The 62,694-nt window shown below is 42.8% G+C and overlaps 1 protein-coding gene across 1 annotated transcript; it reads left to right on the forward strand.

Annotated features, from left to right (window-relative positions):
• Positions 1-6,682: 6,682 nt before the first annotated feature.
• Positions 6,683-51,891, forward strand: LOC311135543 (calcium-binding protein 7-like; the record flags this gene model as incomplete). The annotated part of the gene is made up of 5 exons (XM_084169553.1): positions 6,683-6,797; positions 48,371-48,514; positions 48,650-48,762; positions 51,420-51,567; positions 51,764-51,891. The coding sequence occupies 5 exons, from the start codon at positions 6,683-6,685 to the stop codon at positions 51,889-51,891; spliced, it is 648 nt and encodes a 215-aa protein (XP_084025679.1).
• Positions 51,892-62,694: the final 10,803 nt, after the last annotated feature.

Here is a 62,694-nt window from a genome sequence, read left to right on the forward strand (position 1 = left end):
TGGGAGAAGTTTGGAACCACCAAGACTCTTGTAATCGGGGGAGAAGGGCCTTTGTCAGGGAGGTGACCAAGAACCCGATGGTCACTCTGACAGAGCTCTAGAGTTCCTCTGTGAAGATGGGAGAACCTTTCAGAAGGACAACCATCTCTGCAGCACTCCACCAATCAGGCCTTTATGGTAGAGTGGCCAAATGGAAGCCACTCCTCAGTAAAAGGCACATGACAGCCCGCTTGGAGTTTGTCAAAAGGCACCTAAAGACTGTTAGACCATGAGAAACAAGATTCTCTGGTCTGATGAAACCAAGATTGAACTCTTTGGCCTGAATGCCAAGTGTCACGTCTGGAGGAAACCTGGCACCATCCCTATGTTGAAGCATGGTGGTGGCAGCATCATGCTGTGGGGATGTTTTTCAGCGGCAGGGACTGGGAGACTAGTCAGGATCTAGGGAAAGATGAACGGAGCAAAGTACCTGCTCCAGAGCGCTCAGGACCTCAGACTGGGGTGAAGGTTCACCGTCCAACAGGACAACGACCCTAAGCACACAGCCAAGACAATGCAGGAGTGGCTTTGGGACAAGTCTCTGAATGTCCTTGAGTGGCCCAGCCAGAGCCCGGACTTGAACCCGATCGAATATCTCTGGAGAGACCTGAAAATAGCTGTGCAGCAACGCTCCCCATCCAACCTGACAGAGCTTGAGAGGATCTGCAGAGAAGAATGGAAGAAATACAGGTGTGCCAAGCTTGTAGCGACATACCCAAGAAGAGTCAATGCTGTAATTGCTGCTAAAGGTGCTTTAACAAAGTACTGAGTAAAGGTTCTGAATACTTATGTAAATGTGATATTTCCGTTTTCTTTTTTATTAGAAACAATTTGTAAAAGCCTATTTTTGCTTTGTCATTATGTGGTATTGTGTGTAGATTGATGAGGGGGGGAAAAAAAACTATTTAATCAATTTTAGAATAAGGCTGTAACGTAACAAAATGTGGAAAAATTCAAGGGGTCTGAATACTTTCCGAAGGCACTGTACATATATGATAAATATTACTCTCTACAAGGGTACTGGCAGACCAATTCAAAATAAGATTTGTCACATGCTTTGCCATGGATAAGCCTTGGGAGTGTGCTATTTGGATAATGGACCAGGTTCCATTCGGATCACATTCATGCTGACAGATAAGTGTACACTCTGGGATTGAGGGTCCTCCAGTCGATTACAGAAGCAATCAATATTGCCAATAGAATCGGCCATGGACCTGTTGCAATGCACGTCCCGTTGATGAGATTTTGGGGGACTTCTTTCTGCTCTGTTAGTTTTACAGATTGCATTTTTCATGGAGGGAAAATCTGTTCTAGTTTGTTTGTTTAACAGATTATTTTTTATTTTTTTACTTTCTGGTTTTAACAAAATCTCATCAAATAGGTATTTTAAAGGAATTTTTTCAACCTCCATCAATGGGCTATTTACCAGAACAACAGAAGCGAAAAGAAATTGAATGGAGTCCACATTGATTTATTTCTCTAATAGATATAGACCATTCTTATTCACATCAGAGCATTTGTTGGTAACAACTGACATAAATCTTTGTCATCGACTATGGGTGTGTGTGTGTGCTGAATAGTAAAATGACAAACTTACAACCAATAGATTTTACCTAATAATTTGTATTATTTTGTTGTGTGTTGTATATGATCTTATGTAATAAATGGGACATCTTAATCCATTTTCAAACTTCTTTAACCTACAACAAGAAATATTTTCCCCTGTGATAACTAGCATTTCCAGTATGAGCTACAGTGCATTTGAAACACTCAGTGCAGAAGTTGGGTAGGTTCATAGCTTTAGGCAAAAGACATGAAAAAACAAAATGATTTCAAGCCGTCAAATCCGATCCCTCATCTAGTGGTCGACTAAGAACATTTGTAATTAATTTGCCCTGCCAAAGCATAAAGATGAGGCTGAAATCCATTAATGGAGGTTTTCTCCCAGCGCAGAATGTTTTATTTCAAATATGTTCACTCTGAAACAGACATAAGCAAATCAAAGAAATAAGTAGCACTAGAGGTTATTTTAAATGGAGTTCTTTCTTTTGTTTTAACATGACTCAACATAATTTCACTGTGACCTCTATCACACTATTGTAGTTCTGACACTATTAGACCTGATACTGACAAGTGTTAGGGGATCTAAGTTCATTGGTTTGCTCTTACAAAGAGGGGCAGAGTGTTACGTGTCACCTGTGTGTAGTACAAGCAAGGAAATAAAGGAAAATAACAGAAAGTGGTTATATTAACAGATTCTTTCACCTCTTGGTCTCTAACTATGGTCTGAGACCATTAAAGATTTTACCTGAACAAAAGAGAAACCCATGCTGGCTGTTGGATAAAAGCAGTCTGGATGTCAAACGCTGTATAGATGTCTGACCTTCTAGTACCGCCCGTGGACAAGGGTTTGTACGCTGTTGAGGGGCACCTTTTCTGGTTTGCCCTAAACCCGCTCCCTCCCTCGCACACGCACATACACGCACAAACATACAGACACAAAAAAACTAATGCAGTGCAGTGCCCACACAGTAAATAAACTACAGGTTTTCAGCATATTTTATCCTAGCAGGGCAGCTGTGACATTGAGAATCAATACATTTTTAAAGGTGCTGCACTCACTCACCAAACATGCAAGAATGCCTTTGTAAACAAGTCAAGTACTGTGCAGTGTGGGGGCATTTTGGATGTGATTATCAAACCATGGCTTTCTCAGACCGTTGTGTTAGAAAAATCGTTAAAGCTGAGCCTGTCTTTCTTGGTTTGAGAGGATGACTCAGGGTCTGAACTATCACATCCATTGTACTGTTGTTCATTTTGGAATGAGAGGTGCCTGTTATTCAGCTTTCATAAAGCCTGCTGCTTTCAGAGCCCAGGCAGTGCTCAGACAGAGGCTCAGGGAGGGGCCCAGGTGCAGCAGAGGGAGACAATCCCCCAGCATCCAGAGAGGAATAGACCTGTCAGCCAAACCAGCACTAAAGCAGCCCAGAGAAACCATACAGAGCCCTCACCACAGGATTCTCATTCAACTATGTGAAGAATCCTGACACATAGACAACAAACAAGCAGTACATACAAATAAATACACACACACACGCGCTGAATATTTTCCACACAGTTCACAAATTGTGAATAATTCTAGTTTCATCTACAGACTTGAGTGATATGCTTAAATGAGTGATGTTTAATTGAAATCACATATTGAAATACTCCATAATGAAATGATAGAGGTGTTTTGTCACGATCGTTATAAACAGCGGACCAAGGCGCAGCGTGGTAAGCGTACATACTTTATTCAATTAACGTACTTGACACACGATCAAACCAAAACAACAAACCAAACGATACGTGAAGTCCTAGGTTAAACACCAAAACAAACCTTCCGGAACAAGATCCCACAATAAACATGTGCCAACAGGCTGCCTAAGTATGGTCCCCAATCAGAGACAACAAGCTACAGCTGCCTCTGATTGGGAACCACCCTGGCCAACATAGAAATACACGAACTAGAACCAAAACATAGAAAATAACACATAGAACATCCACACCCTGGCTCAACATATAAGAGTCCCCAGAGCCAGGGCGTGACAGTACCCCACCCCAAAGGCGCGGACTGCGACCGCGCCAACCAAACACAAGAGGGTAGGGACCGGGTGGGCATTCCGCCTCGGAGGCGGATCCGGCTCCGGGCGTGACCACCACTCTCTATCTACCCCCCCGTAGCGCCCCTGGTCTGGTCTGGCCCCGCTGGCCGGAGCTGGACTGGACAACGGTGGAGCGGATTGCTCTGGCTCCGGTTTGGAGCAGCTGACCGGTGCCGGACCAGGCACCGGTGGAACAGGCACGGACCGTGCCGGACTGACGACGCGCACCACTGCCTTGGTGCGGGGAGCAGGAACGGGCCGGACCGGGCTGACGACGCGCACCACTGGCTTGGTGCGGGGAGCAGGAACGGGCCAGACCGGGCTGACGACGCGCACCACTGGCTTGGTGCGGGGAGCAGGAACAGGCCGGACCGGGCTGGCGACGCGCACCACTGGCTTGGTGCGGGGAGCAGGAACAGGCCGGACCGGGCTGGCGACGCGCACCACTGGCTTGGTGCGGGGAGCAGGAACAGGCCGGACCGGGCTGGCGACGCGCACCACTGGCTTGGTGCGGGGAGCAGGAACAGGCCGGGCTGGACTGGGAACATGCACCATGGGCTTGGTGCGGGGAGCAGGAACAGGCCGGACCGGGCTGGCGACGCGCACCACTGGCTTGGTGCGGGGAGCAGGAACAGGCCGGACCGAGCTGACGACGCGCACCACTGGCTTGGTGCGGGGAGCAGGAACAGGCCGGACCGGGCTGGCGACGCGCACCACAGGCTTAGTGCGGGACCGTACTGGGAACACACACCACTGGCCTTGTGCGGGAATCAGGAACGGGCTGGACCGGACTGGTGACACACACCACTTGCTTGGTGCGAGGAGCGGGACTGGGTTTCCTCATAAACCCCCACTCCCTCTGCTGCCTACTCAGTTCCTCTCGCCGTGCCTCCACACTCTCCTTCTCCCTCATGACCAGTGACCCCCGTAACCTAGCGGCCTCCTCTGCTAACCGGCTGAACCGCTCTATCGCGGCCTCCTGCTGCCTCGTCGTCCACGGCGTGAGCCCCCCCCTAAAAAATTTTTGGGCTTGTCTCTCCCCCGTGCTCATGGCCTCCATCCCTCTTGCCAGACTCTCACTCATCTCCTCCCAGGTCCATCCTCTCTCCTCGTCACGCTGCTTGATCCAGTCGAGGTGGGATCTTCTGTCACGATCGTTATAAACAGCGGACCAAGGCGCAGCGTGGTAAGCGTACATACTTTATTCAATTAACGTACTTGACACACGATCAAAACAAAACAACAAACCAAACGATACGTGAAGTCCTAGGTTAAACACCAAAACAAACCTTCCGGAACAAGATCCCACAATAAACATGTGCCAACAGGCTGCCTAAGTATTGCCCCCAATCAGAGACAACAAGCTACAGCTGCCTCTGATTGGGAACCACCCTGGCCAACATAGAAATACACGAACTAGAACCAAAACATAGAAAATAACACATAGAACATCCACACCCTGGCTCAATATATAAGAGTCCCCAGAGCCAGGGCGTGACACGTTTGGCGCCACGACGTCAGATTGACATGAGGCAGAGGCAGTACAGTGCATGAACGTTAGAACGCGCTGTCCTTGGTGCTGGAATTTTATTACTGCGCGCAGCTTTGACCTTCCTACCACAGTAGCTATTGTCCAATAAAGTCAAACTGAAAATCACCTGTTGTTCCTCGGCATCAGCTCTTGCACATTTCAAGTATACATAAAATAAATATGTATTACCATATACAGCTTTAGAGATAAAACTATATTCTTATATAGATAGACTATAATATTATTTCTCTATCCCTATGGGTAGGGTAATACACTGTCCATCTATTCATTTAACATTAGGTGTCCTAGTACAAGATACAATGACCGTCACGTTCAAGCATCACTACATAGTTAAAAGAGTCAGTCATCAATGTCAACCTTGAGAGACACTTTTTGTGTTCAATAAAATAATTTATAAAGTCTACTAAGAAGGGGGAGGTGGAGGGGGTTGTCATCACTGGAAAGCGTGGGGAGCTTGGACTGAGGGAACCAAAATGAGACAACACGGTGCAGAGCAGACGACTCAAGGATCAACCTATAAACGGAGTGTTTCTCCATCAGATTAAAGAGACAGTGGGTCGACCAGGAAATCCATTGACTATTGAATACCATGACAACTGGGGGTTTTTAGTTGTTAGGCTATACAATTTTTTTGTCTATTTTTGCCGCCCCAAAAAAAGTGTTATTTTCACTGTGAACCTTACCGATGAAAATCTGTTCAATAAGCTACCGGTTGCAGCTGTTTTGGGCTAATGGTTACTCACAGTTTTATCGACTGGTCTCGAGAAGTGAAGATAAAGGAAACTGGAGAGGAACGTGTGAGGAGACGGAAGGCATTAGCCTACCTTGATCTATGATTTTGATACAAAACCACGACCTGTAGACTTAAAACAAAAATATGTGCATGTTAATCCTATCAAACGCGAAATAGAATTATTTAGTCTCACAAATATGTAATGGCATGCATGTTAAAGCCAGTGCATACTTAAACTGCTCACGACTCTGATTTTTTGTATCATTATTCCCAGATATACGGAATAAAATATGTGATTTCAAATTTGAGGTTTTGGTGTAACACAAATATTTGCTATACTTAGGTGGAGCATTATTTGAGACAATAACATAGATATAATTACACCCGATAATAAAGTTTCAGCACTATATCTAGTACTTATATCCTTCGGTAATTGTATTGCAAAGTTGGCGTGACATATATACACAAGCACTCTTGTTGTACAGCCAGCCATTACATGCATGAAGCTAAAGGCAGAGACACCTGCCACGGACTTCACGTGTTTCGATTCCGCCACTGTTTTCTCAACAGGCTACACCAAAAAACAGAAAAGATAAAGTGACATAACCTGAACAGACTTTTGTTCTCCAAAGTGGACTATAGTAAAGTTTCGTTCAGCAAACTACAGTGAGCTATAGCCTATGAAGATCGCGACACAGATTTTCGCTCGCAGAAATGCCAGTGCGAATGCCAGTGCGAACCACCAGGTTGATGTACAGGGGAATTTGCACTATTCCAGATATCCTATCATACCGGACCCCCATTAACCTGCCCGAGGATGAGGTGGAAGGTGAGTCATGATTGTTATATCTACAGATGTTTGATCACTCTTTTGATGCTGAGAATTTTAAAAAGGCTTATAATGTTTGTAATTTCCACTTTGAAATTTCAGACTTGATTTGCCCTTACAAAAAATGTATCAACCCCTACAAAAATTTCCATAATTATAATCCACATAATAATTGAAATTAGCTGTTGCTGCAGGATTATTTTCCTGCTGTAGAAACCTGGTTCAAACTAAGATCCTACATGTATTGTTTCATGTCTTGCCTAAATCCATTCTGCATGTGGCTGATCGATCCAGCCAGGTTAAGAGAATGACCTTAGCCTTGACCATAAAATGAGTCAGCCCCTTCGAGAGCGCCTCACAGCTACAGGGCTAAATGTTTGCACATCACAATGGTCTCACTCAAGAGCAGCAATTACAATTTAAATGCACGCAGATTTTTGGGCAGGCCGTTGTATTTTGAATCATATGTTCTTGACCCATTCATTTGTTCATAAAACAACTTACATGTGCACAACTGTTAAATTGGGGGATCAAAGTAGCGTAACGTTTCACCACGTTGTGTTGCAAGACATCATTGGGCACTAAAGTATTGTTATTGTTGTTAATAATGATCGCGTTTTGATGGTAGTTCCACCATCAGCAAAATCATTTAAACCTAATCATAAAAATCCTTCAGCCTGCAGCATGTGACATACAAAGAGAATAGGTGCTAGTATGCATGCCAATCTGAATGTGTGCTATGATTATTATTATTATTATTCTAAAGCTTGCAGGCCTGGAAAAGCATTCTGAATATTGCGAGACAATATTTGTTTGATGCTAGACAATATTTGTTTGAATGTTGATAGACAATATCCAGGTCTTTGTACTTTCATTATTTTTTACATTTTAGTGATTTTAGCAGACGCTCTTATCCAGAGCGACTTACAGTTAGTGAGTGCATTCATTTTTTATTTTTCATACTGGCCCCCAGTGGGAATCGAACCCACAACCCTGGCGTTGCAAACACGAACTGAGCTACATCCCTGCCGGCCATTCCCTCCCCTACCCTGGGCCAATTGTGCGGCGTCGCATGGGTCTCCCGGTCGCGGCCGGCTACGACAGAGCCTGGATTCGCCACTCGGGAGACACTTTGTTGTTGTATTAGTTATCTGATATCTTTATTCCTGTATTTAATTATACTTATACATGCATTCCTGTATAACAGAAGACTTGCAGGACCTACAGTTGAAGTCGGAAGTTTACATACACTTAGGTTGGAGTCATTAAAACTCGTTTTTCAACCACTACACACATTTCTTGTTAACAAACTATAGTTTTGGCAAGTCGGTTAGGACATCTACTTTGTGCATGACACAAGTAATTTTTCCAACAATTGTTTACAGACAGATTATTTCACTTATAATTCACTGTATCACAATTCCAGTGGGTCAGAAGGTTACATTCACTAAGTTGACTGTGCTTTTAAACAGCTAGGAAAATTCCAGAAAATGATGTCATGGCTTTAGAAGCTTCTGATAGGCTAATTGACATCATTTGAGTCAATTGGAGGTGTACCTGTGGATGTATTTCAAGGCCTACCTTCAAACTCAGTGCCTCTTTGCTTGACATCATGGAAAAATCAAAAGAAATCAGCCAAGACATCAGAAAATATTGTAGACCACCACAAGTCTGGTTCTCCTTGGGAGCAATTTCCAAATGCCTGAAGGTACCACGTTCATCTGTACAAACAATAGTACGTAAGTATAAACACCATGGGACCACGCAGCCATCATACCGCTCAGGAAGGAGACGCGTTCTGTCTCCTAGAGATGAACGTTATGGTGCGAAAAGTGCAAATCAATCCCAGAACAACAGCAAAGGACCTTGTGAAAATCCTGGAGGAAACAGGTACAAAAGTATCTATATCCACAGTAAAACGAGTCCTATATCGACATAATCTGAAAGGCCGCTGAGCAAGGAAGAAGCCACTGCTCCAAAACCGTCATAAAAAAGCCTACGGTTTTCAACTGCACATGGGGACAAAGATCATACTTTTTTGAGAAATGTCCTCTGGTCTGATGAAACAAAAATAGAACTGTTTGGAGGAAAAAGAGGAAGGCTTGCAAGCCGAAGAATACCATCCCAACCGTGAAGCACGGGGGTGGCAGCATCATGCTGTGGGGGTGCTTTGCTACAGGAGGGACTGGTGCACTTCACAAAATAGATGGCATCATGAGGAAGGAAAATTATGTGGATATATTGAAGCAACATCTCAACACATCAGTCAGGAAGTTAAAGCTTGGTCGCAAATGGGTCTTCCAAATGGACAATGACCCCAAGCATACTTCCAAAGTTGTGGCAAAATTGCTTAAGGACAACAAAGTCAAGGTATAGGAGTGGCCATCAGAAAGCCCTGACCTCAATCCTATAGAAAATGTGTGGGCAGAACTGAAAAAGCGTGTGTGAGCAAGGAGGCCTACAAACCTGACTCAGTTACACCAGCTCTGTCAGGAGGAATGGGCCAAAATTCACCCAACTTATTGTGGGAAGCTTGTGGAAGGCTACCCGAAACGTTTGACCCAAGTTAAACAATTTAAAGGCAATGCTACTGTAACCTGTGTGAAATGGCTAGCTAGTTAGCGGTGCGCGCTAGTGGCATTTCAATCGGTGACGTCACTCGCTCGGAGACCTTGAAGTAGTTGTTTCCCTTGCTCTGCAAGGGCCGCGGCTTTTGTGGAGCGATGGGTAACGGTGCTTCAAGGGTGACTGTTGTCAATGTGTGCAGAGGGTTCCTGGTTCAAGCCCAGGTAGGGGCGAGGAGAGGGACGGAAGCAACACTGTTACACTACCAAATACTAATTGAGTGTATGTAAACTTCTGACCCACTGGGAATGTGATGAAATAAATAAAAGCTGAAATAAATCATTCTCTCTACTATTATTCTGACATTTCACATTCTTAAAATAAAGTGGAGATCCTAACTGACCTAAGACAGTCATTTTTACTAGGATTAAATGTCAGGAATTGTGAAAAACTGAGTTTAAATGTATTTGGCTAAGGTGCATGTAAACTTCCGACTTCAACTGTACATCTCCCAAATCTTAGTTATGTCTAGCAGTTAATGGTATAGCTCTCTCTCTCTCTCTCTCTCTCTCTCTCTCTCTCTCTCTCTCTCTCTCTCTCTCTCTCTCTCTCTCTCTCTCTCTCTCTCTCTCTCTCTCTCTCTCTCAAAATTCCTTCTTTATTAATCTATCTTGTCAAACACGGGTGATTCAGACTGCCTGTGAGTAAACATGTGTATACAGATATATCTTTCACAGCAATCACTCAATTCACTCCATTATTCTGATTCATATGTATTGAAACCCCTGCATATTGCTTACTCCAAGCTATTTCCTATACAGGCCACCCAGCATCCACAGATTCTGTTTACTCTAATAACTTTTCTGAGTTAATTCAGTTAATGTTATGACATATCATCAACAGAGTAGCTGTGGATCTTACTTTTCTGGACCCTTCTTCCTGACAGCTAAAGGTCCCGAAGCTTCTGCACATGTGTGGGATTCTCTTTACGCACAGTCTCTACTCTACTCGTAGAGAACAGGCTACTCTGGGGAATGGTGCTCATTTAATAAAGTTATATCAAAGCTGAATCAATTTCTGCAAGATCAAATAATGATAGTATTTTACATAACATAACATAACAGAATATAATAGCATAGTATAACATTACTGTAAGACAAAAAAACACCACCTAATTTCTTATGAGATTTTAGGATGATTGTGCAAATGGTCGCATTTTTCTCTCATGTAGCCAAAACTCAACAGCCACGCCACTAGGCAAAATATGTGCTTTTAAACAAAACACAGGTAGGCTATGCTATAGTTTAATAACACCATCTGCTTTAGAATTTGGTCACTTTACACAATTCAAAACAACACTGTATAACTCAAGAAGATCTAAATGCATATCCCCATGAAACTGATTGAGATAAAATAGTTGGTATGCAGATGCTGTATGGACATCTCACCGGTAAAACCTGAAGAATTATCATTCATGATTGACAGTGATACATGTGAAGGGAGGGTGACCACAAAAATGTGTGCATAAAGTAGAGGTAAAGAAACACATGCGCAGAACGTGATTTGGATATTCAGCTCTGGGGAAAAGGGATACTTGGGGGCGGGATGGAGCGGTTACCTATGGATCATTAATGCTTTGGTGCTGCAGGGAGGGGACATACAGTGTCTTCGGAAAGTATTCAGACCTCTTGACTTTTTCCACATGTTGTTACGTTACATTCTTATTCTAAAATTGATTAAATTGTTTTTCTTCCTCAATACCACATAATGACAAAGCAAAAACAGGTTTTTAGAAATTTCTGCAAATAAATAAAAAAACACAAAAACTGAAATATCACATTTACGTAAGTATTCAGACCCTTTACTCAGTTCTTTGTTGAAGCACCTTTGGCAGCGATTTTATTCCCACAATACCACATAATGACAAAGCAAAAACAGGTTTTTAGAAATTTCTGCAAATAAATAAAAAAACACAAAAACTTAAATATCACATTTACGTAAGTATTCAGACCCTTTACTCAGTTTTTTGTTGAAGCACCTTTGGCAGCGATTACAGCCTTGAGTCTTCTTGGGTATGACGCTACAAGCTTGGCACACCTGTATTTGGGGAGTTTCTCCCATTCTTCTCTGCAGATCCTCTCAAGCTCTGTCAGGTTGGTTTGGGAGCGTCGCCGCACAGCTATTTTCAGGTCTCTCCAGAGATGTTCGATCGGGTTCAAGTCCGGGCTCTGGCTGGGCCACTCAAGGACATTCAGAGACTTGTCCCGAAGCCACTCCGGCGTTGTCTTGGCTGTGTGCTTAGGGTCGTTGTCCTGTTGGAAGGTGAACCTTCACCCCAGACTGAGGTCCTGAGCGCTCTGGAGCAGGTTTTCATCAAGGATCTCTCTGTACTTTGCTCTGTTCATCTTTCCCTCGATGCTGACTAGTCTCCCAGTCCCTGCCTCTAAAAAATATCCCCACAGCATGATGCTGCCACCACCATGCTTCACCGTAGGGATGGTGCCAGGTTTCCTCCAGACGTGACGCTTGGCATTAAGGCCAAAGAGTTCAATCTTGTTTCTCATGGTCTGAGAGTCTTTAGGTGCCTTTTGGCAAACTCCAAGCGGGCTGTCATGTGCCTTTTACTGAGGAGTGGCTTCCGTCTGGCCACTCTACCATAAAGGCCTGATAGGTGGTGCTGCAGAGATGGTTGTCTTTCTGGAAGGTTCTCCCATCTCCACAGAGGAACTTTGGTGCTCTGTCTGAGTGACCATCAGGTTCTTGGTCACCTCCCTGACTAAGGCCCTTCTCCCCCGATTGCTCAGTTTGGCTTAGCCAGTCTTAGCCAGTCTCCAGACCTTAATCCCATAGAAAATCTGTGGAGGGAGCTGAAGGTTCGAGTTGCCAAACGTCAGCCTCGAAACCTTAATGACTTGGAGAAGATCTGCAAAGAGGAGTGGAAAAAAATCCCTCCTGAGATGTGTGCAAACCTGGTGGCCAACTACAAGAAACGTCTGACCTCTGTGATTGCCAACAAGGGTTTTGCCACCAAGTACTAAGTCATGTTTTGCAGAGGGGTCAAATACTTATTTCCCTCATTAAAATGCAAATCAATTTATAACATTTTTGACATGCGTTTTTCAGGATTTTATTGTTGTTATTCTGTCTCTCACTGTTCAAATAAACCTACCATTAAAATTATAGACTGATCATGTCTTTGTCAGTGGGCAAACGTACAAAATCAGCAGGGGATCAAAACAATTTTTCCCGCACTGTATGTAAATAATGTATTTCTGTTTTTGTTTTTTTATACATTTGCAAACATTTATAAAACCTGTTTTCGCTTTGTCATTATGGGGTATTGTGTGTAGATTGATGAGGAATAATATTAATTGAATCTATTTTAGAATAAGGCTGTAATGTAAATTGTTTTGGGAAAAAGTAAACGGCTCTTAATGCTTTCCGAATGCACTGTATAGAGTAAAAATCAGGAGATAGAGGATATCACCAAGTGTAACTGTGTAGCAGGATAAATCAAAAAATGTCACCAGAATTTCCTAGGAAATGCAATCAGATTTTCCTGAGAGGATGTAGAGTAGCTAAGACGAGCCGAGGTGTACAAAATATAACCTGTGTATGTCCGTTTTTCCCAACTTTGCAATGCAGAAAACAAAGCACTTAGAATCCAAATGGAAGAAAACAATATTTGGTAATTATTTACTTCTTCACACTTCAAGAAAACAACAGTAATTAGAATACAATGCATGTCCAGCCTGAAGTAAGAGAGGGTCCTCTCTAACCCTGAAGTATAGGAAATTGTGCATTTTGGTCTATTAGTGTGCACTGCGTAGATGGTATGGCATTGGAAGTCACAATATGTGATGACTGCTGATGATGAGCATGACATCCAGCTGCCAATTAAAAGTGAATATATTCATGTCATTGCCTGTTTTTATGAAGGTCATTGATGATTGACAGCAGATGATGGCATGGGGCAGGGAGGAGTGACTGCTACCTGGAAGGACCAGATAACAATGAGAAAAGCTGCATTGTGAATTCTGAAAACAAGTGGTTCATGGTGGAGATTTGATATTGAACTAAATACATAGGAATTAAAACAATCAACAGGATAATAAAAACCTCAGAAAATAGTTAGGGATTGATCGGAATTGATGCATCACTGTTCTAGTTGACATTAATTTGGCTATAGAGGTTGCAAATCATAGAGAACCTATGGGTTTGGGTAATATAGAACCTAGTCTTGCACAGGAGATTTGGTCCTGCGTGACGAGATTATAGAACCAAATATCACCAAATATAAATATAGAACCAAATATCACCAAATAGAAATATAGAACCAAATATCACCAAATAGAAATATAGAACCAAAAATCACCAAATAGAAATATAGAACCAAATATAAATTTGAGACTATGATTTGTCTACTACTCCAGGAAGAATGGAATGTGGAGTTGAATTCATAAGGGATGTTTTCATTTTGAAAAGCCAAATTCTAAAGTTCACATAGGTGCATCTCAGCAGAGGGATCATTAAAGAGATCCTCCGTCTGGCATTGGGTAAAAAAACAAAACCCTGTCAGAATATTGTAGCCTTCCTCCTGTCTGAAAGGGCAGTTTGGTGGTTCCTGCAATGACGAGATACACATGAATTAGAATACATGTGTTTCCATAAGTTTCCTGTAAGTTCAGAATGGAGATTTTGTTGTAACATACCCTAATCAATATCGGAATAAAGACGCAGCTGCTAGTGTTACTGGAGCAAAGTCAGCAAGATGAAAAACAGAGATGAAAATCAGATCAGTCTTTAATGCTGATAATGAAATCCCTATTTTATATTTCTGCTGTTGGTTAGACACCCAGGCCCCAGATCTGGCCAAGCTGTCTCGCCCTAAAATTCCATCATCGCTTTCAGCAATTCATTTGCCATGGAGAAACCACTAGCTGTTGTGGGACTGCGACTTTAATTAAAACACCAACTATGACTGAGTCCAGCTCATTAAATTAGATCAAAACAACAATTTCCAAGTACCAGCCCAATGACAGTGAAGCAGGCTGAGCTCTGCAGCAAATCATCAACATAACGAGGAAGCCATTTGACTGCTGTTTACTCTTCAGGATCATCCAATGTAACGGGCACAGTGAGATGTTCAAATTCAGACAGGGAGGTGGAAAAACGACAGGTTGATTATGAGGGTGAAAAAGACTTGATAAAATTGGTACATTTGTATTTTTTTATTTTAAGGGGGTAGATCACCTTTAATTTTAATGGTGTGACAGCTATTTGCAGAGTTAGCTCCAGGTAAATGTTGCAATTCTTCAGCCATTCCAAAAACAAGCTACATATGGACAGTACCAAAACAAATTATCTAATGATTCTGTCAATTCACAGCAAAATCTGCAGAGCTGGGATGGTTGTATCCTCCATATATATATAACATTCTATTGGTTGAATCTAGCATTGTTTTGTGTATCAGTTCATAAACAATGTGCCATGGAATCCGTACATCGAAAATCCAATCCCAACTATTTAGCAATTTATATGGCACAGCTGTCAATTTTTTGGTCCTTAAATGAATCTGGTATACTTTTTTATTTATCACAATTTTCTTTGCCAATTTTGATCTTTAATGCAGGGCGACAGATAAGTTCCTTACCTTCTCCCCCTTCCACTTGTCACTTCCATTTTTGCGGTAATGCTGCAATTAGTTGGTTGTAATTCTGAATAGAGCAGATATTTCCATATATCTTTGTTTGCTGCATGTGTGACATAACTCCACCAGTCCTATTTATGATATCATTTACAAAGATTATAACTTTTCTATTAATTTTTTCCAAAAAATATTGTTTTCTTTATCAATTAGTATATTTGAGTTTAACCATAATATTTGTTGTAATATTTGTTCTGTCTTTTCTGGTGGATTAAACTGAAACAGCAACCAACTTTCTATGGCTTGTTTTAAAAATATCAATATTTTGGAGATTATTTCATTTGAGAGGTTATAATCTGAATAACATGGGGTGAGACATTCTTACTAACCTGCTAGAGAACCAGTTCAGATGTTATTTTTAGGGCGTAGATCAGCTTTAATATTGCAGAAAGATTGTGGCTTCCATCAATGTAATTGTCTGCATCATTTCCAATCCCCCATATTTTTTTTAAATAAAAAAATATATATACAGTGGGGAGAACAAGTATTTGATACACTGCCGATTTTGCAGGTTTTCCTACTTACAAAGCATGTAGAGGTCTGTAATTTTTATCATAGGTACACTTCAACTGTGAGAGACGGAATCTAAAACAAAAATCCAGAAAATCACATTGTATCATTTTTAAGTAATTAATTTGCATTTTATTGCATGACATAAGTATTTGATCACCTACCAACCAGTAAGAATTCTGGCTCTCACAGACCTGTTAGTTATTCTTTAAGAAGCCCTCCTGTTCTCCACTCATTACCTGTATTAACTGCACCTGTTTGAACTCGTTACCTGTATAAAAGACACCTGTCCACACACTCAATCAAACAGACTCCAACCTCTCCACAATTGCCAAGACCAGAGAGCTGTGTAAGGACATCAGGGATAAAATTGTAGACCTGCACAAGGCTGGGATGGGCTACAGGACAATAGGCAAGCAGCTTGGTGAGAAGGCAACAACTGTTGGCGCAATTATTAGAAAATGGAAGAAGTTCAAGATGACGGTCAATCACCCTCGGTCTGGGGCTCCATGCAAGATCTCACCTCGTGGGGCATCAATGATCATGAGGAAGGTGAGGGATCAGCCCAGAACTACACGGCAGGACCTGGTCAATGACCTGAAGAGAGCTGGGACCACAGTCTCAAAGAAAACCATTAGTAACACACTACGCCGTCATTGACTAAAATCCTGCAGCGCACGCAAGGTCCCCTGCTCAAGCCAGCGCATGTCCAGGCCCGTCTGAAGTTTGCCAATGACCATCTGGATGATCCAGAGGAGGAATGGGAGAAGGTCATGTGGTCTGATGAGACAAAAATAGAGCTTTCTGTTCTAAACTCCACTCGCCGTGTTTGGAGGAAGAAGAAGGATGAGTACAACCCCAAGAACACCATCCCAACCGTGAAGCATGGAGGTGGAAACATCATTCTTTGGGGATGCTTTTCTGCAAAGGGGACAGAACGACTGCACCGTATTGAGGGGAGGATGGATGGGGCCATGTATCACGAGATCTTGGCCAACAACCTCCTTCCCTCAGTAAGAGCATTGAAGATGGGTCGTGGCTGGGTCTTCCAGCATGACAACGACCCGAAACACACAGCCAGGGCAACTAAGGAGTGGCTCCGTAAGAAGCATGTCAAGGTCCTGGAGTGGCCTAGCCAGTCTCCAGACCTGAACCCAATAGAAAATCTTTGGAGGGAGCTGAAAGTCCGTATTGCCCAGCGACAGCCCCGAAACCTGAAGGATCTGGAGAAGGTCTGTATGGAGGAGTGGGCCAAAATCCCTGCTGCAGTGTGTGCAAACCTGGTCAAGACCTACAGGAAACGTATGATCTCTGTAATTGCAAACAAAGGTTTCTGTACCAAATATTAAGTTCTGCTTTTCTGATGTATCAAATACTTATGTCATGCAATAAAATGCAAATTAATTACTTAAAAATCATACAATGTGATTTTCTGGATTTTTTTATTTTAGATTCCGTCTCTCACAGTTGAAGTGTACCTATGATAAAAATTACAGACCTCTACATGCTTTGTAAGTAGGAAAACCTGCAAAATCGGCAGTGTATCAAATACTTGTTCTCCCCACTGTATATACACTACCGGTCAAAAGTTTTAGAACACCTACTCATTCAAGGGTTTTTCTTTATTTTTACTATTTTCTACATTGTAGAATAATAGTGAAGACATCAAAACTATGAAATAACACATATGGGATCATGTAGTAACCAAAAAAGTGTTAAACAAATCAAAATATATTTTATATTCTTCAGAGAGCCACCCTTTGCCTTGATGACAACTTTGCAAACTCTTGGCATTCTCTCAACCATCTTCACCTGGAATGGAATGCTTTTCCAACAGTCTTGAAGCAGCTCCCACATATGCTGAGCACTTGTTGACTGCTTTTCCTTCACTCTGCGGTCCGACTCATCCCAAACCATCTCAATTTGGTTGAGGTCGGGGGATTGTAGAGGCCAGGTCATCTGATGCAGCACTCCATCACTCTCCTTCTTGGTCAAATAGCCCTTACACAGCCTGGAGGTGTGTTGGGTCATTGTCCTGTTAAAAACAAATGATAGTCCCACTAAGCCCAAACCAGATGGGATGGCGTATCGCTGCAGAATGCTGTGGTAGCCATGCTGGTTAAGTGTGCCTTGAATTCTAAATAAATCACAGACAGTGTCACCAGCACCCCAACACCATAACACCTCCTCCTCCTTGCTTTACGGTGGGAAATACACATGCAGAGATCATCCGTTCACCCACACCGTGTCTCACAAAGACACGGCGGTTGGAACCAATTTCTCCAATTTGGACTCCAGACCAAAGGACAGATTTCCACTGGTCTAATGTCCATTGCTCATGTCTCTTGGCCCAAGCAAGTCTCTTCTTCTAATTGGTGTCCTTTAGTAGTGGTTTCTTTGCAGCAATTCGAGCATGAAGGGCGATTCACACAGTCTCCCCTGAACAGTTGATGTTGAGATGTGTCTGTTACTTGAACTCTGTGAAGCATTTATTTGGGCTGCAATTTCTGAGACTGGTAACTCTAATGAACTTATCCTCTGCAGCAGAGATAACTCTGTGTCTTCCATTCCTGTGGCGGTCCTCATGAGAACCAGTTTCATCATAGCGCTTGATTGTTTTTGCGACTGCACTTGAAGAACTTCTTGTAATTTTCCATATTGACTGACCTTCATGTCTTAAAGTAATGATGGACTGTCGTTTCTCTTTGCTTATTTGAGCTGTTCTTGCCATAAAATGGACTTGGTCTTTTACCAAATAGGGCTACCCCCCTACCTTGTCACAACACAACTGATTGGCTCAAACACATTAAGAAGGAAATAAATTCCACAAATTAACTTTTAACATGCACACCTGTTAATTGAAATGCATTCCAGGTGACAACCTCATGAAGCTGGTTGAGAGAATGCCAAGAGTGTGCAAAGCTGTCATCAAGGCAAAGGGTGGCTATTTGAAGAATCTCAAATATAAAATATATTTTGATTCGTTTAACACTTTTTTGGTTACTACATGATTCCATATGTGTTATTTCATAGTTTTGATGTCTTCACTATTATTCTATAATGTAGAAAATAGTAAAAATAAAGAAAAACCCTTGAATGAGTAGGTGTCTAAAACTTTTGACCGGTAGTGTATATTAAAATATATATATGTTTTTAAAATATATTTTCCTTTATTATTTTCCCCTAACCTTACCCTCCCCTGACTGGAGTAAACTAATGGACAACAACACTTAGGCTTCTACTTCCAGCTTATACATACTATATACATTTTACGGACACAGTATATTTTACAACATCCTTCAGCTCTACTCAACCTCTCTCATCTATTTGTGTTTGTATTTATTATGGATCCCCATTATGGATGCCTTGGCAGCAGCTACTCTTCCTGGGGTCCAGCCAAATTAAGGCAGCTCATACAATTTTAAAAACATTACAATACATTCACAGATTTCACAACACACTGTGTGCCCTCAGGCCCCTACTCCACCACTACCACATATCTACAGTACAAAAATCCATGTGTACGTATGTGTACAGTGCGTATGTTATCGTGTGTGTATGCATGTGTCTGCGCCTATGTTTGTGTTGCTACACTGTCCCCGCTGTTCCATAAGGTGTTTTTTTTAATCTGTTTTTTAAATCTAATTTTACTACTTGCATCGGTTACTTGATGTGGAATAGAGTTCCATGTAGTCATGGCTCTATGTAGTACTGTGCGCCTCCCTTAGTCTGTTCTGGACTTGGAGACTGTGAAGAGATCTCTGGTGGCATGCCTTGTGGAGTATGCATGGGTGACCGAGCTGTGCGCCAGTAGCACAAACAGACAGCTCGGTGCACCCAACATGTCAACACCTCTCATAAACACTAGTAGTGATGAAGTCAATCTCTCCTCCACTTTGAGCCAGGAGAGATCGACATGCATATTTTTTATATTAGCTCTCTGTGTACATCTAAGGTCCAGCCGTGCTGCCCTGTTCTGAGCCAATTGCAATGTTTTATTTTTATTTTTATTTTTTGTGGCACCTGACCACACGACTGAACAATAGTCCAGGTGTGACAAAACTAGGGCCTGTAGGACCTGCCTTGTTGATAGTGCTGTTAAGAAGGTAGAGCAGTGCTTTATTATGGACATACTTCTCCCCATCTTAGCTACTGTTGTATCAATATGTTTTGACCATGACAGTTTACAATCCAAGTTTACTCCAAGCAGTTTAGTCACCTCAACTTGCTCAATTTCCACGTTATTAATTACAAGATTTAGTTGAGGTTTAGGGTTTAGTGAATGATTTGTCCCAAATACAATGCTTTTAGTTTTAGAAATATTTAGGACTAACTTATTCCTTGCCACCCACTCTGAAACCAACTGCAACTCTAAGTGTTGCAGTCATTTCAGTCTTATAGTAGCTGACATGTATAGTGTTGAGTCATCTGCATACATAGATGCTCTGACTTTACTCAAAGCCAGTGGCATGTCATTAGTAAAGATTGAAAAAAGTAATGGGCCTAGCTGCCCTGGGGAATTCCTGATTCTACCTGGATAATGTTGGAGAGGCTTCCATTAAAGAACACCCTCTGTGTTCTGTTAGACAGGTAACTCTGTATCCACAATATAGCAGGTGGAGTAAAGCCATAACACACGTCCTTCCAGCAGCAGACTATGATCGATAATGTCAAAAGCTGCACTGAAGTCTAACAAAACAGCCCCCACAATCTTTTTATCATCAATTTCTCTCAGCCAATCATCAGTCATTTGTGTAAGTGCTGTGGTTGTTGAATGTCCTTCTCTATATTTTGGAGATTATTTCATTTGAGAGGTTGTAATCTGAATAACATGGGGTGAGACATTCTTACTAATCTGCTAGAGAACCAGTTGGGATTTAAGTATAACTTTTGTATGACTGAAGCCTTTAGTGAGAGGTCTTATGCTTTAATATTTAATAATTTCTGCCCTCCGAATTCATATTAATTATATAATTAGGCCGTTTTATTTTGTCTGGCTTGCCGTTCCAAATATAATTGAATATAAGTCGCTAGGTGTAGGCAAGGCCATAAGCAAATTGGTCAACTGGGATATGACTAAAGAGTTAATCAGGGTGATTTATCCACAAATAGACAGGTATTTTCCTTTCCACAGTAGCAAGATCTTATCTATTTTTGCCAACTTTCTATTAAAATGTATTGTAGTGAGATCATTTATTTCTTTCGGGATATGAATAGAGAGTATGTCCACTTCACCGCCAGACTATTTTATTGGTAAACTACACGGTAATGTAAAAGTTGTATTTTTTTGTGATCCAATACGTAATATAGTACATTTATCATAATTTGGTTGTAATCCAGAGAGGTTAGAAAAAGTATCTAGATCATCTATGAGACTGTGGAGGGATCCAAATAGTGGATTTAAAAGAAAACATTCATCATCAGCATACAATGACACCTTTGGCTTTAAGCCCTGGATTTCTAGGCCCTTGATATTATTGTTAGATCTGATTTTAATAGCTAACATTTCGATGGCCATAATAAATAGATATGCATATAGTGGACAACCTTGTTTTACTCCTCTTGACAGTTTAATACTATCTGAGAAGTAGCCATTATTAACTATTTTACACCTATGGCTACTATACATAACTTTAACCCATTGTATAAGCGATTCTCCAAAATTGAAATATTCCAGGCATTTATATATAAATTCCAGTCATACTTTATCAAAAGTATTTTCAAAGTCAGCTATTAATATTTCCCAGATTTTTCATAGTGTTCTATTGTTTCCAGTACTTGTCTTATATTATCTCCAATGTATCGTCCATGTAAAAAACCTGTCTGATTAGGATGAATAATATCCAACAATACCTTTCTAATTCTATACGCTATGCACTTTTGCTAGAATTTTTTTATCACAATACTGAAGTGTAAGGTGCCTCCAATTTTTTAAAATGGACTGGATCTTTATATTTACCACTTTGGTCCTGTTTCAGTAATAATGAAATCAGACCTTCTTGTTCAGTATTTGATAATCTACCATTTTTATAGGAGTGGTTAAAATATGCTAATAACGGTCATCTGAGTACATCAAAAAAAGGTTTGGTATACCTCAACTGGTATGCCATACAGCCCTGGAGTTTTCCTGGACTTAAAGGCTTTAATTGCATCAAGAAGTTCCTCCTCTGTAATTTGGCCTTCAAATCAAATCAAATCAAATCAAATTGTATTTGCCACATGCACCGAATACAACAGGTGTAGACATGACCATGAAATGCTTACTTACAGCCCTTAACCAACAATGCATTTATTTCTTAATAAAAAGTAAAATAAAACAACAACAACAAAAAAGTGTTGAGAAAAAAAGAGCAGAAGTAAAATAAAATAACAGTAGGGAGGCTATATACAGGGGGGTACCGGTGCAGAGTCAATGTGCGGGGACACCGGCTAGTTGAGGTAGTTGAGGTAATATGTATATGTGGGTAAAGTTAAAGTGACTATGCATGAATAATTAACAGAGTAGCAGCAGCGTAAAAAGATGGGGTGGGGGTGCAAATAGTCCGGGTAGCCATGATTAGCTGTTCAGGAGTCTTATGGCTTGGGGGTAGAAGCTGTTGAGAAGCCTTTTGGACCTAGACTTGGTGCTCCGGTACCGCTTGCCGTGCGGTAGCAGAGAGAACAGTCTATGACTAGGGTGGCTGGAGTCTTTGACAATTTTGAGGGCCCTCCTCTGACACCGCCTGGTATAGAGGTCCTGGATGGCAGGGAGCTTGGCCCCAGTGATGTACTGGGCCGTATGCACTACCCTCTGTAGTGCCTTGCGGTCGGAGGCCGAGCAGTTGCCATACCAGGCGGTGATGAAACCAGTCAGGATGCTCTCGATGGTGCAGCTGTATAACTTTTTGAGGATCTGAGGACCCATGCCAAATCTTTTCAGTCTCCTGAGGGGGAATAGGCTCTGTCGTGCCCTCTTCACAACTGTCTTGGTGTGTTTGGACCATGATAGTTCGTTGGTGATGTGGACACCAAGGAACTTGAAGCTCTCAACCTGTTCCACTACAGCCCCATCGATGAGAATGGGGGCGTGCTCAGTCCTCTTTTTTTTCCTGTAGTCCACAATCATCTCCTTTGTCTTGGTCACGTTGAGGGAGAGGTTGTTATCCTGGCACCACACGGCCAGGTCTCTGACCTCCTCCCTATAGGCTGTCTCATCGTTGTCTGTGATCAGGCCTACCACTGTTGTGTCGTCTGCAAACTTAATGATGGTGTTGGAGTCATGCCTGGCCATGCAGTCATGGATGAACAGGGAGTACAGGAGGGGACTGAGCACGCACCCCTGAGGGGCCCCCGTGATGAGGATCAGATGTGTTGTTACCTACCCTTACCACCTGGGGGCGGCCCGTCAGGAAGTCCAGGATCCAGTTGCAGAGGGAGGTGTTTAGTCCCAGGATCCTTAGCTTAGTGATGAGCTTTGAGGGCACTATGGTGTTGAACACTGAGCTGTAGTCAATGAATAGCATTCTCACGTAGGTATTCCTTTTGTCCAGGTGGGAAAGAGCAGTGTGGAGTGCATTAGAGATTGCATCATCTGTGGATCTGTTGGGGCGGTATGCAAATTGAAGTGGGTCTAGGGTTTCTGGGTTAATGGTGTTGATGTGAGCCATGACCAACCTTTCAAAGCACTTCATGGCTACAGACGTCAGTGCTACGGGTCGGTAGTCATTTAGGCAGGTTATCTTAGTGTCCTTGGGCACGGGGACTATGGTGGTCTGCTTGAAACATGTTGGTATTACAGACTCAGTCAGGGACATGTTGAAAATGTCGGTGAAGACACTTGCCAGTTGGTCAGCACATGCTCGGAGTACACGTCCTGGTAATCCGTCTGGCCCTGCGGCCTTGTGAATGTTGACCTGCTTAAAAGTCTTACTCACATCGGCTACGGAGAGCGTGATCACATAGTCATCTGGAACAGCTGGTGCTCTCATGCATGCTTCAGTGTTGCTTGCCTCGAAGCGAGCATAGAAGTGATTTAGCTCGTCTGGTAGGCTTGTGTCACTGGGCAGCTCGCGGCTGTGCTTCCCTTTGTAGTCTGTAATAGTTTGCAAGCCCTGCCACATCCGACGAGCGTCAGAGTCGGTGTAGTACGATTCAATCTTAGTCCTGTATTGACTCTTTGCCTGTTTGATGGTTCGTCGGAAAGCATAGCGGGATTTCTTATAAGCGTCCGGGTTATAGTCCCGCTCCTTGAAAGCGGCAGCTCTACCCTTTAGCTCAGTGCGGATGTTACCTGTAATCCATGGCTTCTGGTTGGGGTATGTACGTACGGTCACTGTGGGGACGACGTCATCGATGCACTTATTGATGAAGCCAGTGACTGATGTGGTGTACTCCTCAATGTTATCTGAAGAATCCCGGAACATGTTCCAGTCTGTGCTAGCAAAACAGTCCTGTAGCTTAGCATCTGCGTCATCTGACAATTTTTTTATTAACCGAGTCACTGGTGCTTCCTGCTTTAGTTTTTGCTTATAAGCAGGAATCAGGAGGATAGAGTTATGGTCAGATTTGCCAAATGGAGGGCGAAGGAGAGATTTGCCAAATGGAGGGCGAGGGAGAGCTTTGTATGCGTCTCTGTGTGTGGAGTAAAGGTGGTCTAGAGTTTTTTTCCTCTGGTTGCACATTTAACATGCTGGTAGAAATTAGGTAGAACGGATTTAAGTTTCCCTGCATTAAAGTCCCCGGCCACTAGGAGCGCTGCCTCTGGATGAGCGTTTTCCTGTTTAGTTATGGCCTCATACAGCTTGTTGAGTGCAATCTTAATGCCAGCATTGGCTTGTGGTGGTAAATAGACAGCTATGAAAAATATAGATAAAACTCTCTTGGTAAATAGTGTGGTCTACAGCTTATCATAAGGTACTCTACCTCAGGCGAGCAAAACCTTGAGACTTCCTTAGTATTTGATTTTGTGCACCAGCTGTTGTTTACAAATATACACTGACAGCCACCCCTTGTCTTAACGGAGTCAGCCGTTCTACCCTGCCGATGTAGCATATAGCGCGCTAGCTGTATGTTGTCCATGTCGTCGTTCAGCCACGACTCAGTGAAACATAAGATATTACAGTTTTTAATGTCCCATTGGTAGGATAAACGTAATCGTAGGTCATCTAATTTATTTTCCAATGATTTAAGATTGGCTAATAGGATTGATGGAAGAGGCAGTTTACTCGCTTGCCGTCGGATCCTTACGAGGCACCCCGACCTACGTCCACGATATCTCCGTCTCTTTCTCCTGCGAATGACAGGTATTTGGGCCTTGTCGGGTGTCTGTAGGATATCCTTCACGGCCGCCTCGTTGAAGAAAAGATCGCTGTCCTGATATCCAGAAGCTCTTTTTGGTTATAAGAGACGATGGCAGAAGCATTATGTACAGAATAAATGACATATAACACGAAAAAACACACATAATAGTACAATTGGTTAGAGGGCTGTAAAACGGCAGCCATCTTCTCTGGCGCCATTGTTGTACACATGAGTCTTTCTGTACAGCTGTGAATTTTACATTATTAATACAGTGAGGGAAAAAAGTATTTGATCCCCTGCTGATTTTGTACGTTTGCCCACTGACAAAGAAATGATCAGTCAAACATTTTAATGGTAGGTTTATTTGATCAGTGAGAGACAGAATAACAACAACCAAATCCAGAAAAACGCATGTCAAAAACGTTATAAATTGATTTGCATTTTAATGAGGGAAATAAGTATTTGACCCTCTCTATATCAGAAAGATTTCTGGCTCCCAGGTGTCTTTTATACAGGTAACGAGCTGAGATTAGGAGCACACTCTTAAAGGGAGTGCTCCTAATCTTAGCTTGGTACCTGTATAAAAGACACCTGTCCACAGAAGCAATCAATCAATCAGATTCCAAACTCTCCACCATGGCCAAGACCATTCGCAAATGGAAGAAACACAAAATAACTGTCAATCTCCCTTGGCCTGGGGCTCCATGCAAGATCTCACCTCGTGGAGTTGCAATGATCATGAGAACGGTGAGGAATCAGCCCAGAACTACACAGGAGGATCTTGTCAATGATCTCAAGGCAGCTGGGACCATAGTCACCAAGAAAACAATTGGTAACACACTACGCCGTGAAGGACTGAAATCCTGCAGCGCCCGCAAGGTCCCCCTGCTCAAGAAAGCACATATACATGCCTGTCTGAAGTTTGCCAATGAACATCTGAATGATTCAGAGGAGAACTGGGTGAAACTGTTGTGGTCAGATGAGACCAAAATGGAGCTCTTTGGCATCAACTCCATTCACCGTGTTTGGAGGAGGAGGAAATGCTGCATATGACCCCAAGAACACCATCCCCACCGTCAAACATGGAGGTAGAAACATTATGCTTTGGGGGTGTTTTTCTGCTAAGGGGACAGGACAACTTCACCGCATCAAAGGGACAATGGACGGGGCCATGTACCGTCAAATCTTGGGTGAGAACCTCCTTCCCTCAGCTAGGGCATTGAAAATGGGTCGTGGATGGGTATTCCAGCATGACAATGTCCCAAAACACATGGCCAAGGCAACAAAGGAGTGGCTCAAGAAGAAGCACATTAAGGTCCTGGAGTGGCCTAGCCAGTCTCCAGACCTTAATCCCCTAGAAAATATGTGGAGGGAGCTGAACGTTCGAGTTGCCAAACGTCAGCCTCGAAACCTTAATGACTTTGAGAAGATCTGCAAAGAGGAGTGGAACAAAATCCCTCCTGAGATGTGTGCAAACCTGGTGGCCAACTACACGGGGGCCCCTCAGGGGTGCATGCTCAGTCCCCTCCTGTACTCTCTGTTCACCCATGACTGCATGGCCAGGCACGACTCCAACATCATCATTAAGTTTGCCGACGACACAACAGTGGTAGGCCTGATCACCGACAACGATGAGACAGCCTATAGGGAGGAGGTCAGAGACCTGGCCGTGTGGTGCCAGGACAACAACCTCTCCCTCAACGTGACCAAGACAAAGGAGATGATTGTGGACTACAGGAAAAAAAATAGGACTGAGCACGCCCCTATTCTCATCGACGGGGCTGTAGTGGAACAGGTTGAGAGCTTCAAGTTCCTTGGTGTCCACATCACCAACGAACTATCATCGTCCAAACACACCAAGACAGTCGTGAAGAGGGCACGACAAAGCCTATTCACCCTCAGGAGACTGAAAAGATTTGGCATGGGTCCTCAGATCCTCAAAAAATTCTACAGCTGCACCATCGAGAGCATCCTGACTGGTTGCATCACCGCCTGGTATGGCAACTGCTTGGCCTCCGACCGCAAGGCACTACAGAGGGTAGTGCGTACGGCCCAGTACATCACTGGGGCCAAGCTTCCTGCCATCCAGGACCTCTATACCAGGCGGTGTCAGAGGAAGGCCCTCAAAATTGTCAAAGACTCCAGCCACCCTAGTCATAGACTGTTCTCTCTGCTACCGCATGGCAAGCGGTACCGGAGTGCCAAGTCTAGGTCTAAAAGACTTCTCAACAGCTTCTACCCCCAAGCCATAAGACTCCTGAACAGCTAATCATGGCTACCCGGACTATTTGCACTGCCCCCCCACCCCATCCTTTTTATGCTGCTGCTACTCTGTTAATTATTTATGCATAGTCACTTTAACTCTACCCACATGTACATATTACCTCAACTACTTCAACTAGCCGGTGCCCCCGCACATTGACTCTGCAACAGTACCCCCATGTATATATAGCCTCCCTACTGTTACTTTATTTTACTTCTGCTCTTTTTTTTCTCAACACTTTTTTTGTTGTTGTTTTATTTTTACTTTTTTTTGTAAAAAATAAATGCACTGTTGGTTAAGGGCTGTAAGTAAGCATTTCACTGTAATGTCTGCACCTGTTGTATTCGGCGCATGTGACCAATAACATTTGATTTTGATTTGATTTGAAATACAAGAAACGTCTGACCTCTGTGATTTCTAACAAGGGTTTTTCCACCAAGTACTGTCATCTTTTGCAGAGGGGTCAAATACTTATTTCCCTCATTAAAATGCAAATCAATTTATAACATTTTTGACATGCGTTTTTATGGATATTTTTGTTGTTATTCTGTCTCTCACTGTTCAAATAAACCTACCATTAAAATGTTGACTGATCATTTCTTTGTCAGTGGGCAAACATACAAAATCAGCAGGGGATCAAATACTTTTTTCCCTCACTGTAGTAAAAAAATCCTTACAATTAACTTCGGTTAGTAGAGATGGAGGAGACTGAAACAAAAACATATGCTTAAAGTAATTTGCTTCCTCTTTCAAAATATTGTTTGGTGAATCATGGGTGATTCTGTCATTTGTAACAAGTTTCAGTAAATTATTTTTGGTAGCATTTCTATGTTGAATAATTTTTTTTTAATTGGTGCATTTTCCCCTATATTCCATCCAGTTCGCTTTATTTTTATACCATTTTACACTTGATCTTTCTTGACTAAGTTCCTCCATTTATTTTTGTTTTTGTATTCTGTGCCTCTATAGTACTGTTTTTGTTGCTATCTATCTGCACTGTTAGTCCCTCTATTTCCTTTCTTAATATGAATTATTTTGGCTTAAATTGCTTTTGTTTTAAAGATGAGTAAGAGTGTAATATTCGTAATATTTATCAATAAACTTCTCTAGCCTTATACGTTTTTGGGGGTTATTATCCAGCGTGAATGTTATTGCCCACGAGTAAATGGATCAGTGTAGTGCTACTATTTAATCCGTTTTAGAGATAATAAATATTGCGATTTCTCATGAGGCTTTCTGTACCTCCATCTTCAGTCCGACAGTTAACCAAATAGCTACCCGGACAATCTCAAATGTATTTATTGTCTGCCATATAAAGTCATTGGCTTTTGGCTGGGTGACTGGTTGCTAGAACTGATTACACTGTAATACTGCACTGCCCAAGTTTCAATATTAAAAACCTTTGTGCTCCTTGACGATACTGCAATGTGTTATTATGATAATTGTATACTTTTCCATAAAAAACCAAAATTACAATTGTTACAGTTGCTATATCACAGAAAAATAATTACCAACATAATGCATTCAAAACATATATTGAAAATAGGTTTTAAAATAATTTATGTGGTGGGGAGGTGTAACTATATTCATCATCAGTGAAAACAAAAGAGAACAAAAGGGGATTACAGAGAATGGCACTTTTTATTATTCTTTATAATCCGTATTCCCTACCAACAAGCGTCAACACCTCAAAATAATCAGACTGCAACATTTAATTAAAAGTGTACCTTGACAGCTATGGCATAGTCAGGAAAGTTGTCGTCCTTGAACATGTCTGCCGAGCAAGATAAAACTGGTGGTTTCACCACAGAGCACTGGCTTCCTTAGAGTGAGATCACAGGTCTCAGTCTCCACCTCAGTCTCAGTCTCTTCCTGTTTCTCAATGCACAACTGACAGAGCCCACAAATGTTATTTATAGATCACAGCATGTCAGAGAATCCACCAGACACCAGACGTTGTTGTAGGACTCAGATCACTTTCCACTTTGTATGCAAAGCTTTCTTCATACATGGTTACAAATGGGAAGATGTTGCAGTAAGCACCTCATATAAAGAGATGAGGTCTCTAACTCTACTATCTGTAAATCTGAAAATGTATTAAGCTATTATATTTGTTACAATGCTAACATTTGACAGAGACCCACAACCCTCTATATGACAGCAATGCTCCCCCATCAGCTGATTTACACATAATACCTAACACACAGTTAAACACACACTGGACTAATTGGGCTACAATAGAGTGCATACAGTGGGGGAAAAAAGTATTTAGTCAGCCACCAATTGTGCAAGTTCTCCCACTTAAAAAGATGAGAGAGGCCTGTAATTTTCATCATAGGTACACGTCAACTATGACAGACAAAATGAGAAAAGAAATCCAGAAAATCACATTATAGGATTTTTTATGAATTTATTTGCAAATTATGGTGGAAAATAAGTATTTGGTCAATAACAAAAGTTTCTCAATACTTTGTTATATACCTTTTGTTGGCAATGACACAGGTCAAACGTTTTCTGTAAGTCTTCACAAGGTTTTCACATACTGTTGCTGGTATTTTGGCCCATTCCTCCATGCAGATCTCCTCTAGAGCAGTGATGTTTTGGGGCTGTCGCTGGGCAACACAGACTTTCAACTCCCTCCAAATATTTTCTATGGGGTTGAGATCTGGAGACTGGCTAGGCCACTCCAGGACCTTGAAATGCTTCTTACGAAGCCACTCCTTCGTTGCCCGGGCGGTGTGTTTGGGATCATTGTCATGCTGAAAGACCCAGCCACGTTTCATCTTCAATGCCCTTGCTGATGGAAGGAGGTTTTCACTCAAAATCTCACGATACATGGCCCCATTCATTCTTTCCTTTACACGGATCAGTCGTCCTGGTCCCTTTGCAGAAAAACAGCCCCAAAGCATGATGTTTCCACCCCCATGCTTCACAGTAGGTATGGTGTTCTTTGGATGCAACTCAGCATTCTTTGTCCTCCAAACACGACGAGTTGAGTTTTTACCAAAAAGTTCTATTTTGGTTTCATCTGACCATATGACATTCTCCCAATCCTCTTCTGGATCCTCCAAATGCACTCTAGCAAACTTCAGACGGGCCTGGACATGTACTGGCTTAAGCAGGGGGACACGTCTGGCACTGCAGGATTTGAGTCCCTGGCGGCGTAGTGTGTTACTGATGGTAGGCTTTGTTACTTTGGTCCCAGCTCTCTGCAGGTCATTCACTAGGTCCCCCCGTGTGGTTCTGGGATTTTTGCTCACCGTTCTTGTGATCATTTTGACCCCACGGGGTGAGATCTTGCGTGGAGCCCCAGATCGAGGGAGATTATCAGTGGTCTTGTATGTCTTCCATTTCCTAATAATTGCTCCCACAGTTGATTTCTTCAAACCAAGCTGCTTACCTAATGCAGATTCAGTCTTCCCAGCCTGGTGCAGGTCTACAATTTTGTTTCTGGTGTCCTTTGACAGCTCTTTGGTCTTGGCCATAGTGGAGTTTGGAGTGTGACTGTTTGAGGTTGTGGACAGGTGTCTTTTATACTGATAACAAGTTCAAACAGGTGCCATTAATACAGGTAACGAGTGGAGGACAGAGGAGCCTCTTAAAGAAGAAGTTACAGGTCTGTGAGAGCCAGAAATCTTGCTTGTTTGTAGGTGACCAAATACTTATTTTCCACCATAATTTGCAAATAATTTAATAAAAAATCCTACAATGTGATTTTCTGGATTTTTTTTTCTCAATTTGTCTGTCATAGTTGACGTGTACCTATGATGAAAATTACAGGCCTCTCTCATCTTTTTAAGTGGGAGAACTTGCACAATTGGTGGCTGACTAAATACTTTTTTTCCCCACTGTACATGGGGTGTGTTCGTAAATTCAATTTGGCTATTGTTGGTGTTTAAATTATAAGGAGAGGGAGTACAAACCATCGACGCTAGACAGAGAGGAATTTGCTTAAGCAAAAGGCAGTTTATTAAAACAGAGATATCTTGTTCTGTTCAAGCTACATGCATGGACCCAATCAATTGCCTCTTATGGAGACAGTTGAGAAAGATGATTAAACAGAGTTTACAGCATTACTTTATACAATGTAACATAAAGGAAGGGGTCCTTCTTCTAGTCCCTTGATTGGTTCCCGAGGCGTAGGAGGCGGGTCTGCTCTGTCCAGAGCAGATGCCCCATTGGTGCACGGCAGAGTCCTCTGCCCTTGGCACCCGACCAGTAGACAGGGGAGTTGAGAATGAGTGTGCGTGCAAATGAAATGTTTGTGTGTGTCCAGGGAACTCGTGAGGAGTTGAGAATGAGTGTGCGTGAAAGTGAAATATTGGTGTGTGTCAAGGGAACTCGTGGGGAGTAACTGGTGGTTTATGGCCGGAGGTGGGGGTGTTGTCCTGTTATCGCATTCCTGCAAGACTAGGCCATCTGGTGACAAGATATGGTGTTCTCCTCTGTCCTTTGTTCTCTGACCTGGAACAGCATTTATTGAAAACAGGCTCCTAACACAATTGGGTCTTGCACAACATTTTAGTCAGACCAATCTATAACATTTTATATTTACTACGACACTATCTACTCCAATTTCAGAGTACTCTCTACTGAGTGTGCCAGAGCGAAGAATAACTGATGAATTTACGAACGCTCAACACCCGTTGAATATGGCCGGTGTCCGTAAACGTCTGCAAAAAAAGCGTATTTAATTGTTGCCAGCAGCACAGTTACAGTCACCAACGTTCTGGATAACATGAAAACAGCCTAACCAGCTCTGCTAGGGCGAGAAAATTGGTCAGAGTGAGGTGTTCTCTCATTTTATGTCGTGAAGTAGCTAGCAAGCTAGCTAACTTTAGCCAGTTAGTTTGGGTGCTTGACTGCCGTTGTGAGGTCAGAACGCGCGGATCAACCCTACTCCTCAGCCAGAGCGTCCAGTGTGCCCTCTGAACGCTCCGAGATCGAAACGCTCTGAATTTACGAACGGACAATCTGACAACGCTCTGAATTTACGAACGCCCAGAGCACACTCTGAATAGAAAGAATCATCAGAATTAGATTTCATTGAGCAAGCGTTGCTATAAACAAAGTGGCAGGGCATTGTTTGAACATTGTTTGAACAAATTAGAACCCTGTAGTATACAGTGCTGTTCTCATCAAATACTGTTACCCTACTGTATGTAGGTGGGTCCATTCCTAGATTGGGGAATCCTATGCCAAATGTGGATATATGGTAAGCAGTGGTGTCCTCATGGACTCACCAGCTGTTTAAATTAGTACCAGGGAGGCTTTTCCCACAGTGTTGAATCTGCAGGGTCCCAGAATACTGCGAACTATAAGAGGGTTTCCTTCACCTTACCTCTTACTGTGTACAGTCGTGGTCAAAAGTATTGAGAATGACACAAGTATTGGTCTTCACAAAGTTTGCTGCTTCAGTGTTTTTAGATATTTTTGTCAGATGTTACTATGGTATACTGAAGTATAATTACAAGCATTCCATAAGTGTCAAAGGCTTGTATTGACAATTACATTAAGTTTATGCAAAGAGTCAATATTTGCAGTGTTGACCCTTCTTTTTCAAGACCTCTGCAATCCGCCCTGGCATGCTGTCAATTAACTTCTGGGCCACATCCTGACTGATGGCAGCCCATTCTTGCATAATCAATGCTTGGAGTTTGTCCGAATTTGTGGGTTTTTGTTTGTCCACCCGCCTCTTTAGGATTGACCACAAGTTCTCAAAGGGATTAAGGTCTGGGGAGTTTCCTGGCCATGGACCCAAAATGTCGATGTTTTGTTCCCCGAGCCACTTAGTTATCACTTTTGCCTTATGGCAAGGTGCTCCATCATGCTGGAAAAGGCATTGTTCGTCACCAAACTGTTCTTGGATGGTTGGGAGAAGTTGCTCTCGGAGGATGTGTTGGTGCCATTCGTTATTCATGGCTGTGTTCTTAGGCAAAATTGTGAGTGAGCCCACTCCCTTGGCTGAGAAGCAACCCCACACATGAATGGTCTCAGGATGCTTTACTGTTGGCAGGACACAGGACAAGCTTTTTTCCGGATGCCCCAAACAATCGGAAAGGAGATTCATCAGAGAAAATGACTTTACCCCAGTCCTCAGCAGTCCAATCCCTATACCTTTTGCAGAATATCTGTCTGTCCCTGATGTTTTTCCTGGAGAGAAGTGGCTTCCTCGCTGCCCTTCTTGACACCAGGCCATCCTCCAAAAGTCTTTGCTTCACTGTGCGTGCAGATGCACTCACACCTGCCTGCTGCCATTCCTGAGCAAGCTCTGCACTGGTGGTGTGTGATGAGGTGTGAATGAAGGAGTCAGGCGCAAGAGGTAAAACACCGAAGTCCAGAGTTTATTCCGTTTACATAAATAAAATGCACCAAGCGTCAAAACGAAACTATCACAAGGGAAATATTCCACCTTGGCAATAACAAATGGAAGAGTAGCTCATAATTTGCAAATAAATTCATTAAAAATCCTACAATGTGATTTTCTGGAATTTTTTTCCTCATTTTGTCAGTCATAGTTGACGTGTACCTATGATGAAAATTACAGGCCTCTCTCATCTTTTTAAGTGGGAGAACTTGCACAATTGGTGGCTGACTAAATACTTTTTTCCCCCACTGTATATAGAGATGTAGGATCTTCATTTGATCACTCTTTTGTTGCTGAGAACTTTCCTGCACTGCAGGAAATGCAGATGAACTTCGTGATTTACATAAATTCACTGAAAACCCGCACTAACACACGGTTATATTATCAGTATTGCACTTTTCCTGCAGCCTACTTTTGACCAGCTAATAGCCTAACCACCCATCAAGCAACATTATGGACTAAACATTCAAATCCTGTTGCTGCAGGATTATGTTGCTGTGACAATATACAGTGGGGGAAAAAAGTATTTAGTCAGCCACCAATTGTGCAAGTTCTCCCACTTAAAAAGATGAGAGAGGCCTGTAATTTTCATCATAGGTACACGTCAACTATGACAGACAAAATGAGAAAGAAAAATCCAGAAAATCACATTGTAGGATTTTTAATTTACATTTACATTTACGTCATTTAGCAGACGCTCTTATCCAGAGCGACTTACAAATTGGTGCATTCACCCTATAGCCAGTGGGATAACCACTTTACAATTTATTTTTTATTTTTTATTTTTAGAGGGGGGGGGGGGGGGGGGGGTAGAAGGATTACTTTATCCTATCCCAGGTATTCCTTAAAGAGGTGGGGTTTCAAATGTTTCCGGAAGGTGGTGAGTGACTCCGCTGTCCTGGCGTCGTGAGGGAGCTTGTTCCACCATTGGGGTGCCAGAGCAGCGAACAGTTTTGACTGGGCTGAGCGGGAACTATGCTTCCGCAGAGGAAGGGGAGCCAGCAGGCCAGAGGTGGATGAACGCAATGCCCTCGTTTGGGTGTAGGGACTGATCAGAGCCTGAAGGTACGGAGGTGCCGTTCCCCTCACAGCTCCATAGGCAAGCACCATGGTCTTGTAACAGATGCGAGCTTCAACTGGAAGCCAGTGGAGTGTGCGGAGGAGCGGGGTGACGTGAGAGAACTTGGGAAGGTTGAACACCAGACGGGCTGCGGCATTCTGGATGAGTTGTAGGGGTTTAATGGCACAGGCAGGGAGCCCAGCCAACAGCGAGTTGCAGTAATCCAGACGGGAGATGACAAGTGCCTGGATTAGGACCTGTGCCGCTTCCTGTGTAAGGCAGGGTCGTACTCTCCGAATGTTGTAGAGCATGAACCTGCAGGATCGGGTCACCGCCTTGATGTTAGCGGAGAACGACAGGGTGTTGTCCAGGGTCACGCCAAGGCTCTTCGCACTCTGGGAGGAGGACACAACGGAGTTGTCAACCGTGATGGCGAGATCATGGAACGGGCAGTCCTTCCCCGGGAGGAAGAGCAGCTCCGTCTTGCCAAGGTTCAGCTTGAGGTGGTGATCCGTCATCCATACTGATATGTCTGCCAGACATGCAGAGATGCGATTCGCCACCTGGTTATCAGAAGGGGGAAAGGAGAAGATTAGTTGTGTATCGTCAGCGTAGCAATGATAGGAGAGGCCATGTGAGGATATGACAGAGCCAAGTGACTTGGTGTATAGCGAGAATAGGAGAGGGCCTAGAACTGAGCCCTGGGGGACACCAGTGGTGAGAGCACGTGGTGCGGAGACAGCTTCTCGCCACACCACTTGGTAGGAGCGACCGGTCAGGTAGGACGCAATCCAAGAGTGAGCCGCGCCGGAGATGCCCAGCTCGGAGAGGGTGGAGAGGAGGATCTGATGGTTCACAGTATCAAAGGCAGCAGACAGGTCTAGAAGGACAAGAGCAGAGGAGAGAGAGTTAGCTTTAGCAGTGCGGAGAGCCTCCGTGACACAGAGAAGAGCAGTCTCAGTTGAATGACCAGTCCTGAAACCTGACTGGTTTGGATCAAGAAGGTCATTCTGAGAGAGATAGCAAGAGAGTTGGCTAAAGACGGCACACTCAATAGTTTTGGAAAGAAAAGAAAGAAGGGATACTGGTCTGTAGTTGTTGACATCAGAGGGATCGAGTGTTGGTTTTTTGAGAAGGGGTGCAACTCTCGCTCTCTTGAAGATGGAAGGGACATAGCCAGCGGTCAAGGATGAGTTGATCAGCGAGGTGAGGTAGGGGAGAAGGTCACCGGAGATGGTCTGGAGAAGAGAGGAGGGGATGGGGTCAAGCGGGCAGGTTGTTGGGCGGCCTGCAGTCACAAGTCGCGAGATTTTATCTGGAGAGAGAGGGGAGAAAGAAGTCAAAGCATAGGGTAGGGCAGTGTGAGCAGGACCAGCAGTGGCATTAGACTTAACAAACGAGGATCGGATGTCGTCAACCTTCTTTTCAAAGTGGTTGACGAAGTCATCCACAGAGAAGGATGAGGGGGGGGGAGGATTCAGCAGGGAGGAGAATGTGGCAAAGAGCTTCCTAGGGTTAGAGGCAGATGCTTGGAATTTAGAGTGGTAGAAAGTGGCCTTAGCAGCAGAAACAGATGAAGAAAATGTAGAGAGGAGGGAGTGAAAAGATGCCAGGTCCGCAGGGAGTCTAGTTTTCTTCCATTTCCGCTCAGCTGCCCGGAGCTCTGTTCTGTGAGCTCGCAATGAGTCGTCAAGCCACGGAGCTGGAGGGGAGGACCGAGCCGGCCGGGAGGATAGGGGACACAGAGAGTCAAAGGATGCAGAAAGGGAGGAGAGGAGGGTTGAGGAGGCAGAATCAGGAGATTGGAGGGAGAAGGATTGAGCAGAGGGAAGAGATGATAGGATGGAAGAGGAGAGAGTAGTGGGAGAGAGAGAGCGAAGGTTGCGGCGGCGCATTACCATCTGTGTAGGGGCAGAGTGAGTAGTGTTGGAGGAGAGCGAGAGAGAAAAGGATACAAAGTAGTGGTCGGAGACATGGAGAGGAGTTGGAGTGAGATTAGTAGAAGAGCAGCATCTAGTAAAGATGAGGTCAAGCATATTGCCTGCCTTGTGAGTAGGGGGGGACGGTGAGAGGGTGAGGTCAAAAGAGGAGAGGAGTGGAAAGAAGGAGGCAGAGAGAAATGAGTCAAATGTAGACGTAGGGAGGTTGAAATCCCCCAAAACTGTGAGGGGTGAGCCATCCTCAGGAAAGGAACTTATCAAGGCGTCAAGCTCATTGATGAACTCTCCAAGGGAACCTGGAGGGCGATAGATGACAAGGATATTAAGCTTAAATGGGCTAGTGACTGTGATAGCATGGAATTCAAATGAGGAGATAGACAGATGGGTTAGGGGAAAAATTGAGAATGTCCACTTGGGAGAGATGAGGATTCCTGTGCCACCACCCCTCTGACCAGATGCTCTCGGGGTATGTGAGAACACATGGTCAGACGAGGAGAGAGCAGTAGGAGTAGCAGTGTTTTCAGTGGTAATCCATGTTTCCGTCAGCGCCAGGAAGTCGAGGCACTGGAGGGTAGCATAGGCTGGGATGAAGTCAGCCTTGTTGGCAGCAGAGCGGCAGTTCCAGAGGCTGCCTGAGACCTGGAACTCCAGGTGTGTGGTGCGTGCAGGGACCACCAGGTTAGAGAGGCAGCAGCCACGCGGTGTGAAGCGTTTGTGTAGCCTGTGCGGAGAGGAGAGAACAGGGATAGGCAGAGGCATAGTTGACAGGCTGTAGCAAATGGCTACAATAATGCAGAGGAGATTGGAATGAAATGAACTAAACATCTGGGAAAGGAGAGAGTGGGGCCTCCCTCACCACAACTCCCAAATATAACTCTCCCAACTTCCACCTCAGAAACTATAATTGTTTCACTGAAACACCCGAATAAAACTCTCCCAACTTCCACTTTAGAAATTAGAATTGTTGTAAACTACAGCGGTTCAATGTTTCAAGGAATAGACTCAACTTACTTTATTCAGCTAGCTAACTATGACGCCATAGCTAACTAGCATGCTAGCATCCAATAACACACGGTTTAGCACCAATACTTGGTTACAACAAACTACCAATAGTGTGTTAACACACTAAACAGATAATTCGTGTCCGTGTCTAGTTCCTTTCATAACGCAGCAATAATTAAACGTTGGCTAGCTAGCACAAATATATTGTATTTAGCTGCTACAGTACTGCTAGCTGGTAGTGTTGGCTAGCTAGCAATGGCTGCTGTGTTGACTTTGTTTGAAAAACGGCGTCGCTGCGAACGAATGTAGCTGGCTAAAATTATATTGTATTTAGTTGCTATAGTACTGCTAGCTGGTAGCGTTGGCTAGCTAGCAATGGCTGCGGTGATGACTTTGTTTGAAAAACGGCGTCGCTGCGAACGAATGTAGCTGGCTAGCTAACCTCGATAGTTACTCTATACTACACCTTTATCTTTGATACAAATACAACTATGTAGCTAGCCAACATTACACTAATCAAATCGTTCCATTGTAATGTAATGTGTCATATTACCTGCGGAGCGAAGTACAGCATGACTACTCACCTCGCCTGCCAGAAGAATAGGCCATATAAGAGGAGGCTTACAAAAGACAAAGTAAATACTTCTAAGCGCTGTATTACTTCCAATCCACATATTTGCAAATTATGGTGGAAAATAAGTATTTGGTCAATAACAAAAGTTTCTCAATACTTTGTTATATACCCTTTGTTGGCATTGACACAGGTCAAACGTTTTCTGTAAGTCTTCACAAGGTTTTCACACACTGTTGCTGGTATTTTGGCCCATTCCTCCATGCAGATTTCCTCTAGAGCAATGATGTTTTGGGGCTGTCGCTGGGCAACACGGACTTTCAACTCCCTCCAAAGATTTTCTATGAGGTTGAGATCTGGAGACTGGCTAGGCCACTACAGGACCTTGAAATGCTTCTTACGAAGCCACTCCTTCGTTGCCCGGGCGGTGTGTTTGGGATCATTGTCATGCTGAAAGACCCAGCCACGTTTCATCTTCAATGCCCTTGCTGATGGAAGGAGGTTTTCACTCAAAATCTCACGATACATGGCCCCATTCATTCTTTCCTTTACACGGATCAGTCGTCCTGGTCCCTTTGCAGAAAAACAGCCCCAAAGCATGATGTTTCCACCCCCATGCTTCACAGTAGGTATGGTGTTCTTTGGATGCAACTCAGCATTCTTTGTCCTCCAAACACGACGAGTTGAGTTTTTACCAAAAAGTTATATTTTGGTTTCATCTGACCATATGACATTCTCCCAATCCTCTTCTGGATCATCCAAATGCACTCTAGCAAACTTCAGACAGGCCTGGACATGTACTGGCTTAAGCAGGGGGACACGTCTGGCACTGCAGGATTTGAGTCCCTGGCGGCGTAGTGTGTTACTGATGGTAGGCTTTGTTACTTTGGTCCCAGCTCTCTGCAGGTCATTCACTAGGTCCCCCCGTGTGGTTCTGGGGTTTTGCTCACAGTTCTTGTGATCATTTTGATCCCACGGGGTGAGATCTTGCGTGGAGCCCCAGATCGAGGGAGATTATCAGTGGTCTTGTATGTCTTCCATTTCCTAATAATTGCTCCCACAGTTGATTTCTTCAAACCAAGCTGCTTACCTATTGCAGATGCAGTCTTCCCAGCCTGGTGCAGGTCTACAATTTTGTTTCTGGTGTCCTTTGACAGCTCTTTGGTCTTGGCCATAGTGGAGTTTGGAGTGTGACTGTTTGAGGTTGTGGACAGGTGTCTTTTATACTGATAACAAGTTCAAACAGGTGCCATTAATACAGGTAACGAGTGGAGGACAGAGGAGCCTCTTAAAGAAGAAGTTACAGGTCTGTGAGAGCCAGAAATCTTGCGTGTTTGTAGGTGACCAAATACTTATTTTCCACCATAATTTGCAAATAAATTCATTAAAAATCCTACAATGTGATTTTCTGGATTTTTTTCTCTCAATTTGTCTGTCATAGTTGACGTATACCTATGATGAAAATTACAGGCCTCTCTCATCTTTTTAAGTGGGAGAACTTGCACAATTGGTGGCTGACTAAATACTTTTTTCCCCCACTGTAGGTCAAATTAAGTTCCTAAATCTGTAGCAGACAGCTTGTACTGCAATTCCCTTTGCACATCAGCAGAAGCAGAGTTTCTTGAAGTATCTGTAAAGCTGAAGAGATAACCCGGGATTAGTTATTTGTTCAAGCTGAATTATTGAAAATGTCATAACAAAGATCAAGTCATGACTGGAGATTGTGATAATTTCTTGGAGAGCTCCAGGCTCACAGTAAGCTATCTGAAGAGGAGGGATCTCTCTCTCTCTCTCTCTCTCTCTCTCTCATCCGCAGTCTCACTGAATGCAGAACAAATGACACAGTGCGAGTTCAGCTATATTATGATAAAAAGTCAAGCCTTTTGAAAGAGAGAGAATTCTCATGAAATGGATGAGCAGGCCGCTTAATATTGAATATCTGACACCAGCTTCAGCAAATACAATTGCCAGTCAGTTGGAACCACACAGTCTTGTGGTTTTTCATTTTGGTTTGATTTGTTGGGAAAGCATTGGGACTGTGCAGAATAGAGCTATATCACCCATACAAGACCTACAAGCAGAGTGAGACTGTCCTCCTCAGAGAGGGAAACTATGGTCCTGAGGCACTGGGGAGGAATAGGGCTCAGGCTCATAGGTGACCTTTTGTTCAGGGGGAACAGTGCAGACAGACCCCTGTGGAGATCCCCTTTCAGGGCTGGGCTCGCTACACCAGAGATGGTTTCTTTCTGCTCTATTCAATACAGAGCAGATTGACTGAGGAGATTTTAAGACACATCTAGATTGGAATCTTTTAAAGTGACTACCAGGTGGAAATGGAATAATTGACTTATATCTTCAATAATGGAACGTGGTTTGGTGTGTATTCAGGGTACTGCCGCCGCTCAGGAATGTCAGCAATTCTATAGATCAGACATGTATTGTGAGCATAAATAATGATAGTCGACGTGAGACTTCAACTCCAGTCAAAGATCTGCAGTTGTGCAATTACTTTGAAGAAAATGGACAGGCGCAGGAGACGAGCTAGGCTTTGTAGTATTCAATTCTCGGAGCAACAGACCATGAATTTAACTCATTTTTAAACTAACTGTGGATTTATAAACTAACTGTGGGAAAGTAAAGTTTTGACTGACTTTGAAGAAGTTCTGAACAAGTAAAATAAATGATATGCCAAGGGAGCTAAGTTATTCTTGGAATAGGAGCAATTTGGTGACCATAACCTTGACATTTAATCAAGGACTAAGACTCAAAACTACAACTAGTATCACAGCTCAGGAGAAGACCCAGATGCAGACAGTTTCGAAGTAACAAAAGCTTATTACAAAAACAGGGGGGCAGGCAAACGACAGGTCAAGGGCAGGCAGAGGTCAGTAATCCAGAACAGAGTCCAAAAGGTACAGAACAGCAGGCAGGCTCAGGGCAGGCAGAGTTCAAAACCGGGAAAACTAGGAGAAAAAAACATGAGTACGGGAAAACCGCTGGTAGACTTGACGAGGCAAGACGAACTGGCAACAGACAAACAGAGAACACAGGTATAAATACACTGGGGATAATGGGGAAGATGGGCGACACCTGGAGGGGGGTGGAGACAAGCACAAAAACAGGTGAAACAGATCAGGGTGTGACAACTAGTTTTCCAAAGAATGTGGTCCTAGTCAAGAATCTATGACCCTCAACATCTCTCACTCATATTAATCATATCTTTCAGAGAGCCAAGATATACTTGGAGCTGAATCGTAATATTCAGCATTTGTCAATGAACATATCATAACATCTACAGTGAGGGAAAAAAGTATTTGATCCCCTGCTGATTTTGTACCTTTGCCCACTGACGAAGAAATGACCAGTCTATAATTTTAATGGTAGGTTTATTTGAACAGTGAGAGACAGATTAACAACAAAAAAATCCAGAAAAACGCATGTCAAAAATGTTATAAATTGAGTTGCATTTTAATGAGGGAAATAAGTATTTGACCCCTCTGCAAAACATGACTTAGTACTTGGTGGCAAAACCCTTGTTGGTAATCACAGAGGTCAGATGTTTCTTGTAGTTGGCCACCAGGTTTGCACACATCTCAGGAGGGATTTTGTCCCACTCCTCTTTGCAGATCTTCTCCAAGTCATTAAGGTTTCGAGCCTGACATTTGGCAACTCGAACCTTCAGCTCCCTCCACAGATTTTCTATGGGATTAAGGTCTGGAGACTGGCTAGGCCATTCCAGGACCTTAATGTGCTTCTTCTTGAGCCACTCCTTTGTTGCCTTGGCCGTGTGTTTTGGGTCAATGTCATGCTGGAATACCCATCCACGACCCATTTTCAATGCCCTGGCTGAGGGAAGGAGGTTCTCACCCAAGATTTGACGGTACATGACCCCGTCCATCGTCCTTTTGATGCGGTGAAGTTGTCCTGTCCCCTTATCAGAAAAACAGCCCCAAAGCATAATGTTTCCACCTCCATGTTTGACGGTGGGGATGGTGTTCTTGGGGTCATAGGCAGCATTCCTCCTCCTCCAAACACGGCAAGTTGAGTTGATGCCAAAGAGCTCCATTTTGGTCTCATCTGGCCACAACAGTTTCACCCAGTTCTCCTCTGAATCATTCAGATGTTAATTGGCAAACTTCAGACGGGCATGTATATGTGCTTTCTTGAGCAGGGGGACCTTGCGGGAGCTGCAGGATTTCAGTCCTTCACGGCGTAGTGTGTTACCAATTGTTTTCTTGGTGACTATGGTCCCAGCTGCCTTGAAATCATTGACAAGATCCTCCCGTGTAGTTCTGGCCTGATTCCTCACCATTCTCATGATCATTGCAACTCCACGAGGTGAGATCTTGCATGGAGCCCCAGGCCAAGGGAGATTGACAGTTCTTTTGTGTTTCTTCCATTTGCGAATAATCGCACCAACTGTTGTCACCTTCTCACCAAGCTGCTTGGCGATGGTCTTGTAGCCCATTCCAGCCTTGTGTAGGTCTACAATCTTGTCCCGGTCTACAATCTTGTCCCTGACATCCTTGGAGAGCTCTTTGGTCTTGGCCATGGTGGAGAGTTTGGAATCTGATTGATTGATTGCTTCTGTGGACAGGTGTCTTTTATACAGGTAACAAGCTGAGATTAGGAGCACTCCCTTTAAGAGTGTGCTCCTAATCTCAGCTCGCTACCTGTATAAAAGACACCTGGGAGCCAGAAATCTTTCTGATTGAGAGGGGGTCAAATACTTATTTCCCTAATTAAAATGCAAATCAATTTATAACATTTTTGACATTCGTTTTTCTGGATTTTTTTGTTGTTATTCTGTCTCTCACTGTTCAAATAAACCTACCATTAAAATTATAGACTGATCATTTCTTTGTCAGTCGGCAAACGTACAAAATCAGCAGGGGATCAAATACTTTTTTCCCTCACTGTATATAAAATATGTCTGTGTTGAAAGAGAAAACAAATAGGTGAAAAAGTGATTAATCACTGTCCCAATAACGCTCAGTCACTGGTGACTGTCTCTACAGCCACAACACTCCAAGGGGCATTGCATTTATCAGCCTGATGGTATCATATACTCAGTGGCTAGTTTATTAGGTACACCACCCCGTTCACGAAAATGGTTCGCTCCTACAGACAGTGAGTCACATGGTCATGGCTTGCTATATAAAGCAGGCAGACAGGCATCGAGGCATTCAGTTACTGTTCGATTGAATGTTAGAATGGGCAGAATGAATGACCTAAGCGACTTTGAGCGTGGTATGATCGTTGGTGCCAGGTGCGCCAGTTCCAGTAACTCAGAAATGGCCGGCCTCCTGGGCTTTTCACGCATGACAGTGTCTAGGGTTTACCGAGAATGGTGCGACAAACAAAAAACATCAAGTCAGCGGCAGTCGTGTCGTCAAAAACAGCTAGTTGATGAGAGACTTTGAAGGAGAATGGCAAGATTCGTGCAAGCTAACAGGCGTGCCACAAACAGGCAAATAATGATGCAGTACAACAGTAGTGTGCAGAACACATCTCGGAATGCACAACTCGTTGGTCCTAGTCACGGATTGGCTATTGCAGCAGAAGATTTGTCTTGATCCTGCTGTTGTGTCCCAGAGCAGTAGGGTCAGTCTGACCCTTGCCGCAGACAGGGACACGTCTCTTTTCAGCCCTCAGTACACCAAAGAGGTTCCGATATGCCTTTTTTGCATTTAACAGAAGGTTAACACATGCACACAAGTGCTCAAATTATTAATCACAACAAAGGTAATGGGAGTGTAGGCTAATTGGTTTGCATGCTATTTCTGTTACAATTCTCCTGTCAAAAAATGAAGTTGTGGTTTTTGACAGATAATTACTTCACTAGCATATTGTAATTCGGATCCCATACATTTACATTTACATTTAAGTCATTTAGCAGATGCACTTATCCAGAGCGACTTACAAATTGGTGCATTCAACTCAGGATAGCCAGTGGGACAACCACCACTGGGGGAGGGGGGGGGGAGGGTGTAGAAGGATTACTGTTATACTATTCCAGGTATTCCTTAAAGAGGTAGGGTTTCAAGTGTCTCCGGAAGGTGGTCAGTGACTCTGCTGTCCTGGCGTCGTGGGGGAGCTTGTTCCACCATTGGGGTGCCAGAGCAGCGAATAGCTTTAACTGGGCTGAGCGGGAACTGTGCTACCGTAGAGGTAGGGGGGCTAGCAGGCCAGAGGTGGATGAACGTAGTGCCCTCGTTTGGGTGTAGGGTCTGATCAGAGCCTGAAGGTAAGGAGGTGCCGTTCCCCTCACAGCTCCGTAGGCAAGCACCATGGTTTTGTAGTAGATGCGAGCTTCAACTGGAAGCCAGTGGAGTGTGCGGAGGAGCGGGGTGACATGAGAGAACTTGGGAAGGTTGAACCCCAGACGGGCTGCAGCGTTCTGGATAAGTTGTAGGGGTTTAATGGCACAGGCAGGGAGCCCAGCCAACAGCAAGTTGCAGTAATCCAGACGGGAGATGACAAGTGCCTGGATTAGGACCTGTGCCGCTTTCTGTGTAAGGTAGGGTCGTACTCTGCGAATGTTGTAGAGCATGAACCTGCAGGATCGGGTCACCGCTTTGATGTTAGTGGAGAACGACAGGGTGTTGTCCAGGGTCACGCCAAGGTTCCTTGCACTCTGGGAGGAGGACACAATGGAGTTGTCAACCGTGATGGCGAGATCATGGAGCGGGCAGTCCTTCCCCGGGAAGAAGAGCAGCTCCGTCTTGCCGAGGTTCAGCTTGAGGTGGTGATCCGACATCCACACTGATATGTCCGCCAGACATGCAGAGATGCGATTCGCCACCTGGTTATCAGAAGGGGGAAAGGAGAAAATGTATTGTGTGTCGTCTGCGTAGCAATGATAGGAGAGACCATGTGAGGATATGACAGAGCCAAGTGACTTGGTGTATAGAGAGAATAGGAGAGGGCCTAGAACTGAGCCCTGGGGGACACCAGTGGTGAGAGCACGTGGTGCGGAGACAGATTCTCGCCACGCCACCTGGTAGGAGCAACCTGTCAGGTAGGACGCAATCCAAGAGTGAGCAGCGCCGGAGATGCCCAACTCGGAGAGGGTGGAGAGGAGGATCTGATGGTTCACAGTATCAAAGGCAGCAGATAGGTCTAGAAGGATAAGAGCAGAGGAGAGAGAGTTAGCTTTAGCAGTGAAGAGAGCCTCCGTGACACAGAGAAGAGCAGTCTCAGTTGAATGACCAGTCTTGAAACCTGACTGGTTTGGATCAAGAAGGTCATTCTGAGAGAGATAGCAGGAGAGTTGGCTAGAGACGGCATGCTTAAGAGTTTTGGAGAGAAAAGAAAGAAGGGTTACTGGTCTGTAGTTGTTGACATCGGAGGTATCGAGTGTAGGTTTTTTGAGGAGGGGTGCAACTCTTGCTCTCTTGAAGACGGAAGGGACATAGCCAGTGGTCAAGGATGAGTTGATGAGCGAGGTGAGGTAAGGGAGAAGGCCTCCGGAAATGGTCTGGAGAAGAGAGGAGGGGATCGGTCAAGCGGGCAGGTTGTTGGGCGGCCGGCCGTCACAAATCGCAAGATTTAATCTGGAGAGATACAGTGGGGAAAAAAGGTATTTAGTCAGCCACCAATTGTGCAAGTTCTCCCACTTAAAAAGATGAGAGAGGCCTGTAATTTTCATCATAGGTACACGTCAACTATGACAGACAAAATGAGAAGAAAAAATCCAGAAAATGACATTGTAGGATTTTTAATGAATTTATTTGCAAATTATGGTGGAAAATAAGTATTTGGTCAATAACAAAAGTTTCTCAATACTTTGTTCTATACCCTTTGTTGGCAATGACACAGGTCAAATGTTTTCTGTAAGTCTTCACAAGGTTTTCACACACTGTTGCTGGTATTTTGGCCCATTCCTCCATGCAGATCTCCTCTAGAGCAGTGATGTTTTGGGGCTGTCGCTGGGCAACACGGACTTTCAACTCCCTCCAAAGATTTTCTATGGGGTTGAGATCTGGAGACTGGCTAGGCCACTCCAGGACCTTGAAATGCTTCTTACGAAGCCACTCCTTCGTTGCCCGGGCGGTGTGTTTGGGATCATTGTCATGCTGAAAGACCCAGCCACGTTTCATCTTCAATGCCCTTGCTGATGGAAGGAGGTTTTCACTCAAAATCTCACGATACATGGCCCCATTCATTCTTTCCTTTACACGGATCAGTCGTCCTGGTCCCTTTGCAGAAAAACCGCCCCAAAGCATGATGTTTCCACCCCCATGCTTCACAGTAGGTATGGTGTTCTTTGGATGCAACTCAGCATTCTTTGTCCTCCAAACACGACGAGTTGAGTTTTTACCAAAAAGTTATATTTTTGGTTTCATCTGACCATATGACATTTCTCCCAATCCTCTTCTGGATCATCCAAATGCACTCTAGCAAACTTCAGACGGGCCTGGACATGTACTGGCTTAAGCAGGGGGACACGTCTTGCACTGCAGGATTTGAGTCCCTGGCGGCGTAGTGTGTTACTGATGGTAGGCTTTGTTACTTTGGTCCTAGCTCTCTGCAGGTCATTCACTAGGTCCCCCTGTGTGGTTCTGGGATTTTTGCTCACCGTTCTTGTGATCATTTTGACCCCACGGGGTGAGATCTTGCATGGAGCCCCAGATCGAGGGAGATTATCAGTGGTCTTGTATGTCTTCCATTTCCTAATAATTGCTCCCACAGTTGATTTCTTCAAACCAAGCTGCTTACCTATTGCAGATTCAGTCTTCCCAGCCTGGTGCAGGTCCACAATTTTGTTTCTGGTGTCCTTTGACAGCTCTTTGGTCTTGGCCATAGTGGAGTTTGGAGTGTGACTGTTTGAGGTTGTGGACAGGTGTATTTTATACTGATAACAAGTTCAAACAGGTGCCATTAATACAGGTAACGAGTGGAGGACAGAGGAGCCTCTTAAAAAAGAAGTTACAGGTCTGTGAGAGCCAGAAATCTTGCTTGTTTGTAGGTGACCAAATACTTATTTTCCACCATAATTTGCAAATAAATTCATAAAAAATCCTACAATGTGATTTTCTAGATTTTCTTTTTTCAATTTGTCTGTCATAGTTGACATGTATCTATGATGAAAATTACAGGCCTCTCTCATCTTTTTAAGTGGGAGAACTTGCACAATTGGTGGCTGACTAAATACTTTTTTTCCCCACTGTACATATAGCAATCAAATATGTATTGGATCATTTTGTATGTGATGTGAGTACACACAAGCCATAGTGAAATGTGCAAATCCTTTGGACTTTGTCTCAACTCACTAAATATAAATGGCCTCAGTTACGACTGATTTAGGATCCATTCAATTGTTCTACTGTTTAAGTAACAGCCTCCCTGGATTATACATTCAGCATGGGAATATAAAAACCAGTTCCTCGAAACACATTATCCACTTAGTTTGTCATTTTCAAACCCCTTGAGTCTTGTTACAATTTGGTAACTACAATATTTAAAGCCTCTTTGGCACTAGAAAGACTATTCACCACCAAATGTGGATTTAAAGTGGCATTTGCATGGATTATGCGTGGGTTGAGTTTAGCGTTTGAAATTAATTTGAGGTGAAAGGAAAGTGGTATACCTCATTTGAGCACAGTATTGTTGAAGTTTGACGTGCTGAAATCTTATATGACTGTATGCATAATATGCTCACTTTGTACTAGCTGATTCTGATAGGCCCTCGCCTTCTTAGCTGTTGTCTTTTACTGAGCCTGGCCAGATGGCTCAAAACCTCAGTGGTGATATACTTTATCTAAGTACACTCCAGGTCAAGGATATTACAAGCCTTATCCAAACAAATCTACAAACTCCCTTACCATATTGATGAGCATTTTGTTTATTTGCAACCCTCCAGATCTGGTATGGAAACTATTCCGTAACCCCTAGCTACTGCTATTAGGCTCCTCTTGTGCTATAGTATTCTGTTTGAAGTGAATAAGGTACAGTTGGCATCACAGATGTAAAATGTCAGTCCCTCTGCTGTTTGATGCAAACAAACACTCTGAGATTTAAAGCTCTACAAATTCAGCTGAGCGATACAAATATCAGCCAACTAGCTGCAATAAGATATGAACATGACGCCACATATTTCTAAGTCAGCATTATTAACGTGAACATAACGCCACATAACTCTGAGTCTGAGCATTATTAACAGTTCTCTATGAGTGGTTTGAGAGGTCAGGACAGCTCTGTTGTGTGGTGGGGAAATGTGAACTAGAAATGATCAGTGCATTAGAAATAGAATATCAGACTAGTCACAATCCTCCTATCTGAGTTTTGTCCCTCCATTTCCCCACAGAGATCCGTGAAGCTTTCAAGGTGTTTGACCGAGATGGAAACGGGTACATCTCAAAGCAGGAGTTGGGGGTGGCCATGCGGTCGCTGGGATACATGCCCAATGAGGTGGAGCTGGAGATTATTATCCAAAGGCTGGACATGGATGGTGAGTCCCAAACACAAGCAATTTTAAATGTGGTTCACTGAGATAATTCCAGAAAAATCATTGGCCCCATTACATGTGTAAAAGTGTCTGGCTGACAAAACGATTTACGAAATATCCACTCTCCTGTCCCTGCAGGTGATGGCCAGGTTGACTTTGACGAATTTGTTGCACTGCTTGGACCAAAACTTATTGCTGCTGGGATGCCTGATAAGTTCCATGGGGCGAACTTTGACTCTGTATTTTGGAAGGTAAAGTATCACTAGTATCACTATCAGAAGCCTCATCTATGGAGTCTCATTCTCTTAAAATCAAATCAAATCAAATTGTATTTGTCACATGCCCCGAATACAACAGGTGTAGACCTTACAGTGAAATGCTTACTTACAAGCTCTTAACCAACAATGCAGTTTTAAGAAAAATCAGTGTTAAGTAAAAAATAGATAAGTAGAAAATAAAAAATACAAATGAAATAACAAATAATTAAAGAGCAGCAGTAAGATAACAGGAGTGAGGCTATATACAGGGGGTACCGGTACAGAGTCAATGTACGGGGGCACAGGTTAGTCGCGGTAATTGAGGTAATATGTACATGTTGGTAGAGTTAAAGTGACTATGCATAGATAATAAACAGAGTAGCAATGCAAATAGTCTGGGTAGCCATTTGATTAGCTGTTCAGGAGTCTTATGGCTTGTGGGTAGCCTTTTGGAGCTAGACTTGGCACTCCGGTACCGCTTGCCGTGTGGTAGCAGAGAGAACAGTCAATGACTAGAGTGGCTGGAGTCTTTGACAATTTTTAGGGCCTTCCTCTGACACCGCCTGGTATAGAGGTCCTGGATGGCAGGAAGCTTGGCCCAAGTGATGTACTGGGCCGTACGCACTACCCTCTGTAGTGCCTTGCGGTCGGAGGCCGAGCAGTTGCCATATCAGGCAGTGATGCAACCAGTCAGGATGCTCTCGATGGTGCAGCTGTATAACTTTTTGAAGATCTGAGGACCCATGCCAAATCTTTTCAGTCTCCTGAGGGGGGATAGGCTTTGTCGTGCCCTCTTCACAACTGTCTTGGTGTGTTTGGACCATGATAGTTTTTTGGTGATGTGGACACCAAGGAACTTGAAGCTCTCAACCTGCTCCACTACAGCCCCGTCGATGAGAATGAGGGCGTGTTCGGTCCTCCTGTAGTCCATAATCATCTCCTTTGTGTTGATCACGTTGAGGGAGAGGTTGTTATCCTGGCACCACACGGCCAAGTCTCTGACCTCCTCCCTATAGGCTGTCTCATCGTTGTCGGTGACCAGGCCTACCACTTCTTTCTTTATCAGAGTTAATTATGGCTTAATATTTCCTAATCAGAGTGAGATGATTTTCCTGAGGGCTTTTAAAGCTTTTGTGATAATAAACCACAGTCAGTCTAATTAGAATTACCATAAAAACATGATAGGAGCTAAATGAGTCATTAAAGAAAGGCCAATTCCACTGTCGTTGTGACATCACGTATTATATTCCTAATTGGCGTTGCAATCGTTCCCCAGAGATTCAAATTTCTATTAAATTTCTCCATGAGAGAGAGAGTATTCCAGAGCAATGTTCTGACAATTAATACAACAACTTTATTAGTCGCTTTATCGTTTAAATTCTTCATCACTCTGTGATGCATAGATCATGACATTGGATGTCATAATAGTCAGGGAGCTGTTCATGATTTTAAACTTTATAACAGTACAAATAATTCACATCAGAGGAGGCTGGAGGATGAGCTATAGGAGGACGGGCTCATTGTAATGGCTGGAATGGAATATATGGAACAGAATCAAACATGTGGTTTCCATATGTTTGATGTAGTTGATACCGATCCATTCATTCCCATTCCAGACATTACAATGAGCCTGTACTCCTATAGCTCCTCCCACCAGCCTCCTCTGATTTACATCCATGTGTCTGTGTTGAGATAGAAACCCTTGCACCTCTTATAATTGTCTAACATAGAAATGCTCCCGTGTAACCTTGCTCAAAGATTGATATGCAGACAGACACCTGTACTCGTGGTCAGTAACCAAGTTTCCATCCAACTTTTTTATGAGAGTAAAGTACATGGCGAAATAAAAATGTCACAACAGGCCTAATGGAAACAGAAAATTTGTCAGGAAATGTCCAAATGTCATCAAAACAAAATACACTAGACAAGGTGGAATCTTTTTGTGTCTGTAAAGTTGATTGTGCGAGAAATGTCAGTGGGAAACGCTTATATGCGCAAATATGGATATAATAACCATCATATCAAAGTAAACTTGGAGTCACATGTTGACATGTTGTGTGGTCCTCCCACTACAACTCATCAGGAAAGCATGCAGTTTATTAGGCTACAGATTAAATAAGTTATGATGAACTTCACAGGGTGGTGAAAGTGCAAGGTGATGAGCTTAATGCTCCTTTCCAATAAATATCAAGGGTCTTATTCTGGTGACATGATGATCGATGCTTGACTGATGTTTGACCAAAAAATAATATTGTCGCTCTTATCCATAATAATCTCATCATGTAGACTAGCCTACCCGCACTGTATCCGTTGTTGGCTAGAGCACATGTGCCAAGACCAGAGTAGGCACATTTGCTATTTAACGCAACCGTTTTTGTGACAAAACTATTGGTAGAGTGGAAAATGCGATGGAAACACATTGAACTTTAGATTTTTATTCGGTACATGAAAACTTAAGGAAAACATTTATTTTTGTGTGCAGTGCGTCATCACATGCTAATTTTTATCCACAACAAGTCCGTTTGGTGGGAACACACCACTGGTGGGAAAATTGGCATATTTTCTTTATGTGTATTTTAGAATATTCACATTCAAATCTGTCGCCAGATGGAGGGAAACCTAGCTAGTTTGTGTCTGGTACTATCCCCCAGTGTGACATGTCGAAGCTAACAGTAGATGAGCTGAAGAGGCTGCTGTATGACACCTTCTGTGACCACCTCACCATGAAAGACATTGAGAACATCATCATGACCGAAGAGAGCCACCTGGACAACCAAGTGTGCCAAGTGGACATTGACAGTAAGAGCTTTCAACCAGCCCAGTCTTGTTTACACATTGTTGATAAATACAGCTATGCAATATTTCTTATGAGCAAAATTCATGCTACTGTCTTACGAAGTCTTGTAATCGATGAAGTACAATGTATTGTGTATTGTTTTGCTGATAGATTTCTCTCTCTGTCATTTTCTCTCTATTTTTCTCTCTCTCTTCACAGCGAGCCCAACACAACAGGTGAAGCACACTTGTGTGCGGAAGAGTCTGATTTGTGCTTTCGCCTTCGCATTTATCATCAGCGTAATGCTTATTGCAGCTAACCAGATGCTCCGTAGAGGTATGAAGTAGAAAGCCCTGTCCTCCACTACCAGAGGGGAAAATAGTTTTCTTCGTTGTCCTTTCACACTCAATCCAGTGACAAATTAAACTGACAAAAAGGAACCAAAATGACATGTCTTTTTTGATCCAGAGACATAAACTGAGTCTACAAAACATTAAGAACACCTTCATCAATTGTCTCAAGGATTAAAAATCCTTCTTTAACCTGTGTCCTCCCCTTCATCTACACTGATTGAAATGGATTTAACAAGTGACATCAATAAGGGATTATAGCTTTCACCTGGATTCACCTGGTCAATCCATGTCATGGAAAGAGCAGGTGTCCTTAATGTTTTGTACATTCAATTACCATTCTGTCCTGAGATCCAGCACAGACCGAACCCCCTGTTACTAAAACTGTCAACTGGACGAATGGGCATTCAGTGATGTAAAGTAACTAGTTTTAAGTTTCACATTTTATTAGTCGTATGTACAGGATACACATGGTATACACCGTCCAACTAAATGCTTACTTGCAGTTTCCTTCTCGACAATGCAACAACAATAAGAAATAATAAAAGATAAGAATACGAACAATAAAGTAAATGGCAGTAGAATATTTTTTTGTTTGTTGCATAAGTATAATACAGGAAGGCACAATTTATAGTCCAATATTTACACGTGTATCAGAGGAAGGGATGATTGGGGGGCAAGTGTTTCAATTGTGCAATATTAGCAATAGTAAATAAGAGCCTGGTAGCAGTAGTTGTGATGTGTGTGTAGCATGAATGTACTGTGTGTGTGTGTGCTAAGGTGCGGAGAGTCAGTGCAGGTGGTCAGTCCAGTTAAACTGTTCGGCAGTTTGATGGCTTGTGGATAGAAACTGCCACTGAGCCTGTTGGTATCAGTCCTCATACTCTGCCCGACGGTAAGGGAGTGAACAGATCGTGGCTGGGATGGGTGGGGTCCTTGATGATGCTGCGAGATTTCCTCAGGCAAGTAGATTTCAAGTAGATGTCCTGGATGGGTGGGAGCACGGTCCCAGTGATGTACTGGGACGTCTTCACCACCTGCTGGAGTGACTTGCGGTCGTGGATGGAGCAATTCCTGTACCAGACCGTGATGCAACCAGTCAGGGCACTCTCAATGGTGCAGCAGAAGTATGTGGAGAGGACCCAGGGTGGCATGCCGAATTTCTTCAGCCGCCTTAGGAAGTAGAGGCACTGTTGTGGTGGTGTTGTTGGTCCATGTCAAGTCCTCGGTGATATGGATGCCGAGGAACTTAAAACTGCTGACTCTCGCTACTGCAGTCCCGCTGGATGATGTGGAACTATACTGAACAAAAATATAAATGCAACATGCAACAATTTTAACGATTCTACTGAGTTACAGTTCATATAAGGAAATCAGTAAATTTAAATAAATAAATTAAGCCCTAATCTATGGATTTCACATGACTGGGCAGGGGTGCAGCCATGGGTGGGCTTTATTACAAAAGGGCTTTATTACAGACAGAAATACTCCTCAGTTTCATCAGCTGTCCAGGTGGCTGGTCTCCGACGATCCCGCAGGTGAAGAAGCCGGATGTGGAGGTCCTAGGCTGTCATGGTTACATGTGGTCTGCGGTTGTGAGGCCAGTTGGACGTACTGCCATGTTCTCTAAAACGACGTTCGAGGCGGCTTATGGTAGAGAAATGAACATTAAATTCTCTGGCAACATCTCTGGTGGACATTCCTGCAGTCAGCATGCCAATTGCACGCTCCCTCAAAACTTGAGACATCTGTGGCATTGTGTGACAAAACTGCACATTTTAGAGTGGTATCAGTATTGTCCCCAGCACAAGGTGCACCTGTGTAATGTTCATGTTGTTTAATCAGCTTCTTGATATGCCACACCTGTCAGGTGGATGGATTATCTTGGCAAAGGAGAAATGCTCACTAACAGGGATATAAACAAATTTGTGCACAAAAGTTTATTGAAATAAACTTTTTGTGCGTATGGAACATTGCTGGGATATTTTATTTTGGCTCATGAAACATGGGACCAACACTTTACATGTTGCGTTCATATTTTTGTTCAGTATAAGTAAAAATACTTTGAAGTACTACTTAAGTATTTTGGGGGGGTATCTGTACTTTACTATTTATATTTTTGACAACTTTTACTTTTACTCCACTACATTTTCCCTGAAAACCCTAAAGTACTTGTTACATTTTGAATGCTTAGCAGGTCAGGAACATTGTCTAATTCATGCACTTATCAAGAGAACACGCGGCCATCCCTACTACCTCTGATCTGGCGGACTCAATGTGGTCCTCTGTAGCTCAATTGGTAGAGCATGGCGCTTGTAACGCCAGGGTAGTGGATTCGATCCCCGGGACCACCCATACGTAAAAATGTATGCACACATGACTGTAAGTCGCTTTGGATAAAAGCGTCTGCTAAATGGCATATTATTATTATTATAAACACAAAAGCTTTGTTTGTGAATGATGTCTGAGTGTTGGAGTGTGCCCCTGGCTGTCTGTAAAAATATATAAATAAAAAATTTTACCATATGGTTTGCTTATTATAAGGAATTTGAAAAGTTTTAAAGCATTTACTTTTACTTTTGATACTTAAGTATATTTAAAACCAGATACTTTTAGACTTTTACTCAAGTAGTATTTTACTGGGTGACTTTCACGTTTACTTGGGTCATTTTCTATTAAAGGTATCTTTACTTTTACTCAAGTATGACAAGTGTGGGCCAGAAACCTGAGGCACAAAATGTCTTGTTTACTGTTTACCATTAGTTTCAGATGTTCTGAAGGTTACCACCAAACGCTTTGTATCATACACAAATACTAAGCAGTTGTACCATCTCTTTGATTCACCTCACCATCATTTTGCCCTATACCATTCACAATGGAAAGAAAGGGGAATTTATTAGCCTCCTATTTCCTATGAGATAAATGTGTGAAGCCGTAGTGTCTGTGCTCTATTAGTAACCATGTTGTCTGGAACATATTGACATTACTAGTATATATTATGTGGCGTTACATCCTGCCATTGCAAAGCATGTAGCCAATGGCAGTCGTTAAAGAAAATGTGACAAGTAGTGAATGAGATTGGAAATGTGGAGATATGATTTTGGTGAATTTCTTAGGCACAGGTAATATATTAATTGTCATCATCAAACCTAAGATGGGATCTGCCAATCCTAGCTTTTGAGCCACTGTTCCGACTGCTGGCTCACCCCAGTTCTCCTTCTAAACATACAGCACATGTACAGTACATGTAAATAATACCAAGTAATACAATTTGTGTACTTCCTCTGTGGCGTTTAACTTCAAAGTCAGATGTATTTATTAAAATGATTATGCAAATTATAGTTATTATTGCAAAAAGGTACATTGTACATGACCGTTTTCTGTAAATATTTATATTCAGTGAGTAACAAGTTTTACAGTATGCTGTGAAGGACATTGAAACATATCATGGAAGACAATGTTGTTTTGTTTGGCTGTTGACATGGTCCACCAAAAACAACATTCAGCTATTGTTTCGATTTTGACATGGTTATATTTTCTTAATGGAAGAAGAGACGATATATTACAGATGATGATATCAATAATGTAAACATATGATAACCAGGGTTCTAATGTATGATTTCCAGGTTTACTGAAACTGAAATATTATTCTAACACAATTAATATGTTAATGGCCATGTACTTACATTTTATGTATTGCTCTTTTGTCATATTTATTTTTAAGAATCTGTGTTTATCATATATTAAGAATTGAATTATCGTTTTGATGAAATGCTGTATATTTTGTATTAAGACTATAACATACCAGATAATAATATATAAAGTAAAGTGAAAAAGAATGGGGCTTGTAATAGTCTAGGGCAATTCCAAGGTACAAGAGTGATGCTGAGACTTTTCAGACTTGTTAAAAGTAATCCTTGAGCATGAAGTTGTATGGTTTGTTTAACTTTGCAATCATTGGTTTTTGTTTGACATACATTTTAAAGTGAAATATCTGAGTCTCAGCATCGGTCTGTTAATGTGGAATTGCCCTCTACCCTGCTGAGGATGACAAAATGTTGCTTTGTTATCTGTTCATATTGACAGAGTGTACAAAACATTGAGGTCACCTTCCTAATATTGAGTTGCACCCCCCTTTTGCCCTTAGAACAACCTCAATTCGTCAGGGCATGGACTCTACAAGGTGTCCAAAGCGTTCCACAGGAATGCTGGCCCATGTTGACTCTAACGCTTCCCATAGTTGTGTCAAGTTGGCTGGATGTCCTTTGGGTGGTGGACTGTTCTTGACACACACGGGAAACTGTTAAGCGTGAAAAACATTACATTTTTTTTACATTTTAGTCATTTAGCAGACGCTCTTATCCAGAGCGACTTACAGTTAGTGAGTGCATACATTTTCATACTGGCCCCCCGTGGGAAACGAACCCACAACCCTGGCGTTGCAAGCGCCATGCTCTACCAACTGAGCTACAGGGAAAAACCCAGCAGCGTTACAGTTCTTGACACAAATCAGTGCGCCTGGCGTTCAAAGGCACTTCAATCTTTTGTCTTGCCCATTCACACTCTGAGTGGCACACTTACATAATTCATTTCTCAATTGTCTCAAGGCTTAAAAATCCTTCTTTAACCTGTCCCCCCCCCCTTTATCTACACTGATTGAAGTGGATTTAACAAGTGACATCAATAAGGGATCATAGTTTTCACCTGGATTGACCTGGTCAGTCTATGTCATGGAAAGAGAGGTGTTCTTAATGTTTTGTACACTCAGTGTATATTAGAATTAACTATATGACTACATGCATTTGTGCAAATGTGAAATAGCCAGTGTAATAGACAATACATACAAAAATATTAAAGCAATGATATTGCATATGAACAATGTTACATTTAATAAATGAGGAGAATCTGTTCATGTAGTTTGTTGAGAGCTGATCTGATGTTTTACTCTTATCCTTCAATGTGTCATGTAGCAGTTTTGTGATTGTGATTGTCATCAAGTCAAACATAGTGCACTTTGTGTCAAACACAGGAGGAAATCCACATATCGATCATTTCAGAATAAAATGTTTTATGGACCAACTATTCTTGATAGAAAAAAATTTTGGGTCAGAAATTAATGTCTTGCAAATATAAATTAATGCAATATACAGGTAAATGGTGAATGGAAATTATCCCTCATGTGAACCTTTAAGTGTCCTAGCACTGTCTAATGTTGCCTTCTTTCAGCATCAGTAAACTCTTCCTATGCACTGTAGACGCAGAGGCGGCAGGTAGCCTAGCGGTTAAGAGCGTTGGGCCAGTAAGTGGTTTGAATCCCTGAGCCGACTATGTGAAAATTCTGTCGATGTGACCTTGAGCAAGGCACTTAACCCTAATTGCTCCTGTAAGTCGCTCTGGATAAGAGCGTCTGCTATATGACTAAAATGTAAATGCACATACAGTATGTACCCATCACCACATCAAATATACATTTATAAAAGTGATGTCTGGATGCATGTTGTCCAATAAACACAAACCTAAATAGCCTTGTCAAATGTTTTTATTCCTATCGTTCGGATACTGTAGCTTTTTAAGGGAACAGACATAAGTATTGTAATGTTTTAAGATGTAGTGTGTGTAAGTCAAGGCTAGTGATTATTGGTGTGTTATGTTGTGAGCCAACAGGTGATACACACATTCATATAAGACTGCCTCAAAATCTACTCAGGGAATTTACTAGAATGTGATAGAAATAAGGAAATGATACAGAAATGTGTAGCTGCTTTCTAATTAAGTTTGAATATGACTCTTTCAGCTGATTTATGTAGCACCATTAGTGTTGTGGCTGAAGCTCTATGGTGGAATCCCAACAGGCCAGTGGCCCTCCCTTCTGACAGACATCAGTAGCTCTGGGTCCCTGGGACTCAAATCCCAGCATGAGTAGACAGGAAAACTTTAGATACAGAGCAGTAGCAGACATCACTAGAGAGGTCAAAATGTTCAGTAAACCAGACAGAGGTGGAAAAGGAGACAGACAGTTGAAAAAGAATGGAGTTGGAAATCGGAATCTCAATGTTCTTGGCCCATTTCACTTTCTTCTGAGCCTACCAGAATAATCCCATAGGAAGTCCATTTTAGGACCATCAATATCCTCCAAATTACCATAGAGGAGAGTGAATTGGAAGTTCTGTTTTACGTGACTATATAATTGTTCATAAATTATTGATATGGCAACATACCAGCAATCCTGCCTGAAATTCCCATCCATAGCCTCTGGGGTCTGACAAATACATAATGGCAGTTCTTTCTGCACTGTTTACTAACAGGAATCAAATAATAAAAGACAGTGAGTACTCAAGTGGGGATTGATAAAGTGACGTGTTATCAGAAGAGAATCAGCAATACAACATATGGCTATGCTGTTGTATGAAAATATATATTCAAGGGATGATATTAAAAGCTGACAGCCAACTTTTCAGAGCACTAATATTACATCAGCATGAATGTAACATCAATAGTCTAATCCATACACAGTAATGGCAAGGATCCATTTGATCACACAGCTTGATTTTCCATGAAATCATGCAACAAAGCTACTGACCTAAGGGTTCCCATATCTCTCGTTGTTTACATGTCAGACTCCTGTTTGATGATATCGTGTCTTGACAAGCTGATGGCCTGAGAGGATCTGACATGGAGGCACTCACTGAAGTTTAGTCCCAAACAAGGCATGTCTTCTCTTCACCCCTCTGACAGTGACAGTTCTTTGACTCACACCCAGGGAAGGCACTTCCTTTCTCCCTCGAGGTCCTCCATCTCACAAGAGTCTGGTAGACTGTCTATAACATTCCTCTAAGGGGACTTTGGCAGACACTAGTTGCTTGCTTCAGCTGGCCAAAGATCTCTCAAAGGACTAATGGCTCTAAGGGAAAGATCCAAAGATGACGAGACATGACTTTGGATCATATTGACGACTGTATAGTTTGTCCCCTGGGAGAAGGACAATTCAGACCAACTTCGGATCATATTGACGACTGTATAGTTTATCCCCTGGGAGAAGGAAAGAAATTAATTTGTACATTTTTCATAGGAATTTATTTTCTGAATGATGGTAAATAGCCAAAGAATACAATCAACTGAAATTATTATGCAATGGATCTAAATAAAAAATGGTGCTGTTTGAAATGGGTTTCTTTGAGCAGTGCAGATATGCAGAAAATAATTAAAACTGAATGATGGTAATCTATGCCTTTATTCCTTTTCCATCTTTTTTATTTTGCATATCCGGTATCCTAACTCCACATTGCCCTTCATAGACTGTAACACATACCACCTCAGCAAAGAGTCTAAATAAATAATATTCTAGGGACCACAAAATCTAATAATATCTACATCCCTTTGAAAACATCTAGGCCGCTTTCCAGACTACGACAAAAATATATAACTGGGACACATTTTGTTTAGAATATTGTGTGGCTAGAGTAAGACTCAACAGTTACGTTTTAAACATTCATACAACATGTTATTCTCCTGAGATTTGTCAAGCTGTTTTAAGTATTTACTTAAATTTATTTGTTAGAATAGAAAGCTAAAATGGTGGGATGGTTTTAAAACAGGATCTAAGTTTGGAATAGTGCCTGCAGTTGCTGAATTACTCAGAGCAATTGGGGGTAAGCCTGGCACTCGTTCCCCAAAAGGCAATGCAGAACCTTGCTTGTCTTAATTAAATGTTACGACTTTTGGTGCTTGTCTCGGGAACGGGAGAATGTGCCAAGCCTCAATAATAATTCATTCATTAATGCATCTCGGACTGCATACCAATGACAGGTCCAACTAGCAGCTGCATACACTATGAATATATTATCAATTACCTCACTGCATCTTTACAACCATTATTGCTGCATAATGCAAAAATCAACCTTCCTTTTCCATTTATTTTCAATCAACCTTTCAATTCCAAACAATGTTTATTAGATACTTATCAGCCAAATATTCATTTCCAGTTGCTTTACGTTGCCGTTTTCTTGAACTGGATAATGATCTACATGACGCATACTGTGGGAAGCAATCATGATAATTCCATATGTTGACCCTAATTCCAAGCTATCTACTAGGGTGATATCTATTAAATATCAATAAAAATATGACAATGATTAATGACCAATCAGTGAAATGAGGTTTGACCTGGCTGGCATGCGCTGGCAACAACTGAATCTCATCAGTTCCTGGTGCATTTGCTTTCAGCATAGAAGCTGAAGAGCCATTTCTCTTACAACTGCATGTTGCAAATCAAAAGTTAAATTGTAGTGTTGATTTGCTGTTTGGGGATTTTACTCTGCATTTAACCTCAAGCCCATGAAAGCCAAATTCAATGTTTGAATGACCGGACTGTGAAAAACAAACCGACTCACAGTGAAGGACCTCTGCTACTGCCAGGTGCCTACAGCACATAGTTAATAACGGAACATCGGTAGGGAGGGGGACTGTTGTAGAATAACAAAAAATACAAACTGCTTTCAGTGACACCTGTGTAAAATGCAATTACACTAACATCAACCTGTTACAAAATAGCCTACTGAGATATTTCCAAGACAGGTGACTTACAGTGAGGGAAAAACGTTTTTGATCCCCTGCTGATTTTGTACGTTTGCCCACTGACAAAGAAATGATCAGTCTATAATTGTAATGGTAGGTTTATTTGAAGAGTGAGAGACAGAATAACAAATAAATCCAGAAAAACGCATGTCAAAAATGTTATAAATTGATTTGCATTTTAATTAGGGAAATAAGTATTTGACCCCCTCTCAATCAGAAAGATTTCTGGCTCCCAGGTGTCTTTTATACAGGTAACGAGCTGAGAATAGGAGCACACTCTTGCTCCTAATCTCAGCTTGTTACCTGTATAAAATACACCTGTCCACAGAAGCAATCAATCAATCAGATTCCCAACTCTCCACCATGGCCAAGACCAAAGAGCTCTCCAAGGATGTCAGGGACAAGATTGTAGACCTACACAAGGCTGGAATGGGCTACAAGACCATCGCCAAGCAGCTTGGTGAGAAGGTGACAACAGTTGGTGCGATTATTCGCAAATGGAAGAAACACAAAATAACTGTCAATCTCCCTCGGCCTGGGGCTCCATGCAAGATCTCACCTCGTGGAGTTGCAATGATCATGAGAACGGTGAGGAATCAGCCCAGAACTACACGGGAGGATCTTGTCAATGATCTCAAGGCAGCTGGGACCATAGGCACCAAGAAAACAATTGGTAACACACCACACCGTGAAGGACTGAAATCCTGCAGTGCCCGCAAGGTCCCCCTGCTCAAGAAAGCACATATACAGGCCCGTCTGAAGTTTGCCAATGAACATCTGAATGATTCAGAGGAGAACTGGGTGAAAGTGTTGTGGTCAGATGAGACCAAAATTGAGCTCTTTGGCATCAACTCAACTCGACGTGTTTGGAGGAGGAGGAATGCTGCCTATGACCCCAAGAACACCATCCCCACCGTCAAACATGGAGGTGGAAACATTATGCTTTGGGGGTGTTTTTCTGCTAAGGGGACAGGACAACTTCACCGCATCAAAGGGACGATGGACGGGGCCATGTACCGTCAAATCTTGGGTGAGAACCTCCTTCCCTCAGCTAGGGCATTGAAAATGGGTCGTGGATGGGTATTCCAGCATCACAATGAACCAAAACACACGGCCAAGGCAACAAGGAGTGGCTCAAGAAGAAGCACATTAAGGTCCTGGAGTGGCCTAGCCAGTCTCCAGACCTTAATCCCATAGAAAATCTGTGGAGGGAGCTGAAGGTTCGAGTTGCCAAACATCAGCCTCGAAACCTTAATGACTTGGACAAGATCTGCAAAGAGGAGTGGGACAAAATCCCTCCTGAGATGTGTGCAAACCTGGTGGCCAACTACAAGAAACGTCTGACCTCTGTGATTGCCAACAAGGGTTTTGCCACCAAGTACTAAGTCATGTTTTGCAGAGGGGTCAAATACTTATTTCCCTCATTAAAATGCAAATCAATTTATAACATTTTTGACATGTGTTTTTCTGGATTTTTTTGTTGTTATTCTGTCTCTCACTGTTCAAATAAACCTACCATTAAAATAATAGACTGATCATGTCTTTGTCAGTGGGCAAACGATCAAATACTTTTTTCCCTTACTGTAGGTTTTTATCACGTATTCAAGTAAGACAGCCTCAATGTACATTGGGACTCTGCTTGTAATTCTCTTGCGGAGCCAAGAGAGACCGTTGTTAATGTGTCACATTTCAGCGGGGAATGTACTCAGTATTCAGCAAAGCAACTTCTCATTGGAGGAGGTTAAGGTGTTAAAGAGCAGTGAGGATGGTAAAGGGAAGCAGAGCAGATATAAAGAGCACAGTGTACCGGCAATTAAGCAACCAATGCAAGCTGAATACTAATGGTTGGATGGTAGCAAAAAGCTACTATTAATAGCTACAAACTTTTCTACTTAGAATTTTGTTTGGGTACAATGACTACTTTGGTGAATAGTTTGAATACATGCAAAACTACAAGTGTTGATGCAAGTTATCCACAGTAAAATGTCATAACTTAGTTATGTGGAGTTATTTTATGCCTGGAAATCTCAGGGCCAGGGAAACTTATCAGGGCTCTCGGTGGCAGGTAGGCAGACACTAAGGCCTTGAGACAAGTCATTAACTGTAGTCCTGCTCCAAAATTGGCCCTGTGAGTTTTTATCACAGAGCCCAGAGATGTAATACAGCCAGCATGGCCATAATATTCATCAGAGTAGAGGAGGTACTCACACTGCTGGCCAACCAACC

The sequence above is a fragment of the Coregonus lavaretus genome (genome assembly GCF_964263955.1).
Source record: "Coregonus lavaretus genome assembly, chromosome: 10".
Classification (NCBI taxonomy): domain Eukaryota; kingdom Metazoa; phylum Chordata; class Actinopteri; order Salmoniformes; family Salmonidae; genus Coregonus; species Coregonus lavaretus.